General features: G+C 48.0%; 1 protein-coding gene across 2 annotated transcripts; it reads left to right on the top strand.

The window, feature by feature from the left end:
- Positions 1-25,112: 25,112 nt before the first annotated feature.
- Positions 25,113-66,909, top strand: znf653 (zinc finger protein 653). 2 transcript variants are annotated; one of them, XM_070867264.1, is made up of 8 exons: positions 25,113-25,372; positions 39,365-39,414; positions 44,073-45,011; positions 49,074-49,158; positions 53,118-53,229; positions 57,230-57,344; positions 60,662-60,761; positions 62,492-66,909. In XM_070867264.1, the coding sequence occupies exons 1-8, from the start codon at positions 25,113-25,115 to the stop codon at positions 62,667-62,669; spliced, it is 1,839 nt and encodes a 612-aa protein (XP_070723365.1). In that variant the 3' UTR covers positions 62,670-66,909. The 2 variants fall into 2 exon arrangements, with proteins under 2 accessions (XP_070723365.1, XP_070723366.1); XM_070867265.1 differs by lacking the exons at positions 25,113-25,372; positions 39,365-39,414 and adding an exon at positions 41,003-41,167.
- The last annotated feature ends 5,180 nt before the right edge of the window (positions 66,910-72,089 follow it).

Raw genomic sequence — 72,089 nt, 5'->3', positions numbered from 1 at the left:
CAGGATCAGATCAGCCATGATTATATTAAATCAGGCTCGAGGGGGCCAATGGCCTACTCCTGCTCCTGTTTCTTATGTTCCTATTGGAGTGCAGTTTCATGGGCACTGACAGCCCTCACCCAAGTGGCCACAATACCTGTATGACACTTGGCAGTGAATGCCAGTTGGCTATTTGACCATGTTTCAACTTGGCATCTGCAAACATCAGTGGGTCGGGGTTGGGGGGTGGGGTGGGGTCATTGGGTAGCGATCAGGAGGAGGGACCCTTGCTAATTCTGTCCTCCCCAGCCCAGGAGTGCTGTAATATAGTGATCAACCAACTCGGTATCGAATGGGGATCAACCTCAGGACCGTTCTGGTCAGTATAGCGAAGGGAAATAAAGAAAGAAAGACTTATATTTATATAGCGCCTTTCACAACCACCGGACGTCTCAAAGTGCTTTACAGCCAATGACGTACTTTTGGAGTGAAGTCACTGTGGGAAACGCAGCAGCCAATTTGCGCACAGCAAGCTCCCACAAAACGGCAATGTGACAATGAGCAGATCATCTGTTTTTAGTGGTGTTGAGTGAGGGATAAGCATTGGCTCCAGGACACTGGAGATAATAGTGCCAAGGAATCTTTTATGCGAGAGCAGACATCTCTCGGTTTAACGCTTCATCCGAAGGAGGGTACCTCCGACAGTGCCGCGCTCCCTCAGCACTGCACGGAAATGTCGGCCTAGATTTATGTGCTCAAGTCCCTGGAGTGGGACTTGAACCCACGACCTTCTGACTCAGAGGTGAGGGTACGACCCACTGACCCACACCACATGACGCATTGACCCACCAAGACAAGGAGGGAGCTAGCGGTAGTGGTTCTAACTGGGTAGGTGTGACAAGCTCAGAAGAAACCAGTTTCTATTGGACAGTAATGAAATGGGATACGCACAGCAGAACATTGCAACTGATGAGGTACTTTTGAAGTGCAGTCCCTTATGTAGACAATCACGACAGTAATGTGTGCACAGTAAGATCTCACAGACAGCAATGAGTTGAATGCTCAGTTGATTTGTTGGGTGAGGGTTGGCCAGGAGAACTTCACAAAATAGCACAGGATCTTTATCGTCAACCTGTACTGCTAAAGGGAGCAGAGGTGTTCTGAGCTGACCTACATTGATACCCGGTTAAGCAATGCCTCGATTTCAAAATTCTCATCCTTATTTTCAAATCCCTCCATGGCCCTCGCCCCTCCCTATCTCCCTAATCTCCTCCAGCCCCACAACCCTCCTGAGATATCTGCGCTCCTCAAATTCTGCCCCCCTGAGCATCCCTGATTATAATCGCTCAACGATTGGTGGCCGTGCCTTCTGTTGCCTGGGCCCCAAGCTCTGGAACTCCCTGCCTAAACCTCTCCCTTTCGCCACCTCTCTTTCCTCCTTTAAGCCGCTCCTTTAAGCTTACCTCTTCGACCAAGCTTTTGGTCACCTGCTCTCATTTCTCCTTATGCGGTTCGGTATCAGCAATTTTGTCATAATATTCCTGTGAAGCGCCTTGGGACGTTTTACTACATTAAAGGCGCTATATCAAGACAAGTGGTTGTTGATTATGGCTCATCAGAGAGATGGAGCTTCTGACAGTGCAGCACCTCCTCAGTACTGCATTGAAGTGTCCATTTAGATTATGCGCTCAAGTCTCTGTAACAGGGACATCCAGGGCGGGATTGCCCTCAGCCAGCCTGCAGAGGGCGGGTCCGGAACTTCCGCCCACCTGCGCTAACCCCCACCATTCAGGCCCAGTGTCTCCCCTGGGGCCTGATTAGTGAAGCAAGGTGGCCAACCAGCAGGGTCTCTGCCACCAAGAGGGAGCCCACCAGTGTTGAGGAATGCAGCTGGTGAGGCAGCAAGGCAGGAAGGGAATGGCCACCATTACTAAAGGGGCAGAGGAGCCCCGAGGGCTGTCTTTGAGAAAGGTAGGCCACACGCACTGGGCCTACTAAAACAGAGTAAGGGAGCCTTGCATGAAGCAGAGTAGCCAAGTGCTAAATCTAAGAGCAATGATGTCTTACTGCAATAATCTCATCATCATCATAGGCGGTCCCTCGAAACGAGGATGACTTACTTCCACACTGAAAACGGATGAGTTCACAGGTGTTTCAATGATATTCCGGATCCCAAACTACATCCTGAAGGGTGGAAGATGCCTGTGCGTGGATTCTTGACAGAGCTAGGTCTTGGTCCAGTGGCAAGGGTTACCCAAGACGACTGGAGAGCTGCTCTGCTGCACGGACCCAGTGCGCGCACATATCGCAGTGTGGGCTGGGCCCGTGCTGCCCCTGGGCCCCTCGGCTCTTCTGGGCCCCGAACTCTCGCCTCTCCTGGGCCCCGATCACGTCCCTCTACGAACTCTCGCCGCTCCTTCGCCCTGACCTCGTCGCTCCTGCTGTACCTGCCCCACACTGCAGTCAGCCGTCGCCCTCCTGCAGCAGCACGCGCTGCTCCCTGCAATGGCCCCGGCCTGCTGATGGTCTTGCAGGCTGGGACCGCGCCTATTTCCAGGCCAGGCCGCCGCACGTTGCTCTTGCTAGGGCCCTGGTGAGACCGCACCTGGAGTACTGTGCACAGTTTTGGTCTCCTTACCCAAGGAAGGATATACTTGCCATAGAGGGACTGCAACGAAGGTTCACCAGACTGATTCCTGGGATGGGGGGGATTATCCTATGAGGAGAGATTGAGCAGACGAGGTCTATATTCTCTAAAGTAGAAGAATGAGAGGTGATCTCATTGAAACATACAAAATTCTTACAGGGCTTGACAGGGTAGATGCAGAGAGGATGATTCCTCGGGCTTTAGAATCTAGAACCAGGGGTCACAGTCTCAGAATAAGGGGTCGGCCATTTAGGACTGAGATGAGGAAGAATTTCTTCACTCAGAGGGTGGTGAATCTTTGGAATTCTCTGCCTCAGAAAGCTGTGGAGGCTCAGTCTTTGAGTATATTCAAGACAGAGATCAATAGATTTTTGGCTGTTAAGGGAATCGAGGGATATGGGGACAGTGCAGGAAAGTGGAGCTGAAGATCAGCCGTGATCTCATTGAATGGCGGAGCAGGCTCGATGTTCTTTCTATGTTCTATGTTCTATGTTCTTTCCCTCTGACATGCCGCTAGGGCAGAACTACTACCATTATCCTGGGACCTTCTGGCACACCCCACCCCGTCCCGTTGGCGAAAGCCAGGGGGATTTGGCTTGTGTTTCTGGGCCGCACTTCCTCGCCATCATTGACCACGCGACAGAGCAGTGACGAGGAGGGAGCCGGGGCAGGGGAGAGGGTCAGTTGGGTCAGGCTGGGGATGTAGCGGTCGGGCACGCCCTACAAGATGCTCATGCTGTTCCCACCGCCATAACCACCCCCCCACCCGACTGGGGGGGTGGGGGGCCTGACAACGGGGAAGACCTCAGGCCACAGTGTTTTGTACATCGTACATCAATATTGTCAGTAACAGCCTTCCTTTGGGTTGAGACTGCCAATCTGTTGCCAATTATAGAGCACAATTATTCCACAGCAACATTGTCATTTATTTGACTGCAACTGTTTATGATTACAATAATAGCAGATTTTGATACCTGGTTTTGATTATGGTAGTGGAGATGGAAATGGACCAGCTTCTACCATATTGTAATGATAAATAGAGAATTATAAGATAAATAAATAAATAAATCAGTGGACAGGGAGTCTCTTTGGAGGGTCAGAAAATACGTTTCTGGTTTAGGAGCAATTTGTTCCATTAATGTTCTGGGGTTTAATTGCATGATGGCTCGCTTTAAATTAAACACAAAACCATCTGCTCGACAGGCAACTCCAGTACGCTCAAGGTCAACAATAACTGGCCGTTGTATAGCGCCTTTAATGCAGTATAACGTCCCAAGGCACCACGCAGGAGTCTAGTCTGTCATGTACTTATGTTTGGGGTCACCAGGCACCAGGGGGCGCCACTTCGGAGGTCATCGGGCTGTATGCGCGCGAGCGCGGTCACTGGTATATGAGCGCGGGTACCATGTCACGCGGGTTACTTTGGGCGTGAATAAAGTTGCATTAGGTTTGCACCTGAGGCAGTTTACAGAAACAAGTCTTTTGAGTCATTACATTCGTTACATAGTCAGAGACACCTGTCCGAACCAAAGAAGGGGATGTGCAAGAGGCCAGAATTGCAGGAATGCAGAGTTCACGGAGCGTTGTAGAGTTGGAGGATGTTACAGAGATAGGGAGGGGCGAGGCCATGGAGGGACTTGAACACGAGGGTGTAATGTATGCACCTGTGAGTATGCTCACATGTTTGTCGAGCTGCTGCATTGTGAGTGGCTTAGCCAGACACGTGATGTTCGCAAGACTCAATAAAACCCCAGCCACTTGCGTTCAAGGGATTCACGATGAGGTATGCAGTTGTGAGGGTAGGGGATGAATTGGTAATGTGTAGTGTAATTGTTAAACCTTTGCTAATAAACCAACTAGTTGCCTACTATGAACCACCTCAAACTCAGTTCATAGAGGACCATTAAATACAATTTTTACTTGATGATTCATGAGTCTCTACACAGCCAGATCCTGATGAAGTTGCTCAGAGTTATCACTGAGTTCCGGTCAATCGTGAAATAGAAAATCATATTTCATGGTTGAACATTCTGTGCCTCTATTGCTTTTTTTAAACAATAAGAACTTGTATTTATACAGCGCCTTTGAAGTCATAAAACGTCCCAAGGCGTTTCACAGGAGTATTGTCAAAAGACAAAATTTGACACCGAGCCATATAAGGAGATGTTAGCGCAGGTGACCAAAAGCCTGGTCAAAGAGGGAGGTTTTAAGGAGCATCTTCAAGGAGGAGAGAGAGTTAGAGAGGCGGAGAGGTTTAGGGAGGGACTTCCAGAGCTTAGAGGCCAGGCAACAGAAGGCACGGCCACCAATGGTGGAGCGATTAAAATCAGGGATGTTCAAAAGTTCAGAATATATGGTGCGCAGAGGTTTAGGGGGATTATGGGCTGGCGGGGATTGCAGAGATAAGGGGAAGCGAGGCCATGGAAGGATTTGAAAATAAGGATGAGAATTTTAAAATGTAACCACAATTCTCCTCCAGGTCACACTGCCCCTAATGCTTTGACACTCTCTCCTTCAAGCAATACTGTCGGACTTCATTGCTGTTCCCTCATCGGCCAGCAGGAGGCGCACTACCTGCAGGTAGGGATTGGCATTGATGTCTTGTTCCCATTCAAGATGCGGTATTTCAATGTCGCCCGACAGGCTAAATAAGTAAAGGAAGATTTGCGTTTATACAGCACCTCATCACACCTCAAAGCACTCTACATGCATTAATTACTTTGAAGATCTTCAAAATAGAGGCTGTACAGGTCCCCTTATAAAAGGCAGGCGGCAGGGTTGCTAGGATTAGTGATACTCAAGAGTTACCACCGTCTCCTAGTGCCTTGCTTCCTCAGCTTCGGGTGTGACAGAGGAATGACCCAGATAGTTCCCAAAACGGTCCTCAGATTTTTCCTTTGTGTTTTGTGTCTTCCGAGGGAGACTGTCCTTTCTGTTGGTGAGCTGACGGTATATGAGGCTGCACACTGGGCATTTTTAGCTCCTTTTTTTTGTCGATGTACATCATCATTATAGGCAGTCCCTCGAAATCGAGGAAGACTTGCTTCCACGCTAAAAGTGAATTCTCAGGTGACTGTTTCCTATCGCAGGTGGGACAGACAGTGGTTGAAGGAAAGGGTGGGTGGGGAGTCTGGTTTGCCGCACGCTCCTTCTGCTGCCTGTGCTTGGTTTCTGCATGCACTTGGTGACGAAACTCGAGGTGCTCAGCGCCCTCCTGGATGCTCTTCCTCCACTTAGGGAGGTCTTGGGCCAGGGATTCCCAGGTGTCGGTGGGGATGTTGCACTTTTATCAAGGAGGCTTTGAGGGTGTCCTTGAAACCTTTCCTCTGCCCGCCTGGGGCTCGCTTGCCGTGTAAGAGTTCCGAGTAGAGCGCTTGCTTTGGGAGTCTCGTGTCGGGCATGCAGACGCTATGGCCCGCCCAACGGAGCTGGTTGAGTGTGGTACAGAGGAATCTCCCTGCTGCCGATCACTGGGAAAGTCATCGCTAGAATCCTCTTCAACCGTCTTCTCCCTGTGGCTGAAGAACTCCTCACAATGCGGATTCCGTCCACTAGGGGGTACAACGGACATGATCTTCACCATGCGACAAGTACAAGAGAAATGCAGGGAACAGCACCAACCCTTGTACATGGCCTTCTTTGACCTGACAAAGGCCTTTGACACTGTATGTACATATTTGATCGCTGTAATGTATTTGCTTCACAGGTTCTTTGGTTAAGAATTCATAGTAACAGATTGCTATTAAGAACATAAGAACATAAGAAATAGGAGCAGGAGAAGGCCATACGACCCCTCAAGTCTGCTCCGCCATTTAATATGATCATGGCTGATCCGATCATGGACTCAGGTCCACTTCCCTGCCCACTCTCCATAACTCTTTATTCCCTTATCATTTAAGAAACTGTCGATTTCTGTCTTAAATTTATTCAATGTCCCAGCTTCCACAGCTCTCTGAGGCAGCAAATTCCACAGATTTACAAACCTCTGAGAGAAGAAATTCCTCCTCATCTCAGTTTTAAATGGTCGGCCCCTTATCCTAAGATTATGCCCTCTAGTTCTAGTCTCCCCTCTCAGTGGAAACATCCTCTCTGCATCCACCTTGTCGAGCCCCCTCATAATCTTATACGTTTCGATAAGATCACCTCTCATTCTTCTGAATTCCAATGAGTAGAGGCCCAACCTACTCAGCCTTTCCTCATAAGTCAACCCCCTCATCTCTGGAATTAACCTAGTGAACCTTCTCTGAACTGCCTCCAAAGCAGTCTGGAGGAATCCGTGTTCCACGTGTATGTACAATGTGTGAGGTTGCAGCCCCTCTTCCATTATTTGAAAGGGCTGCTCCTCAAATTATGGTTGCACTTCAGTCCCACACTCCTGATCTCTGGGCACCCTGTGCGGAGGGGAGCGGGCAGGTCGGAAGACTTCCTTGTTGGACTGCTCCTGGGCATGGCCAAGGTGGCCATCAACCGGTCCAGGCAGCGGGCGGTCGAGCAAATAACTAGTTGGTTTATTAACAAAGGTTTAACAATCACACGACACATTAGCAGTTCATCCACCAGGCTCACAACTGCATACCTCATTGTGGATGACCTAGACCCAACTGGCTGAGGTTTTATTGAGTCTTGTGAACATCACGTGACTGGCTGAGCCACTCCCAACTCAACAGCTCTACAATTATTTTGAACATAACTTTAAATCAAGTGCCCCCTTTTGACAAGGACCCACAAATTTCCAAATAAAACTTTAACAAAAACTTAGATCAAATTAAAATTTGGTTGCCGGTGGTGATGATGCACTCCAGTCCCTCCGGTGCCTACCTCTCGCGGAAGGCCGGGAGCGTACCGGTGGACACCGCGTGCTCCATCTCCAGGGACACCCTGGCTCGGATGTAACCGCGGAAGAGAGGCTGGCAGTCGGGCTGAACGACCCCCTCGACCGCCCGCTGCCTGGGCCGGCTGATGGCCTACTTGGCCATGCCCAGGAGCAGTCCTACGAGGAGGCCCTCGGACCTAACTGCTCCCTTCCGCACAGTGTGCCCAAAGATCAGGAGCGTGGGACTGAAGTACAACCAGAATTTGAGGAGCAGCCCCTTTAAATATTGGAAGAGGGGCTGCAACCTCGTACACTCAACATACACGTGGAACACGGACTCCTCCAGACCGCAGAAATTGCAGGCGGCCTGGGAGTCGGTGAACCGACTTAAAATCTTATTGTACGGCACTGCCCCATGCAACACCCTCCAGGCCAAGTCCCCAATAAATAGAGGGAGGACTCCCGCGTAGAGAGCCGCAACAGCTCTACAAACCTGCGAGCATCACTTACATTACAATAGCTTATTATGTAAGAAAACGTGGCAGTGAGGGCGTGCAGCTTAACAAGTAATTATTCCACCCTTGGCTGGTGCTGATTCAGAGAAGAGTATTAACCTTCCCTTTACAATTATGCCGCATTCGCCTCAACCAGCGGAGGCTCAGTTTAACACATCGTGCAAAGGACAGCACCTCGGACAAGGCAGCACTTGCAGCAACGTGACATTCTCTCAAACGCGGCACTGAGCTCGCAGCTTAGATTATGTTGTCAGGCCCTGGAGTGCGGTCAGAATCCACAATTGGTTGATTTAGATCTGAGAGTGCTGCTAACTGAGTCCAACGGAGGTATAGACCTATAATGTACGGGGCAGCATCTATAGGTAATGGTGTATACATGTAACAAAGGTAACGTGAGTACATTTAACAGCCCGGACCAACTCTGACGAAAGGACACAGACCTGTAACATTAACGTCGACCCTCGCTCCGCAGACGCAACCTGACCTGCTGGAGTCCGTGAACCGACTTAAAATCTTATTGCAGGGGACTGCCCCGTGCTAGTGTCAGCTGTGGCTCAGTGGGTAGCACTCTTGCCTCTGAATCAGAAGGTTGTGGGTTCAATCCCACTCCAAGGACTTGAGTATAAAAAAATCTAGGCTGACACTCCCAGTGGAGTGCTGCACTGTCGGAGGTGCCGTCTTTCAGATGAGACCTTAAACTAAGACCACATCTGCTCTCACGGTACTATTTTGAAGACGAGCAAGGGAGTTCTCCCCGGTGCCCTGGCCAATATTTCTCCCTCAATCAACATAACAAAAAAAAAACAGATAATCTGGTTATCACATTGCTGTCTGTGGGAGCTTGCTGTGCGCAAAGCAGCTGCCGCGTTTCCTATATTACAACAGTGACTACATTCCAAAAAGTACTTCATTGGCTGTAAAGCACTTTGGGATGTCCGGTGGTTGTGAAAGGCACTGTGTACATCCATGTTTTTCTTTTCTGTGTTTCATATTTCCATGCATCCGCAATATTTTGCCTTTTGTAGCAACTCTCGTTGCGGTTCGGTTCCATGGGTGCTCGGAGCCCAGTGCAGACTTGGACCTGGAGCCCATCGAATCGCCAGTCCAGGTCTAAACTGCTGGGTCTACCAAACCCTCCATGCCTTGTCTTTAATGCCGCAGCAATTATGTCACAATAGAAGCTAACCGGTATCTCTGTTGGGGCTCCAGAAGTGTGGAAATCCTTGCCTCCTTCAGTTTTCCCTTCCTTCTTCAATCTCCAGATTTTCTGAAGCTCAGCCTTCCTCTCCCATTTACCTCATCATCTGTCTCTGCTCTTGTGGGCCCAGGTGCATCCTGCACCATGGAGCTCCAGCGTAGACTTCCCCAACGTCAAAAAAAAAGACACATTTTCGTTCATTCATTAACGAACGAACAACACTCGAGGAGAAAGAAAGAGATGTTGAATCCGTTTGCTTGGTGTTTACTTTAAAGAAAAAAACGGGGAAAATATGTGAAGAAACTCGAGAGCTATTTGACAAGCTTAAGGGAGGTCTTTGTTGTCTTTCCCTTACACTTCCTGTGGTCCATGTTTATTCTCCCCCCCGGGAGAGTTCTTAATGTGTGTGGGCTAAAGGAGGTGGGGGGGGTTCCACACAGACTGCAGTCAATTCATAGATTTCATATGCATGGTGTGTTTCTGTAACAGTACAGGGCTCTGTAGTCTAAGGCTGTCAAAAGCAGATAGTATCACTTGATTAATCTGCAGCCCAGATCTGCAGTATAGCCGGTGACTAATTTAAAAACCCGCAGCTAATTAAAAACCTATGCTTTTAAAATTATATCTCGCATTAAAATCAGCGTTTCTGTTCTCTTAACCCTTTTGTCAACCTCTCGGTCTGTCAAAAAGTAATCTGCAGAAAGGAAAGACTTGCATTGATACAATTCTCTTTCAAGGACATCAGGATGTCCCAAAGTGCTTCACAGCCAATGTTGCAATGCAGGAATTGCGGCAGATTATTTGTGCACAGCAAGCTCCCACAATGTGATAATGACCAGATCACCTGCTTTAGTAATGTTGGTTGAAGGTTGGAGGGAGCGGTGTGCAGCCTGGCCCGGGGATCGGCGCGGACCCAGCCTGCGAGACCATCAGCAGGCCGGGCCTGTTAGAGGGAGCAGCGTACGGCGGCATGCCACTGCAGGGAGCAGTGCGTGCTGCTGCAGGAGGGCGATGGCTGACTGCAGTGCGGAGCAGGTACAGCAGGAGCGGCGAGGTCAGGGCGAAGAAGCGGCAAGAATTCATAGAGGGACATGATCGGGGCCCGGGAAAGGCGAGAGTTTGGGGCCCAGAAGAGGCGAGGGCGCAGGGGCAGCACGGGCCCAGCCCACACTGCGATATGTGCGCGCACTAGGTCCGTGCAGCAGAGCTGGTCTCCAGTCATCTTGGTTAATCCTTGCCACTGGACCAAGACCTAGCTCTGTCGAGCCCGTGTGGTGGCTGGTGTGCAACGGCCACCCCACGTTAAAAAAATCCACCCACAGGCATCTTCCACCCTTCAACATGTAGTTCGGGATCCGGAATATTAGGTCCTACATTGAAACACCTGTGAACATCCCTTTTCGGCATGGAAGCAAGTCATCCTCGTTTCGAGGGACTGCCTATGATGATGATGAGGGATAAATATTGTTCAGGACACTGGTGAGAACCCAACCCTGCTCTTCTTCAAATAGTGCCGTGGGATCTTGTACGTTCACTTGCGAAAGCAGACGGGGCCTCAGTTAATTAGTCCGAAAGATGGCACCTCCGGCAGTGCAGCACTCCCTCAGGCAGAGAAGTTTAGGCAGGGAATTCCAGAGCTTAGGGCCTAGGTAACAGAAGGCCGCTAATGATTGATCGATTATAATCAGGGATGCTCAAGAGGGCGGAATTAGAGGAGCACAGATATCTTGGGGGGGTTGTGGGGCAGAAGAAGATTACAGAGATAGGGAGGGGCGAGGCCATGGAGGGATTTGAAAACAAGGATGAGAATTTTGAAATCGAGGCATTGCTTAACCGGGAGCCAATGTAGGTCGGCGAGCACAGGGGTGATGGGTGAGCAGGACTTGGTGTGAGTTAGGACATGGGCAGCCGAGTTTTGGATGGCCTCAAGTTTATGTAGAGTAGAATGTGGGAGGCCGGATAGGAGTGCGTTGGAGTCATCAAGTCCAAAGCCCAAGTTTCTGTAGTCAATCCTCACTACTCAATCTTAATTGATCTGAAATGGTGTTTTATCGCGCTGGTTATGAAGATACGTGTACACGCTCGTGTGTAGAAAAAGACTTGCATTTATATAGCGCCTTTCACGACCACCGGATGTCTCAAAGCACTTTACAGCCAATGAAGTACTTTTGGAGAGTAGTCACTGTTGCAATGTGGGAAACCCGGCAGCCAATTTGTGCACAGCAAGCTCCCACAAACAGCAAGGTGATAATGACCAGATCATCTGTTTGTTTGTTTGTTATGTTGATTGAGAGATAAATATTGGCCAGGACACCAAGGATAACTCCCCCTGCTTTTCTTCGAAATAGTGCCATGGGATCTTTTACATCCACCTGAGAGCAGATGGGGCCTCGATTTAACATCTCATCCGAAAGACGGCACCTCCTACAGTGCAGCACTCCCTCAGCACTGCACTGGGAAAGTCAGCCTAGATTTATGTGCTCAAGTCTCTGGAGTGGGACTTGAACCCACAACCTTCTGACTCCAAGGCAAGGGTGCTGCCCACTGAGCCACAGCTGAGAAGGTTATTTCAGCCTATCCTTATTCCTGATCTTTTTAAGCCTGCTGGTGAAAGGCAGGCTGACATTGTGATCCTTAACTCAGTGACGGGATGAAGCATTGTCCATATTCTGAAGCTCTGCTGGCATTAGCTCTGACGAGGTATAATGCCAGTGCCTGTGATGTGAACACTCGTGGTTCACTTGCGACCCCTGTGTTTGAGAAAGCTTTTTTAATACTAATTCAAACATGTATTAAGTTATATTCAAATTTCCTGCATGTATCATGAGCATTAGCAAGCCTGTGTAATAAATTGGAAGTGTTATTCTGTGTCTCTGTCTCTGTCCCTTTCTGTATCTCTTTCTCTGTTTCTACATCTCAATAAGTCTGTCTCATTCTCTCTATCTCTGTCTCTCTATGTTTCACTCACTGTTTCGGTCAAACTTCCATCCCTTTTAAGGTTTCTGAAAAGTACCATTTTTTTTTTACATTTGCAGGTTTCCTCTGGGACCTTCACAGGCGGTCCCTCGAACGAGGATGACTTGCTTCCACAAGAGTTCACAGATGTTTCAATGAAGGACCCGATGTTCCAGTCCTGAACTCCAATTGAAGGGGTGGATTTTTTTAACGTGTGGTGACCGTTGCACATCAGCCACCACATGGGCTCGACAGAGCTAGGCCTTTATAGCTAGGGGATTTGAGTATAGGAGCAGGGAGGTCTTACTGCAGTTGTACAGGGCCTTAGTGAGGCCTCACCTGGAATATTGTGTCCAGTTTTGGCTCCTAATCTGAGGAAGGACGTTCTTGCTATTGAGGGAGTGCAGCAAAGGTTCACCAGACTGATTCCAGGGATGGCTGGACTGTCATATGAGGAGAGACTGGATCAACTGGAGTTTAGAAGGATGAGGGGGGGATCTCATAGAAACATATAAGATTCTGACAGGACTGGACAGGTTAGATGCAGGAAGAATGTTCCCGATGTTGGGGAAGTCCAGAACCAGGGGACATAGACTTAGGATAAGGAGTAGGCCATTTAGGACCGAGGAGAAACTTCTTCACTCAGAGAGTTGTTAACCTGTGGAATTCCCTGCCGCAGAGAGTTGTTGATGCCAGTTTATTGGATATATTCAAGAGGGAGTTAGATATGGCCCTTACGGCTAAGGAGATCAAGGGGTATGGAGAGAAAGCAGGAAAGGGGTACCGAGGGAATGATCAGCCATGATCTTATTGAATGGTGGTGCAGGCTCGAAGGGCCGAATGGCCTGCTCCTGCGCCTATTTTCTATGTTTCTATGTTTATCCAGTGGCAAGGGTTGAACCAGGATGACTGGAGACCAGCTCTGCTGCACGGACCTAGTGCGCCCCTGGGCCCTCGGCTCTTCTGGACCCCGAACTCTCATTCGCCGCACCTTCGCTCACACAGCTCGGAGCATTCCAGGATGTTTCAGGGCCCCGCGCTCCAGTTCTATTTATAGCCCCGACCTGCGGTGTGTTCTCACACAGGTCGGGGCGGCCCAGGATGTTTCAGGGCCCGGCACTCCAGCACTGCTTATTATATTTGCGTAAAATTCCTTTGGTGCTATTTGAACACAGTTATTCACCCATTCTGAGGGGTTTTGATTGAGCAGATAGGGAGAAGCTGTTTCCAGTGGCGGAAGGATCGGTAAACAGAGGTCATGGATTTAAGAAAATTGGGAAAATATCCATGGGGGAGAGGAGGAGACAGTTTTTTATGCAGCAAGTTGCTATGATCTGGAACGCGCTGCCTGAAACAGCGGTGGAAACTGATTCAACAATACCTTTCAAAACAGAATTGGGTGTACACTTGAAAAGACGCTTAGGCCGGGAGTTCCAGATCTTGAGTCTTAGGCAGCAGGAGGCACGGCCACCGATGGTGGAGCGATTACAATCAGGGAGGCTCAAGAGGGCAGAATTAGAGGAGCGCAGACATCTCGGGGGGCGGGGGTTTGTGGGGCTCGAGGAGATTACCGAGATAGGGAGGGGCGGGGCCATGGAGGGATTTGAAAACAAGGATGTGAATTTTGAAATCGAGGCGCTGCTTAACCAGGAGCCAATGTCGGTCAGCGAGCACAGGGGGTGATGGGTGAGCGGGACTCGGTGCGAGTTAGGACACGGGGCAGCCGAGTTTTGGATCACCCCTAGTATACGTAGGGCAGACTGTGTGTGTTGGCAGGCCATTTGACTGCTGGGTGCGGGGGTGTTGGAAAGGGGGAGGCCATTTGACTGTATGGGGAATGAGGGGAAAGAAGAGGCCATTTGACTGTGGAGGGGGGTCGGAGGGGTGTCCATTTGACTGTGATTGGGGGGGTTTGGAGGGGAAGCCATTTGACTGTGGGGTGGGTAGGGGGGAGAGGGAGACAACCCTTGCTGAACCTGATTCTACCCTCAACCAACATTGGCACAAGTGCCCTTCCACCAGGACTCCCTGGGTAGTGATGAGGAGTGGTCTGAGGGTAATTTTCCCTTCCTGACCCAGTGAGGTTGAGGTTACTTGTTGAGCCGCTATCACCACCCTAGCTGAGGTGGGCTCTCTTAACACACACCAGGTATCGAACTGGGGACATTCCTTATGTCTCTTGATAAAATCAGTGAGCTCTGCTATTCACTCAGAGGTTGCAGAAAGCACAGGAGCTGAATCATCCAACTGCAAATGAACTAATTTTTGACATGATTGGCCAGCCTTTTAATTTCAAGACAATAAAAATTCTTATTAATGTCCTTCGCAGAAGCTCAGCATTTTGGCACACACACGTATAGTCTATTCCTCTTAATTTAAAGTTGTTTCATTTGAAGCTAATTAATTCAAATTGACAATATGTGAAGCTAATTAATTCAAATTGACAATACGTGCTGTGTTTTTCCTTAATTGCTTAATTCGAGCTGCGGGATATCAAATTTGCTTGAGCAAAAATAAGAATTCCCATTGACAGGAGTTCGGGGCCGAAATTGCCCTTTGCCCCGATCGGGGGCGGTGACCTTCCGGGGCCGTGAATTCCTGCGCCCAGCCCGGAGGTCCCGCCCCCGACATGCAATTGGAACGTGCGCCCCTGCACCTATTTTCTATGTTTCTATAGGAATGGGGTACTGAAGTTGCATGTTCAGCCATGAACTCATTGAATGGCGGTGCAGGCTAGAAGGGCCGAATGGCCTACTCCTGCACCTATTTTCTATGTTTCTAAAGGAAGCGGAGCGCTGTCTCCGGTTCTCCGGTTCTCCCGAGGCGGAGCGAGGGGCTGAGTCCAGTTAAAAGGGGAGAGGTCGCTGCGCACTCTGCAGGCTCTGGGCCACCGGGGACACGATCGACCGGGCCACCCGGCACCCAAAGTGGAGTGCTGGGCTGCGAGGGCCGCCATTGTCCAGCTGGCGCTAGAATCGTCCGACAAATTAAAAATGGCGGCTCGGGGCGCTAAAGGCCACCCCCTGTTAGGTGCGCCCCGGCAGAGGATGTCCGCCAGCTTTGCGACCCACCCCCACCCCAGGGCAATTTTCCCCCCCCCCCCCCCCCACCAGTGGGGCGTTAAGAGGTCGGCGCTCACAGTGATGATGGGGTGTGAATCGCGGAACGCAGCACTGCCAAGACAGCACCCCCACAAAACTCCGGGACAATTTCTCCGGAGGCGCTCACGCCCCCTCCCCCATGCGAAAACGCCATTGCGCCCTGTTAGCGCCCCACCGGAGGTGCTAACTGGGCAATAAAAAGGGGCAATATCAGGCCCTTAATGTTTAAAAGTTACTCCACAGCACTAACAGATAGAAGTCGTGTAAAGGAAAATAATAACAGACCTGCTCTCTCTCCTCAGAGGTTCTCCACGTCCTTCCTCTGATTAAGGTCCCTTTAATAATCCCACTGAGAACAGTCAAGTATACGGAATACTCCTGTAGACTGTGTTGCAATGTCATTGATGCAACCCCAGTGCACTGTTTACTTACAGCTACTTATGGAGAACAGTATCGCCATCTCTAGTACACCAGTGGAAGTGCAGATTATACAAAATCATCATCAGAAAAAAAGACTTGCATTTATATAGCACCTTTCATGACCACCAGACGTCTCAAAGATGGCACCTCCAACAATGCAGCGCTCCCTCAGCCCTGCACTGGGAGCATCAGCCTAAATCAGGTCGCTGATTTGCAGTTTACGTAGAATATAATTGTGGTCAATGATCCCCAAAATGCCAAAGGAAATCTTACAACATCTCGGAAAGACCACAAATTTGACTTTGTTCAGTCACCATAAACTAGTGGCCCTGAAAGCCATGTTCTAGTAAAGATTACGCCGTGTCCTAACTCGCACCAAGTCCCGCTCACCCATCATTCCTGTGCTCGCTGACTTACATTTAAAATCTGTGGAATTCACTGCCTCAGAGAGCTGTGGTAGCTGGAACATTGAACACATTTAAGACAGAAATAGACAGTTTCTTAAAAGATAGGGGGATAAGGGGTTATGGGGAGCGGGCGGGGAAGTGGAGCTGAATCCATGATTGGATCAGCCATGATCTTATTGAATGGTGGAGCAGGCTCCAGGGGCCGTATGGCCTACTCCTGTTCCTATTTCTTATGTTCTTATTGGCTCCTGGTTAAGCTACGCCTCAATTTCAAAATTCTCATCCTTGTTTTCAAATCCCTCCATGGCCTCGCCCCTCCCTATCTCTGTAATCTCCTCCAGCCTCACAACCCCCCCCCCCCGAGATGTCTGCGCTCCTCTAATTCTGCTCTCTTGAGCATCCTGATTACAATCACTCAACCATTGGTGGCCGTGCCTTCTGTTGCCTGGGCCCCAAGCTCTGGAACTCCCTCCCCAAACCTCTCCACCTCTCTACCTCTCTTTCCGCCTTGAATACATTCCTTAATACCTACCTCCTTCACCAAGCGTTTGGTCATTCCCTCACTGACCCTCTCCGCCCCTCTCTTCTCCTCTAAGATGATCCTAAAAAAGCTTTTGGTCATCTGCCCTAATTTCTCCCTATGTGGCTCGGTGTCAAATGTTGTTTGATAACGCTCCTGTGAAGTGCCTTGGGACGTTTTATTGCATTAAAGGCGCTATATAAATACAAGTTGTTGTTGTGTAACAAAGCGGCCATTTTGTTTGTGCGGTTTCTTTAATAGAGAGACATTGGTGATAATTTTAAATTAATGGGATGAAAATCGGGTAGCTCCTACAATTGGTGAGGGACTTGCGCTGCCCAATTGCTGCCCGACAGTGAAGATGGAAATGACCTGCATGGTCTTCATTGCTGTGGAGACTGAACAGGATGAGGCGCGAGTTCGGGGCCAGTGGCCCAGGGGCAGCACGGGCCCAGCCCACACTGTGCGATATGTATGCGCACTAGACCCGTGCAGCAGAGCTGGTCTCCAGTTGTCTTGGGTAACCCTTGCCACTGGACCAAGACCTAGCTCTGTCGAGCCCGTGTGGTGGCTGGTGTGCAACGGCCACCCCACGTTAAAAAAATCCACGCACAGGCATCTTCCACCCTTCAGGATGTGGTTCGGGTCCTTCATTGAAACACCTGTGAACTCGTCCTTTTTTTTGGCGTGGAAGCAAGTTATCCTCGTTTCGAGGGACCGCCTATGATGATGATGATGATGATGACATAGAACGTACGGCACAGAAACAAGCCATTTGGCACGTGTAGTCTGTGCCAGTGTTTATGCTCCACACCAGCCTCTTCCGACCCCTCTTCATCTTACCCCATCAACATATCTTTCTATTCCTTTCTCCTTCATGGGTTTTATTATGTATGCATGTTAATGTATGTACTGTAACACTAGACCACTGAATGTACCTTCACACTGTATACACCATCCTGTACCACCAGAGGGTGCTACTGGTGGAGACCTAAGGGTCACCTGCACACTGCAGGTAACCCAGTATAAAAGGGAGCTCACCTCTTGGTGTCCTCACTCTAGGAGCTGCAATAAAGGACTAAGGTCACTACAGTTCAAGTACTATACCCTTACCTCGTGGAGTTGTTATTAGAATGCTTGCATGTATTATAGGTTTTGTAGCCATTTTATCACAATAGCATTTTTGCACGGAATACAAGAAATGTATTTCAAGATTGAATTCAGGGGAGTCAAGGGTTATGGGGAGCGGACAGGGAAGTGGAGTTGAGGCCAAGATCAGATCAGCCATGATCTTATTGAATGGCGGAGCAGGCTCGAGGGGCCAAATGGCCGATTCCTGCTTCTATTTCTTATGTTCTTATTAAATCACTACATCACAGTGTTTGGCGTCCAATTAAAAAGGTTTTGCTAAAAGCTTTTCAACAAAGACAGCGCCCCTTTAATGAAAGCTGGAATAATGTGTGGTCGAGAGAATGTGGTGTGGCAGCAAGTGTTACAACAACAACTTGCATTTATGCCGTGCCTTTAGCATAGTAATCCATCCCAAGGTATTGCACAGGAGCATTATCAGACAATATTTTACACCGAGCCACATAAAGAGATATCAGGACTGGTGGCCATAAGCTTGATCAAAGTTTCAAGGAGCGTCTTAAAGGAAGAGGGAGAGGCAGAGAGGCGGAGAGGTTTGGAAGTGGGTTGGGAATGTCAGAGCTTGGGGCCCAGGCTGCTGAAGGCACGGCCACCAATGGTGGGACAACATAAATCAGGGATGTACGAGGCCAGAATTGGAGGAGCGCAGAGATCTCGGGGGGGTGGGGGGGGGGGGCGTTGTAGGGCTGGAGGAGACTACAGAGATAGGGAGGGGCGAGGCCATGGAGGGATTAGAACACAAGGGTTAGAATTTTAAATTCAAGGTGTTAAATTCATTGGCCTGAGAGCCAATGTAGGTCAGCGAGTACAGGGGTGATGGATGAGCATCGTGAGCCACCCCGACCTGTGTGAGAACACTTCTGCAGGTTGGGGCTATAAAAAGAGCTGGAGCGGAGATGCGGTGTGTGTTTTGTGGTGGAGGAGCGACGAGAGATCGTGGCGGAGATGTGGTGAGAGATTGTGGCGGAGGAGCAGCGAGAGATCGTGGCGGAGGTGCGGCAAATGTTTGTGGCGGAGGAGCGACGAGAGATCGTGGCGGAGATGTGGTGAGAGATTGTGGCGGAGGAGCGGCGAGAGATCGTGGCGGAGATGTGGCGAGAGATTGTGGCGGAGGAGCGGCGAGAGATCGTGGCGGAGATGTGGTGAGAGATCGTGGCGGAGGTGCGGCGAATGAGGGTACGGGGCCCAGAAGAGCCGAGGGCCCAGGGGCAGCACGGGCCCAGCCCACACTGCGATATGTGTGTGCTCTAGGTCCGTGCAGCAGAACAGGTCTCCAGTCGTCCTGGTTAACCGTTGCCACTGGATATGGGCCGAGCTCTATCAAGCCCGTGTGATGGCTGGTGTGCAACGGCCACCGAACGTTAAAGAAATCCACGCAGAGACCCTGGAGTTCAGGACTGGAACATCGGGTCCTTCATTGAAACAACTGTGAACTCACGTGGAAGCAAGTCATCATCGTTCGAGGGACCGCCTGCGATGATGATGATGGGTGAGCGGGACTTGGTGCGAGTTAGAACACGGGCAGTCGAGTTTTGGATGAGCTCAAGTTTACGTAGGGTGGAGGATGGGAGGCCAGCCAGGGGAGCAATGGAATAATCGAGTCTGGAGGTAACGAAAGGCATGGATGAGGATTTCAGCAGCAAATGGGCAGAGGCAGGGGCTGATACAAGTGATATTACCGAGGTGGAAAAAGGCGGTCTTTGCAATGGGGGGGAATATGGGGTCGGGAACTCAGCTCAGGGTCAAAGAGGACGCCGACATTATTACATTGAAGGGGTCAATGTTTGATACAGAAGCGGTAGTGTATCACCCTCAAAGCCTCCTTGAGCAACATCCCCACCGACACCTGGGAGTCCCTGGCCAAAGACCGCCCGAAGTGGAGGAAGTGCATCCGGGAGGGCGCTGAGCACCTCGAGTCTCGTTGCCGAGAGCACCAAGCGCGGGCAGCGGAAGGAGCGTGCGGCAAACCAGTCCCACCCTCCCTTTCCTCCCACCACTGTCTGCCCCACCTGTGACAGAGACTGTAATTCGCATCTTGGACAGTCACCCGAGAACTCACTTTTAGAGTGGAAGCAAGTCTTCCTCAATTTCGGGGGACTGCCGATGATGATGATGATGAGTGTATCAAAGTGTTACAGTGAAGGATATAATGCTTTATCCTGTGGAAGTGGTGTATCAGAGAGTGTTACAGTGAAGGATATAATGCTTTATCCTGTGGAAGTGGTGTATCAGAGAGTGTTACAGTGAAGGATAAAATGCTTTATCCTGTGGAAGTGGTGTATCAGAGAGTGTTACAGTGAAGGATATAATGCTTTATCCTGTGGAAGTGGTGTATCAGAGAGTGTTACAGTGAAGGATATAATGCTTTATCCTGTGGAAGTGGTGTATCAGAGAGTGTTACAGTGAAGGATATAATGCTTTATCCTGTGGAAGTGGTGTATCAGAGAGTGTTACAATGAAAGGGTGAATGTTTGATACAGAGGCTGTGGTACATCCCTTAACTAAAATGTCAGTGGCATTTCCACATTACCTTCCAGTTAGATTGCACATCAAACTTAGTGTTTGAGATCAATGAAATGTGTTTTCAATGTCCTGATTGCACAGTAAGATCGGGGCACTGACTATAAATGACAAAAACTTTTTTGCACAGTACTGTTGTAGCAGCGCCATCTACTGGTGCCAAACTTCCAAGTGACCTCATGTAGCACATCTTCGATTGTTGCACCGATTCCTCCCAATGTTAAGCACCAAAGAACTCAAGGTTGGGTATGTCACAACTTAGATGCAGAGTAATGCTTTCTCCACACTGCACTCTCAGGTCAGATACAGAATGGTTAGATACAAAGTAAAGCTCCCTCACTCTGCCCCTCAAAATATGCAAGCAGCGATATTTAATTGGATTACAGGTGCTGCAATTGATACAATTCAGGATCACTAAGTTTTGCTCTTCAGCCAAGCCAACTTTGATTTTAAATACGTTTTTAAAAATTGTTTCTCTGTGCTCTCCTCTTTGACGATCAGTGCAGGACCCATATGATAGGGGCATATGATAGAATTATTGAATGGTTACAGCACAGAAGGAGGCCATTCGGCCCGTCGAGCCCGTGCCGGCTCTCTGCAAGAGCACTTCAGCTAGTCCCACTCCCCCCCCCCCACCACCATTTCCCCGTTGCCCTGCAGAATTTTTCCTTCAGCTACTCATCCAACTCCCTTTTGAAAGCCACGATTGAGTCTGCCTCCACCACCCTCTCAGGCAGCGCATTCCAGATCCTAACCACGCGCTGCATAAATATTTTTCCCCATGTCACCTTTAGTTCTTTTGCTAATCACCTTAAATAGGTTGTCAGCATCTGAAAAAGTGCAAATATCGATTATATGTAGAGACACCTGTGGAGTACTGACCTCTGATGTCGGAGGTCTGAATTACGGGGAAAACATCATAGGTAGTCCCTCGGAATCGAGGAAGACTTGCTTCCACTCTTAAAATGAGTCCTTAGGTGGCTGAACAGTCCAATACGGGAACCACAGTCCCTGTCACAGGTGGGATAGATAGTCGTTGCGGGAAAGGGTGGGTGGGACTGGTTTGCCGCACGCACCTTCCGCTGCCTGCGCTTAATTTCTGCACGCTCTCGGTGATGAGACTCGAGGTGCTCAGCGCCCTCCCGGATGCACTTCCTCCACTTAGGGCGGTCTTTGGCCAGGGACTTCCAGGTGTCAGTGGGAATGTTGCACTTTATCAGGGAGGCTTTGAGGGTGTCCCTGTAACGTTTCCTCTGCCCACCATTGGCTCATTTTCCGCGAAGGAGTTCCGAGTAGAGCGCTTGCTTTGGGAATCTCGTGTCTGGCCTGCGAACAATGTGGCCTGCCCAGTGGAGCTGATCAAGTGTGGTCAGTGCTTCGATGCTGGGGATGTTGGCCTGGTTGAGGACGCTAATGTTGGTGCTTCAGTCCTCCCGTGGGATTTGTAGGATCTTGCGGAGACATCGTTGGTGATATTTCTCCAGCGACTTGAGGTGTCTACTGTACATGGTCCATGTCTCTGAGCCATACAGGAGGGTGGGTATTACTACAGCCCTGTAGACCATGAGCTTGGTGTTAGATTTGAGGGCCTGGTCTTCAAACACTCTTTTCCTCAGGCGGCCGAAGGCTGCACTGGCGCACTGGAGGCGGTGTTGAATCTCTTAAGAGGTGATCTTATATAAGATAGTTAATGGTATGGAAATAGTAAATGAAAAATAGTACTCCAAACTAAACTGTGTTAGGGCTTCAACTATTCACTGCATCTGTCTTCCGGATAAGACATTAAACCAAGGCCCCATCTGCTCTCGCTGATGGATGTAAAAGATCCCATGGCGCTATTTTCTTTTCATAATTTTCTTTTTCTTGAATTGCAGTTTTTATTGGTTGTTCCCCTTAACTTGCTTAACTTCAAATAGGCAGCTGTCAGATTATGAGTCAGCTGTGGTGGAGTCCGGCCTGGCTGGCTGACTCATGGCTATGAAGAGAGAAAGATAGAAAGAAAGAAAGAATGTTGCATTTATATAGTGCCTTTCACGACCACCGGATGCCTCAAAGCGCCTTACAGCCAATGAGATACGTTTCGGAGTGTAGTCACTGTTGTCGCGTGGGAGTGCACCTGGCTGCTCCACATCAACCAATGTCCATGTTCGGTGTGGTGTCCTTGGATACTCCGATAATGACTCCACGAGGCAATGTGTTGTACTTGAACTGTAGCGACCTTAGTCCTTTATTGATAACTCCGGAGTGAGGATCACACCTGATGGCCTGCCTTTTATACTAGGCCAAGCACACCTCTTCAGGTAACCTAATCTCTTTTGGAGAAAACATAATAAATTAAATCAAGAGCCCCCCGATCTGGGGGACACTCCAAACACTTTTTCCAACAGCTCTACAACTCTTTTGGGGGGAACAAAATAAACATTAGATCAAGTGCCCCCCCGATCTGGGGGATACTCCAGACACTTTTAACTGGCCTCTTTTTTCATATTTTTACAGGTAACCTACAAGTGTCCCACTGCTGTGCCATCTGGTGGCATTCCTGTTGATAGTACAAACAGGAGTCATGACATTAGGATACATGACATTAGGCAAGCCGGAACACTTCAGGGAGAGATGATGAAATATTTAACGACCAGGTAATCTGTTTTTTTAGTGATGTTGATGGACGGATGTGTAAAGTCCTTACCTTACAGCATGAAACCACACGAGGCACCTTCTGGGGACAAGGTCACTCTGTGACCTGAACTCTTTATTCACAGGACTCCCAAGACAGGGACCCTGCATGGGACCTCCATTTTTATACCTGAGTGATCAGGTAAGGAGTGTCTCCCACAAGTTCACCCCTTGTGGTCAAGGTGTGCATCGAGGTTGAGTGTGTACAGTAATACAGTGGTGTTACATTGTGGTTACGTACATGACATCATGAATATTGGCCCCAGGACATCGGGGAGAACCCCCCCCTCTGCTCTTTTTCGAACTTGAAACCCTGGGATCTTTTACATCCAGCTGCGAGAGCAGACGGCGCCTGGGTTTAATGTCTCATGCGAAAGACGGAACAAAATTTTAATTTGATTTATTAAGGTTCCTTTTTATTATATATGTATAATAAAAAAGCAAAATAGTGCGGCGACTGGAATCTGGAATAAAAATAGAGAATGCTAGAAATCGCAGCGGTGTCAGGCAGGAGAGAAAGCAGAGTTAACATTTCGGGTCGACGACCCTTACAACTATTTTAATTAAACTATAAATCAAGTGCCCCCTTAAAAGGGGCAGTAGAACCAACAAGTTAAACTTTGGGCATTAAACATTCAAATTAAAATTTGGTTGCCGGGGGGGTGATGATGCACTCCAGTCCCTCCGGCGCCCATCTCTCGCAGAAGGCCGCGAGCGTACCGGTGGACACCATGTGCTCCATCTCCAGGGACACCCTGGCTACGGATGTAACCGTGGAAGAGAGGCAGGCAGCCGACGACCCTTACAATCTTTATTTGTCGGGCTCCTTTAACATCATCATCATCATAGGCAGTCCCTCGGAATCGAAGAAGACTTGCTTCCACTCCTAAAGTGAGTTCTTTGGTGGCTGAACAGTCCAATATGAGAGCCACAGACCCTGTCACAGGTGGGACAGACATTCGTCGGGGGAAGGGGGCGGGGTGGGGGTGGTGGGTGGGACTGATTTACCGCATGCTCCTTCCGCTGCCTGCGCCTGACCGCTTCACGCTCGCGGCGTTGAGATTCAAAGAGTTCAACGCCCTCCCGGATGCACTTTCCCCACCTCGGGCGGTCTTCGGCCAGGGACTCCCAGGTGTCAGTGGTGATGTCGCACTTCATCAGGGAGGCTTTGAGGATGTCTTTGACATCATCATCATCATAGGCAGTCCCTTGGAATCGAGGAAGACTTGCTTCCGCTCTTAGCATGAGTTCTCAGGTGGCTGAACAGTCCAATACGAGAACCACAGTCTCTGTCACAGGTGGGACAGATAGTCGTTGAGAGTTAGGGTGGGCAGGGAGCCTGGTTTGCCGCACGCTCCTTCCGCTGCCTGCGCTTGATTTCTGCATCCTCTCGGCGACGTTACTCGAGGAGCTCAGCGCCCTCCTGAATGCACTTCCTCCATTTAGGGCGGTCTGTGGCCAGGGACCACCATATGTCAGTGGGGATGTTGCACTTTATCAGGGAGGCTTTGAGGGTGTCCTTGTGGCGTTTCCGCTGCCCACCTTTGGCTCGTTTGCCGTGAAGGATCTCCGAGTAGAGCACTTGCTTCCAGGTGATAGGATGCATGTAAATACCCAAGGGTCCAGGAGAGGCGTGAGTTCGGGGCCCAGAATAGGCGAGGGGCCCAAGGGGCAGCACTAGGTCCGTGCGGCAGAGCTGGTCTCCAGTCGTCCTGGTTAATCCTTGCCACTGGACCAAGACCTAGCTCTGTCGCGCCCGTGTGGTGGCTGGCGTGCAAAGGCCACCACACGTTAAAAAAAGATCCACCCACAGGCATCTTCCACCCTTCAACATGTAGTTCGGGATCTGGAATATTAGGTCCTTTATTGAAATACCTATGAACTCATCCCTTTTTGGCATGGAAGCAAGTCATCCTCGTTTTGGGGGACTGCCTATGATGATGAGGTGGTTGACTTAAAAAAAAAAATCAACCTAGCCTAAAGAAAAATAAAAGAGTCAGCAGTGGGTGGGATTCGAACCCGGGTCCAGCCCAAGGATGATCAGTCCAGGTTGTGTGCTAAAAGTGTGTAGTGGCACTTCCACCAGTCTGGCGACCGTACCCCGGTAACTTCCGGCACCGCTGGGCGGCCATGTTGGGAAGGGCCGGGGGTTTGCCCCGGAAGTGTTGGCGTTGGGGGGGGGGTGGGGGGTGTGGCTTGAGAGTGCCGAAAGAAGATGGCGGACGAGGAGGAAGCGGCCGAGCTGTTGACGATGGCCGCCGGCGGCAAGCGGGGCCGCGGGCGGCCGCGGCTCAGCGAGAGCGACCGGCAGCAGCGGCGGCTGAGCAGCCGCAAGAAGTACGATAGCCGGCGGGTGTACATCGGCGAGTCGTACGCGGTGTGGGCCGCGCTGCGCCAGCGCCGCGGCTGGTCGGACAAGCGGCTGGCGCTGCACCTGGTGCAACTGGAGCAGGGCGGCCGCGGGCAGCGCCACAGGTGAGCGGCGGCGGCCAGGTGCGCGCGTTGCCCCGGGCAACCCCAGGGCCAGGTTCCCAACCAGCTCCCGGGCCGGCCGGGAGTCTCCCGGGACAGGGCAAATACAACCCCAGGGCCACGTTCCCAACCAGCTCCCGGGCCGGCCGGGAGTCTCCCGGGACAGGGCAAATACAACCCCAGGGCCACGTTCCCAACCAGCTCCCGGGCCGGCCGGGAGTCTCCCGGGACAGGGCAAATACAACCCCAGGGCCACGTTCCCAACCAGCTCCCGGGCCGGCCGCGAGTCTCCCGGGACAGAGCCATTGCAACTCCCAGGGCACGATATATATATTCAAGAGGGAGTTAGATGTGGCCCTTACGGCTAAAGGGATCAAGGGGTATGGAGAGAAAGCAGGAAAGGGGTACTGAGGTGAATGATCAGCCATGATCTTATTGAATGGCGGTGCAGGCTTGAAGGGCCGAATGGCCTACTGCTGCACTTATTTTCTACGTTTCTATGTTATGTTCCCAACCAGCTCCCGGGCCGGCCAGGAGTCTCCCAGGACAGGGCAGAGGGGCAACCCCAGGGCACGTTTCCAGCCTTCCGGGACAGGGCAGAGGGGAGGAATCCAAATGCAAGATTTTTTTTTCTCTCTTGTACAAGCCAAGAGGCAACCATTTGGGTCTCTGTGTGTCACCTCTGCAGCAACTTGCATTTACATGGCGCCTTTCAAAAGAAAGGAATTTGTATTTATTGTAGCGCCTGTAGAAAAGAAGGACTTGCTTTTATGTAGTGCCTTGAAAAAGGACTTGCATTTATATAGTGCCTTTAAAAGGGACTTGCATTTACGTAGCGTGTTTTAAAAGGACTTGCATTCATAGCGCGCCTTTAAAAAAAGGGCGTGTATTTCTGTACAATGTCAGCCAGTGGCTCAGTGGGAGAACATACCGAAAACAAGCACAGACAGCGGAAAGAGCGTGCGGCAAACCAGACTCCCCACCCACTCTTTCCTTCAACCACTGTCTGTCCCACCTGTGACAGAGACTGTAATCCCCGTATTGGACTGTCCAGTCACCTGAGAACTCATTTTAGAGTGGAAGCAAGTCTTCCTCGATTTTGAGGGACTGCCTATGATGATGATGGATACCACTGTTCCTGCAAACAGCAATGTGATAATGACTAGATCATTTGTTTTAGTGATATTAATTGAGGGATAAATATTGACCAGGGCACCGGGGATAACTCCCCTGCTCTTCTTCGAAATAGTGCCTTGGGATCATTTATATCCACCTGAAAGGGCAGACGGGACCTCGGCAGAGCGTCTCATCCGAAAGACAGCACCTCCGACAGTGCGCCACTCCCTCAGCACTGCACTGGGAGTGTTGGCCTAGATTTTTGTGCTCCAGTCCCTGGAGTGGGACTTGAACCCACAACCTGACTCTGGCGAGTTAAAGGTGCAACATAAATGGAATCTTTATCAGGTCTCTGAAACATCACAAATATTTCACATACAATTAATGTGGCACTGGTGTGATACTTGCTCAACTATTAATGTTCGTGTTGATTCAGAATTTGGAGTTAAGAGCAATAGGGTTTAAGGGAGGGCTGATTTCAGGATGGCTGCAATGTGTTTTGCCTGTATAAGTACAGTAAGAGGCCTTGTTGACCTGTCACCTAGCACAACAACAACAACTTGTATTTATATAAAACCTTTAATGTAGTGAAACATCCCAGGGCGCTTCACAGGAGTATTATAAGATAAAGAATTTGACACCGAGCTGCGAAAGGAGAAATTAGGGCAGGTGACCAAAAGCTTTGTCAAAGAGGTAGGTTTTAAGGAGCGTCTTGAAGGAGGAAAGAGAGGCGGAGAGGGTTTAGGGAGGGGGTTCCAGAGCTTGGGGCCCAGGCAACAGAAGGTACGACCACCAAGCGATTATAATCAGGGATGCTCAAGAGGGCAGAATTAGGAGAGTGCAGGTATCTCGTTGGGGGGGGAGGGGGGTGGTGGTGGTTGGTTGGGGGGGGGGGGTGGTGGTGGTTGGTTGGGGGGGAATGACTGGAGGAGATTACAGATCTAGGGCGGGGTGAGGCCATGGAGGATTTGTAAATAAGGATGAGAATTTTGAAATCGAGGCGTTGCTTAACTGGGAGCCAATGTAGGTCAGCGAGCACTGGGGGTGATGGGTGAGCGGGACTTGGTGCGAGTTAGGACACGGGCAGCCGAGTTTTGGCTCACCTCTCGTTTACGTAGGATAGAATGTGGGAGGCCGGCCAGGAGTGCGTTGGAGTAGTCAAGTCTAGAGGTAACAAAGGCATGGATGCGGGCTTCAGCAGCGGATGAGCTGAGGCAGCAACAGAATAGCAAGATTTCCCAGAAATAATGACAGGAAAGCAGGGTTTGGGAAGTGCTGCAGTGGAATGCCCTCTTTATAAGGATGCTGGACTACGGCCTCCCAACTAGTGCATACGCTGACATTAGGGATTGGTATCCTTGTCTCTCTCGAATGCTAATACTGAGTTGCAATTTGTTCCTTAATTCAGTAACAGCCTGTGGTTCTAGTCTGTTCAGACCAATTTGTATGGAATTTGTCTGTTGTACCTGCAGGTTTTTCCTGCGTTGTATGTTTCCACTTTTCACTCAGCGATGCTGAAACACTGGGGCAGTATTTTGTAATGCAGCCTTCTGTTGTGGGCTTTTTTGATGAAAGGATATCTGAAGTGCAGCAGAAGCGATGTTGTGAGCTTCACCATTGACTGCGGCATCATTATCATCGTGTGTTCCTCGGTTTCGGAAACCGAGAAAATATCTTGGAAAGTAACCGGGCTCCTTTAAAGCATCGGCTTTCAAACTGGGAGCCTGCACCCCAAATGATCCATGAGGTTGTCCGATATCTGCATTTGTTTACTTACTAACTTACTTACTTATTACTGTTGTGCATTTTCATATTCCTGAGATGAAGGGGTTGTCATATGAAGAAAAGTTGAGCAGGTTGGGCCTATGCTTGGAATTTAGAAGAATGAGAGGTGATCTTATTGAAATGTGAAAGATTCTGAGGGGGCTGGACAGGGGAGATGCAGAGAGGATGTTTCCCCTCGTGGGTGAATCTAGAACTAGGAGGCATAATTTCAGAATAAGGGGTCGCCCATTTAGAACTGAGATGAGGAGGAATTTCTTCTCTCAGAGGGTCGTGAATCTTTGGAATTCTCTACTCCAGAGAGCTGTGGAGGCTGAGTCATTGAATATATTTAAGGTGGAGATAGACAGATTTTTGAACGATAAGGGAGTCGAGGGTTATGGGGAGCGGGCAGGGAAGTGGAGTTGAGGCCAGGATCAAATCAGCCGTGATCTCATTGAATGGTGGAGCAGGCTCGAGGGACCAGATGACCTACTCCTCCTATTTCTTATGTTATGTTATATTATTAATTATATATTTTTTACCAATAAAAGTCATCTTACCTTTGGTTCGCTGGTGCTGTCTTTTGGCAGCCTATTCAAAGGAGCATACCACTTCAAGATACAGCGCATGCTGGAGAACGACGGCTGTGAAGAGGGTGACTAGATTTGATGTCACCAAGGTCCAGGTCGATGATTGGAGCGTGGGCAGGTACAGCAGGAGCGGCGAGGTCGGGGCGAAGGAGCGGCAAGTGATTGTAGAGTGACGTGATCGGGGCCAAGGAGAGGCGTGAGTTTGGGGCCAGAAGAGACGAGGGCCCAGGGGCAGCACGGGCCAGCCCACACTGCGATATGTGTGCGCACTAGGTCCGAGCAGCAGAGCTGGTCTCCAGTCGTCTTGTTAATCCTTGCCACTGGACCAAGACCTAGCTCTGTCAAGCCCGTGTGGTGGCTGGTGTGGAACGGCCACCACACGTTAAAGAAATCCATGCACAGGCATCTTCCACCCTTCAACATGTCATTCGGCACCTGGGATATTAGGTCCTTCATTTAAACACCCGTGAACTCATCCCTTTTTGACGTGGAAGCAAGTCCCCCTCGATATGATGATGATTGGAAGTGAGGACAGGGTGTTCCTTGGGAGTTTATCAATATTTGCGGTCAACCCATATACAGAATGTTTGGAGAATCATTGTTTAAAAGTCATATTTTATATAAAAGCGAGCCTGTGCAAATAGCTCCTTCCCCCACCCTCATCTGTAGCTTAATTGCAAATGTTTTACTCGCGGGTAGTGCTGAATGTGCCGGTGCAAAGGTAAATCTTTCAGCGATCACCGATGCAGAAAATAACTTTCAACGGCTGCTGTCAAGTTTGCAGAACAGAATGTACCGAGCCTGCAAATCATCTCCTTGTCAACTAAAACCATTACTGAAAGTGAACTACAGTTTGGGCCCGGGGAAGCAAGCAGGAGGCATTAGACACTTGCGAAAACAAATAACGGGAGAACCTTCAATTGCTCCCAGTGCAGCCACCACCAGTGACAACCTTGTAACCACTCGTACTTTACCCTACTGTTCCACTGGTTACAAAGCTTTCTCTAAAGACAAGTCAGACTTGGGAAGAGTGTCTGTAAATGCACAGTTTTGTTTATTCACATGCACATTGTCAACTGTGGCTCAATGGGTAGTGCTCTCACCTCTGAGTCAGAAGGTTGTGGGTTCAAGTCCCTCTCCCTCTCCAGGGACTTGAGCACAAAAAAAATCTAGGCTGACACTCCCAGTGCAGTGCTGAGGGAGTGCTGCACTGTCGGAGGTGCCGTCTTTCAAATGAGACGTTAAATCGAGGCCCCGTCTGCCCCCTCAGGTGGACGTAAAAGATCCCATGGCACTATTTTGAAGAAGAGCAGGGGGTTATCCCTGGTGTCCTGGGGCCATTATTTATCCCTCAATCAACATAACAAAAACAGATTATCTGGTCATTATCACAATACTGTTTGTGGGAGCTTGCTGTGTGTAAATTGGCTGCTGCATTTCCTGCGCTTCATGGCTTGTTGTCTGATTTTTACGGAGGGTTGGGAAGAACAAAATAGCCTTGGAACTGCAGTGTAATTTGCAAATCATTTCCATTTTGGTAGTAACAGAAACAGTGTTTAACTGTAGTCTATTTCATGATCCATTATATCACAAACTAACCGGGGAAGTCCAATGTGACTATGCTCCAAAAGTACTTCATTGGCTGTAAAGCGCTTTATGACGTCCGGTGGTTCTGAAAGCGGCCATATAAATGCAAGTCTTTTTTCACTGAAATCCCCGTGGCCACATTCTGTAGCTGGGCAGGCGATGGAGCTTTGTGCTTCATTCTCTGTTTGGGAAGTATTTGTGCAGAAGACAATGGAATAAAAGCCTTTAATTCCTCCCAGGTGTAGTGCTTCTTTTATTGGAGTGACCCCTGGCAACATTCCCCAGATTTAAATAACGCTCACAGCGGTTCGTGTAGCTCTGCAGCCGAGTGCCCCTAAGCATCTTATCTCGGTAGAAAACCATTTTTAAACGCTCAGTAATTAGCATCATTTCTCTCCTGCACTAATTTGTACTTTCCTGGGACTTTAAACTTCTGCAACTTATTCCCTCCCTCAACCTTCCCTTCCTCTGACAATCTGTAGGTGTTTAAAAGCCCAGCTTGCTGCCCCTTCACCATTACCTCGACTTCTCGCTCCTTCTCAACCTCTGGTATCACGGCTCTTTGCTCTTCACCCCGCATTGTCAATTAAAAAATAATTAACCCACTTCTATCAATTAGGGCTGTCCGCACGGGAGCTGTTGGGAGAAATGTCTGATCAGAAACACTGAGGCAGATCACAATCCCCTTTCAAACAAGTGGCTCAGACCTGAATAAATTCTACAATTCACACAATTAATAAATTAAACTACAAATGAACAAGATTTTTTTTAAACAGCTGCTTTATTCCTCATTTTCGGAGGTCCGTCAACAGCAGAGAAACAAATCACTGGAACTGCGCATGCACAGCTACTCCTGGTTCGTTGGCAGCAGTCTGTGGCATTGCTCGCAAGTAATCTGAGACTTGTTTCTATGTGTCTGTAGGTGGCTATGTATGTCAAGATAACACTATGTTTTGGCACATTAGTGATTGTAATACACAGTAAAGTTTCAGTGATTTTTCTATTTGGCACCGTAAGAACACAAGAAATAGGAGCAGGAGTTGGCCATTTGGCCCCTCGAGCCTGCTCCGCCATTCAATAAGATCATGGCTGATCTGATCCTGGCTCAGCTCCACTTCCCTGCCCGCTCCCCATAACCCTTCATTCCCTTATCGTTCAAAAATCTGTCTCTATCTACCTTAAATATATTTAATGACCCAGCCTCCACAGCTCTCTGGGGCAGAGAATTCCACAGACTTGCAACCCTCTGAGAGAAGAACTTCCTCCTCATCTCAGTTCTAAATGGGTGACCCCTTATTCTGAAACCATGCCCCCCTAGTTCTAGATTCCCCATGAGGGGAAACATCCTTTTTGCATCTACCCTGTCAAGCCCCCTCAGAATCTTATGTTTCCATAAGATCACCTCTCATTCTTCTAAACTCCAAACTACTCAATCTTTCTTCACACCCCTTCATCTCAGGAGTCAACCTCGTGAACCTTCTCTGAACAGCCTCCAATGCAAGTATATCCCTCCTTAAATAAGGAGACCAAAACTGTACGCAGTACTCCAGGTGTGGCCTCACCAATACCCTGTACAGTTGTAGCAGAACTTCTCTGCTTTTATACTCCATCCCCCTTGCAATAAAGGCCAACATTCCATTTGCCTTCCTGATTACTTGCTGTACCTGCATACTAACTTTGTGTGTTTCATGGACAAGGATCCCCAGGTCCCTCTGTACTGCAGCATTTTTATAATTTCTCGCCATTTAAATGATCTGCTTTCTTATTTATCCTGCCAAAGTGGATAACCTCACACTTTCCCACATTATACTCCATCTGCCAAATGTTTGCCCACTCACTTAGCCTGTCTATATCCCTTTGCAGATGCTTTGTGTCCTCCTCACAACTTGCTTTCCCACCCATCTTTGTATCATCAGCAAACTTGGCTACATTACACTCGGTCCCTTCATCCAAGTCATTAATATAGATTGTAAATAGTTGAGGCCCAAGCACCGATCCCTGCAGCACCCCACTAGATACCGTTTGCCAACCGGAAAATGACCGATTTATCTCGACTCTGTTTTCTGTTAGTTAGCCAATCTGCTATCCATGCTAATATATTATCCCCAACCCCGGCTCACCACCACCTTCTCGAGGGCAATTAGGGATGGGCAATAAATGCTGGCCTTGCCAACGACGCCCACAACCCGTGAGCGAATAATAAAAAAAAACAAGCAAAAATCATAATTGTTCAAGGACTTGTAGTGTTTTCCAATAGCATTCCGCACTCCAGCAGTCTGTAAAAATCTAGAAACATCTCAATGTCATTGTGACCCCCGAGAGCCGCACACTGGATAAAATGGATGACATAATTATGTGGGAGGACAATGGCTGATTTTCACATGCAATACCTGGTGCACATTAGTGAGCATATGGTAGGAGACAAGTTATTGGGGCAAATGCAAATTGTGTGAAGTGCAGTTCCGGTTTATTAAGACCACAGGCAGTAATTGCTTTTTGGGAATTAAATAAGATAAGAATTGTGTGCTTGGCTGCCAGTTTCGTTAGTACAGGCTGTGCTTTTGATCACGTTAGAAAGGGAGATTGCTGCTCTGGATGTATTACTGTTCTACTTTTCAAAGAAATTATTCCTCAAAGAGTGTAAAGTTGGAGCTTTTTTTTAAAAAGAAGAAAGAACGAACGTGCAGTTCTATAGCACCTTGCGTGTCCTCAGGATGTCCTAAAATGTGTCACAAACCAAGCAATTTTGAAGTGTAATCACTTGTTAAGCGGCAATAAATACAGAATTTGGCATCATTGTTCTTTAAATAGTACAGTTAGGATTTTCTGTATTTTTGTAGTTTGTGTCGCTTTACAATTAGTATCGTTCGAGCTTCCCACAGATAAGAAGTTTGCAGATGATTCAAAAATTGGGTGACGATGAAGAAGAAAGCTGTAGACTGCAGGAAAATATCAATGGACTGGTCGGGTAGGCAGATCAGTGGCAAATGGAATTCAATCTGGAGAAGTATGAGGTAATGCATTTGGGGAGGGTGAACAAGGCAAAGGAATACACATTAAATGGTAGGACACTGAATGTAGAGGAGCAGAGGGGCCTTGGAGTGCAGGTCCACAGATCCCTGCAGGTAGCAGGCCAGGTCGATAAGGTGGTTAAGAAGGCATACAGGATACTTGCCTTTATTAGCCGAGGCATAGATTATAAGAGCAGGGAGGTCAAGCTTGAACTTATAAAACACTAGTTAGGCCACAGTTAGAGTACTGCATGCAGTTCTGATCATCACATTACTGGAAATATGTGATTGCACTAGAGAGGGTACAGAGGAGATTTACAAGGATGCTGCCTGGACTGGAGAATTTTAGCTATGAGGAATGATTTGATAGGCTGGGGTTGTTTTCTTTGGAACAGAGGAGGCTGAAAAGGAGACCCTTTTGAGGTGTATAAAATTATGAGGGGCCTAGATAGAGTGGATAGAAAGGACCCATTTCCCTTAGCAGAGGGGCATAGATTTAAAGTAATTGGTAGGAAGTTTAGAGGGGATTTGAAGGGAAAATGTTTCACCCAGAGGGTGGTGGGGTTCTGGAACTCATTGCCTGAAAGTATATGTAATCTTTTTCAAAACATTTGAAGAATTTAAGTATTTAAAATTTGGAGGCATTACCTGTGAGAATATTGAATACTGAGGGTTTTCAATTAATGTACTGTTTTAAAAAATAATGCTGAAAACAAAGTGGTGCACACTGGTACTGTATTTCATCGCTCACATCTGAATTCAGCCCGATGAAGGACTTTTCTGTCTCCTGGCTGTAATGGTCCTAGGCGTCAGCAGTGGCTCAGTGGGTAGCTCTCTCGTCTCTTGAGTCAGAAGGTCATGGGCTCAAACCACACTCCAGGGACTTGAGCACTTAATCTAGCTTGACACTCCCAGTGCAGGACTGAGGGAGTGCCAGAGGTGCTATCTTTCGCCCAAGATGTTTAACTGAGACCCCTCTCAGGTGGCCATAAAATAAAAGATCCCACGTCACTATTGGAAGAGTAGGCGATTTCTTTCCAATGTCCTGGCCAATATTTACCCCTCAACCAATGCCAAAAACAGTGATCTGGTCAATTATTTCAAAGTTTGAGGGCCAATTTTGTGTGGAAAACTGCTGCATTTTCCTACATTGCAAGAGCGACTACACTTCAAATAGGCACTCTGTCCTGGCATCTGTGAATATAATCCAACCAATGTTGCTGTAAGCTGCGCCCCTGCACAGGCCACTCACCGGCTTTAGAAACATAGAAAATGGGTGCAGGAGTAGGCCATTCGGCCCTTCGAGCCTGCACCGCCATTCAATAAGATCATGGCTGATCATTCACCTCAGTACCCCTTTCCTGCTTTCTCTCCATACCCTTTGATCGCTTTAGTCGTAAGGGCCATATCTAACTCCCTCTTGAATATATCCAACGAACTGGCATCAACAACTTTCTGCGGTAGGGAATTCCACAGGTTAACAACTCTGTGAGTGAAGAAGTTTCTCCTCATCTCAGTCCTAAATGGCTTACCCCTTATCCTTAGGCTTTGTCCCCTGGTTCTGGACTTTCCCAACATTGGGAACATTCTTCTTGCATCTAACCTGTCTAGTCCAGTCAGAATTTTATATGTTTCTATGAGATCCCCTCTCATCCTTCTAAACTCCAGTGAATACAGGCCCAGTCGATCCAGTCTCTCCTCATACGTCAGTCCTGCCATTCTAATGAATCTACGCTGCACTCCCTTAATAGCAAGAACGTCTTTCCTCAGATTAGGAGACCAAAAAACACAATATTCCAGGTGAGGCCTCACCAAGGCCCTGTACAACTGCAGTAAGACCTCCCTGCTCCTATACTCAAATCCTCTAGCTATGAAGGCCAACATGCCATTTGCTGCCTTCACCGCCTACTGTACCTGCATGCCAGCTTTCATTGACTGATGTACCATGACACCCAGGTCTCATTGCACTTCCCCTTTTCTTAAGCTGCCACCATTCAGATAATCTGCCTTTGTGTTTTTGCCCCCAAAGTGGATAACCTCACATTTATCCACATTATACTGATTCTGCCATGCATTTGCCCACTCACCTAACCTGTCCAAGTCACCCTGCAGCCTCTTAGCGTCCCCCTCACAGCTCACACCACCACCCAGTTTAGTGTCATCTGCAAACTTGGAGATATTACACTCAATTCCTTCATCTAAATCATTAATGTATATTGTAAATAGCTGGGGTCCCAGCACTGAGCCCTGCGGCACCTAACTAATCACTGCCTGCCATTCTGAAAAGGACCCGTTTATCCCGACTCAGCTTCCTGTCTGCCAACCAGTTCTCTATCCACGTCAATACATTTCCCCCAATACCATGTGCTTTAATTTTGCACATCAATCTCTTGAGTGGGACCTTGTCAAAAGCCTTTTGAAAGTCCAAATACACCACATCCACTGTCCACTCTACTAGTTACATCCTCAAAAAATTCTAGAAGATTTGTCAAGCATGATTTCCCTTTCATAAATCCATGCTGACTTGGACCAATCCTGTCACTGCTTTCCAAATGCGCTGCTATTTCATCTTTTAGTAATTGATTCCAACATTTTCCCCACTACTGATGTCAGGCTAACCGGTCTATAATTCCCTGTTTTTTTTCTCTCCCTCCATTCTTAAAAAGTGGTGTTACATTCGCTACCCTCCAGTCCATAGGAACTGATCCAGAGTCGATAGACTGGTGATCATTTTCCAACAATGCATCCACTATTTCTAGGGCCACTTCCTTAAGTACTCTGGGATGCAGACTCTCAGGTCCTGGGGATTTATTGGCCTTCAATCCCATCAATTTCCCGAACACAATTTCCTGACTAATAAAGATATCCCTCAGTTCCTACTTCTCACAAGACCCTCGGTCACCTAGTATTTCCAGAAGGTTATTTGTGTCTTCCTTCGTGAAGACAGAACCAAAGTATTTGTTCAATTGGTCTGCCATTTCTTTGTTCTCCATTATAAATTCACCTGATTCTGACTGCAAGGGACCTATGTTTGTCTTCACTAATCTTTTTTCTCTTCACGTATCTATAGAAGCTTTTGCAGTCAGTTTTTATGTTCCCAGCAAGCTTCCTCTCATACTCTATTTTCCCCTTCCTGATGAAACCTTTTGTCCTCCTCTGCTGAATTCTAAATTTCTCCCAGTCCTCAGGTTTGCTGCTTTTTCTGGCCAATTTATGTGCCTCTTCCTTGGATTTAACACCATCCTTAATTTCCCTCATTACCCACGGTTGAGCCACCTTCCCCGTTTTATTTTTACTCCAGACAGGGATGTACAATTGTTGAAGTTCATCCATGTGATCTTTAAATGTTTGCCATTGCCTATCCACCGTCATCCCTTTGAGTATCATTTGCCAGTCTATTCTAGCCAATTCACGTCTCATACCATCGAAGTTACCTTTCCTTAAGTTCAAGACCCAAGTCTCGTAATTAACTGTGTCACTCTCCATCTTAATAAATAATTCTACCATATTATGGTCACTCTTTCCCTAGGGGCCTCGCACAACAAAATTGCTAATTAGACCTTTCTCATTACACATCACCCAGTCTAAGATGGCCAGCCCTCTAGTTGGTCCCTCGACATATTGGTCTAGAAAACCATCCCTAATACACTCCAGGAAATCCTCCTCCACTGTACTGCTACCAGTTTGGTTAGCCCAATCTATATGTAGATTAAAGTCACCCATGATAACTGCTGTACCTTTATTGCACGCATCCCTAATTTCTTGTTTGATGCTGTCCCCAACCTCACTACTACTGTTTGGAGGTCTGTACACAACTCCCACTAGCGTTTTCTGCCCTTTGGTATTCCGCAGCTCCACCCATACCGATTCCACATCATCCGAGCTAATGTCCTTCCTTACTATTGCATTAATTTCCTCTTTAACCAGCAAAGCTACCCCACCTCCTTTTCCTTTCTGTCTCCTTCCTGAATGTTGAATAGCCCTGAATGTTGAGTTCCCAGCCTTGATCACCCTGGAGCCATGTCTCCATAATGCCAATTATATCATATTCGTTAATAGCTGCCTGTGCAGTTAATTCGTTCACCTTATTACGAATACTCCTCGCATTGAGGCACACAGCTTTCAGGCTTGTCTTTTTAACCCACTTTGCCCCTTTAGAATTTTGCTGTAATGTGGCCCTTTTTGATTTTTGCCTTGGGTTTCCCATTTTTAAATGGGTAACACTGCGCCTGCGCGAGAATGTGACTTACAGAGACCACGCACCCAAATAAAAAAATGAGGGGGACCTTTGATGCAATTACAATGAGCTAGACTGGATCCCCAGCAGCCCACTCCCATGGGGACTTGTTATTTCAATACCATCGATGCCGGTGCTGGTTGTGTTGGTTACACCACTACTTGGCTGCATTTGCATTTTTGAGCTTTCTGCGTGACAATCGGTTCAGTGTTTCTTTTTTGAGCATTTAGCAGCTAATCAAAGCTAATATAATAGACAGTCATTGAGCTGGCGTGACATTTACAGGATTCCCCCCTCCCCAAAGAATAAAATTGGCTATCACCCCGGTTGAGGGGGGGGGGGGGTTAACTTTTCTGAGGCCGGACATTCGGCGCCCGCCCCAGAAGCGAAATTGGGGTTAACTCTTTCACCCCCCCTCCCACAGGAAATGGAGCTCAATAACGCGTGTTTCAACACCCCTCCCTTTCCGTTAAAGGGGGAGAGATGCTGCGAGCTCTGGGGCCCTTTTGATGGGCTACCAGGGATGCAGGGTGCTGTCACTGCAGCCCGGCACGGAAACGGAGTGCCGGGCTGCACGATTGCGGCCCCGACCCCGCGACATCGACGGACAATGGTCCAACTGGTGAGTCGAGAGGAAATAAAACGGCGGCACACTGCGCAGCGCACCTCCCCTTTAGCCTGCGATCGGTGTGCGCCCTGGCTCGCGACCCACAAGGCTGGCGCTGACGGCGTCCGCGGCAGCCTCACTGGCCGCCGTGTATGGCGATGACATCATCAGTGGAGGTGTGGCAGCCCGAGGCGTTATTGCATTCGAGCTCCCGTTAACTCATGCACAATTTTGCAGGAACCGTTGACCCCTCCGGCGAAAACACGTTAGCACCCCGTTAGTGCCTCCCAGGAGGCGCACAACAGGGAAATTTTGCACCCAAAGTACTTAGTGTGGTTGCTATTGTTTGACATTGATACCAAAGTCCAGTAACATGTCTCCGTCCCAGGGAGCTGTGGAGGATGGGTCATTGAATATATTTAAGGTGGAGATGGACAGATTTTTGAACGATAGGGGAATGCAGTTTGAACCTCCATTATCCAGAACTCCCTTATCCAGAACCACCCCTTGTCCGGAACCATTCCTGGCCATTGGGTGGCCCTTGTGCAGGATTCCTACATGAACAAATTGAAGTCCTTCCTCGCTGCCGACTCCTGCAATCGCTGGCCTGACCCTGCGATCCACCGCCCCCCATGATCTCTTTGACGCACTCCTGGGCCCCAAGCCAGCCCCGATATCCCCTTGCTCAGTACCTGTACCATCCAATTCAACGTGACCAGCCCTCGTCCGGAAAAATCCCAAAACAGGCCAGGTCCCGAGGGTTCCGGATAAGGGATGTTCAATCTGTAAGGGGTTATGGGGAGCGGGCAGGGAAGTGGAACCGAGTCCATGATCAAATCAACCATGATCTTATTGAATGGCAGAGCAGGCTCGAGGGGCTAGGTGGCCTACTCCTGCTCCTATTTCTTATGTTCTTAACCTCCCCTTACTGCTTATCCCAGCAATTTCACCACCACACCTTAAGCAAGGAGACTTGATGGTTTGCTGTGTAAATTTACATTGCTATCGCTGGAGAATATAATCATTGCATGCAAGAATTGTAAAGACATTCACTGTCTTCATAATGGTTTTATTATATTGCAGCAAATCCGGAGCAGAGGAACAGAACTCGAAAATTAATTCCTCACAAAAAGGTAAGCCTGTGATCAGCTGCAGGAGGACGTTGTGTAGTAATATCTATGCAAATTGTGGCTCAGTAGCGACTTAGCTTGGAGTTTGCAGCATTAATCACCAGGGGGTATATCTTTTTCTGTTGGTTAATTTTAGTGACAATGTTGGCATGAGTGTAAAGTGAGAAAATCGATTTTACACTCCTATTGATTTTTGCTGGCAATAGCTGGAGTTATATATGCCACTAGTTTTCTGTCAGCACTTAAGAACAGTCTAATCTGCATTCTCTGGTCCTTAATCCGAAGTTTGATGCTTTCCAGCCAGGAGTACCTGTTCGTTAACAATACTTCAGCCATCAAGTCAGAATATCTCGGGCAGGATTTCCCACTGGAGTTGCACCAGCTTCCGAGTGTAACTGGAGCAGAGCGAGATGGAAGTTTCTGCTGCTCGGGGGGGGGGGGCACTGATTTCCCCCGAAGGGCCTCGGGATTCTTCTGGTATTATCTGCCAGAAATTACATTGGCCGCATAATGCCATCATCCGGATTTGGACGCATGTATTATACGTGCATGCAAATGCCGCCAATGTGTTATATGACCTATTTCCCATCACTTGGGGCTTAGTAACACCGGGTGTCAAAGCATATCGGTGCTTTCTTGGTGTGCAGCATTGCTATAGGTGGAGTAGAGGGGGTATTAACTTTTGCTGGGTCAGAATCCTTGTACGTGAATCATTGAAAGTTAACATGCTGGTACAGCAAGCAATGAAGAAAGCAAATGGTATGTTAGCCTTTATTACAAGAGGATTGGAACACAAGACTAAAGACATCTTTTTGCAATTATATAGGGCCCTGGTGAGACCACACCTGGAATATTATGTATAGTTTTAGTCTCCTTACCCAAGGAAGGATATACTTGCCATTGAGGGAGTGCAACAAAGGTTCACCAGACTGATTCCTGGGATGGGGGAATTGTCCTATTAGGAGAAATTGAGTAGACTAGGCCTATATTCTCTAAAGTTTAGAAGAATGAGAGGTGATCTCATTGAAACGTACAAAATTCTTACAGGGCTTGACAGGGTAGATGCAGGGAGGATGTTTTCTCTGGCTGGGGAGTCTCGAACCAGGGGTCACAGTCTCAGAATAAGGGGTCGGCCATTTAGGACTGAGATGAGGAGACATTTCTTCACTCAGAGGGCGGTGAATCTTTGGAATTCTCTACCCCAGAGGGCTGTGGAGGCTCAGTCGTTGAGTATATTCAAGACAGAGATCGATAGATTTTTGGATATTAAGGGAATCAAGGGATGTAGGGACAGTGCAGGAAAGTGGAGTTGAGGTCGAAGATCAGCCATGATCTCATTGAATGGCGGAACAGACGCGAGGGGCCAAATGGCCTACTCCCGCTCCGATTTCTTACGTTCTTAAAGTCTTTGTCGTCTACTGCACAGCAATAGCACTTTTGTTTTAAATGTTAAAAGGTAACCGATTCTTCCGCTAGCACAGAAGCTGTCAGTCAGCCTTCATTGCATCAGGTCTCCTGCAGCCAATCTCTTCACGCCTCTCTCTCTCTAGGTGGACTGCCAGCGGAGGCTGGGGGAGCCCGCTTATAAAATCCAAGGGCCCTCGCCTCGGGAAATTGGGCAGTGTCTGATGCGCATCCTTGTGGCAGGTGGAACTCCCACCCGCTGACGGTGCTTCAGGATTCCACCCGTGGAAAATGCCCACCCTCCTGTCTAAAGATGACGTTCGATGGTGCCGACATCCAGTGAACTTGCGAGGTGCAGTTACCTTCTTGTGGTTTTCCTTGGTCGCTACGTGAAGACACGTTGTAAACAAATGCGGGGAACTTTGCCCTCATCGTCGCGAGCAAAATTGTAGGTGCATCCTGAAGAGCATGTTGTGACTCTGGCACAAAACACTGGCCAAAGAAAATCAATTGTGCATAGCGACGGGAGGAAATCATCTGCTGGGGCACTTGCTCATCCCATCTCTTAGTTTCCCCCCCCACGGCTTGAAGCTTTTACAGTGCTGCCTTGGTTCTGGACACTATCCCACAGTGTAAACAGAATGAATTCAGAAACCATAAGTAATTTATTTTATCCCATCTGTCTCTTTCTCTTAGGCGGTCCTTCGTATCGAGGGTGTCTTGCTTCCACATCAAAAGGGATGAGTTCTCAGGTGTTTCAATGAAGGACCTAATATTCCAGTCCTGAACTACATGTTGAAGGGTGGAAGATGCCTGTGCGTGGGTTTTTTTAATGTGTGGTGGCCGTTGCACACCAGCCACCACACGGGTTCGACAGAGCTAGGTCTTGGTCCAGCGGCAAGGGTTAACCAGGACGACTGGAGACCAGCTCTGCTGCACGGACCTAGTGCGCGCACATATTGCAGTGTGGGCTGGGCCCGTGCTGCCCCTGGGCCCTCGCCTCTGCTGGGACCAGCGGCAGGTCGGGGCCATAAAAGGCGAGCGGCCCCTGGACTGCGTGGCGGCATATCACTTCAGGGAACAGCGCGTGCTGGTTCACGAGGGCGACGGCAGTGAAGAGGGCGACTGGATTGGATGTCACCAAGGCCCAGGTCGGTGATTGGAGCGTGGGCAGGTACAGAGGAGCGGTGAGGTTGGGGCGAAGGAGCGACGAATGATCACGGAGCGACATGATCGGGGCCCATCTGTAACTGTTTCTGGTGGCATTGTACAGTAGCTTTTCACCGAGCCCTCACCTGATAGGTGTACGCAGTTTTCCAATGCTATCTCGTGGTGGGTCAGGTCTGAGAAAATCCGCCATTATAAGAACATAAGAAATAGGAGCAGGAGTCGGCCATTTGGCCCCTCGACCCTGCTCCGCCATTCAATAAGATCATGGCTGATCTGATCCTGGCCTCAACCCCACTTCCCCGCCCGCTCCCCATAACCCTTGACTCCCTTATCGCTCAAAAATCTGTCTATCTCCACCTTAAATATATTCAGTGACTCAGCCTCCACAGCTTTCTTGGGTAGAGAATTCCAAAAATTCACGACCCTCCTCCTCATTTCCGTTTTAAATGGGTGCGTCCCCTTATTCTGAAACTATACCCCTTAGTTCTCGATTCTCCCACTGAGGAAAACATCCTCTCTGCATCCACCCTGTCAAGTCACGATTAGGAATAGCTTGGTGTGAACTTAGAAATTCCTCCCTTCCTCACACATCAATCCTTGCTGATGTCCTTATGTATGTTAAGTTGCTTCAAAAGATGTTGCATGGGATTCATGCATCCATGGGCAGTAACTGAGCATTTCAGTACCTTTTTTAAAAAAAAAAAAAATGCTTTGTGATATTTTAAAAAGTGACCTTCCTTTACAAGGTTAAAAAGTACTTGTAGCACGGAAACAGGCCATTCAGCCCAACAGGTCCACGCCGGTGTTTATTTCTCGGACACATTTTTTAAATAGAAGTGAATTTTGTTGTCACTGAAGTGAGAGGTGCCAGTGCTGGGAAACGAAACACATTCTCACTTTTTGTATCCCTTGTCAGGTGTATTCTGCTACAGTGTGCTTAACCCCCAACCTCAGGAGAGCGGCCATACTTGGGTCAGTGTGACAGTTCTTTTTCTCCACGCTCCCCATCCAATGTGTCCAGTTTGGGACTTGCAATTTCGTGCAGAGTGGTCCTAAGTGACAGGTGTTTTTTTGTTTTGTGAGTGTGCGTTACTAACCGTGAATTGGATTGAGCGTGCTCCAAACTGATCCTGCTTAATGCTCCTAATGCAGGCCAACAGAGGGCACGTCATTCCTTCAGTCCGGACTGGATTTAAACCAGGCCCAAGTGGTTATCGGAAGATTTGTTCCAATTAAACTCATCATTTAATTTCAGTTGAACATGGTAACCACATATAATCAATTAAAATTCAAGATATTTAGTAATAATTTGTCGGTTATAAAAGTTTGTATTGAAAAATCTGAATTGAGGATTAGTTTAGAACCTCTCACGGTGTTCACACTGCTTTCATATTTTGCATCACTTTGAAGTTGTGATTGTTTCCCCCCCTCTTTTCACGATGGCTTAATCAGCCTTGTGTAGATCTGAGATGTAAGGACCAGGAAGATCCCGGGTCCAAGTTCCGAGTCTGTTCTGAGTTACCTAATCTCAGTCAGCGAGGCACTGTGGTTGCCCTAAGGACCTCTGGCCTCGGGAGATGACAAATGTGGCATGGTTATTGCTTCTGATCGCTGTGCAGTGACCCGTTTATGACCATCCAATGAGGACAAGATTGGGCTGAGCAAGCAGTTATACTCGATGTGCAGTGCACACAAGGAATGGGGGGTGGGGGGAGAAAGCTACCATGGAACCGTGTCCCAGCGTGCGTCAATACCTTCACAGGAAGAAGGAGTGAAATTTGGGAAACTTTGCATAAATTAAAAATGTTGTGTAGGGTGTGCACTTCCTGTCCACCAACCTTGCTTCCTGTTGTCACGATTTTTGTGAGCCTTTATCGTTGTAAATTACTATGTCAACTGTCACAGTGCAGCCGTAGGCTCTGGCCACTGGGTGGCGCTGTGAAGCAGCATTCTGACGTCTCTGTCCAAACTCTTAACCATCTTGCGGGGGGAAAAAAACTATTTTAATCATCTGACTGTGGGCAACGCCACAGGAAATTTACTATAACGATAAAAAGGCTATAATGACGTCTCTGTTTCGCCCGCAGTGAAGAAGCAGGCAATTGGCGCGTTGAAGACTCTGGTGGTGTGGTACGAGCACCATAAGCAGATGTGCAAACAGGAGCCGGTGCTGTACGAACTGCAGCGGGTGTGCGACTGCTCGGTGGCTGTAGTGTGGCAGTGCGAGGCCGGGCACCAGTACCTGCAGCGGCTGGAGCCCGTCCAGAAGAACTGCCACTCCCCAAACGTCGAGCCCACCCCCGAGGGCAGCCTGACCATCAGCATCCCGGAGGGCAACCAGAGCCGGCAGCCGCGTCCCGCGGAGCGAAAGGCGGGGAAGGACAAGACGGGCCCAGTCAGGCGCAAACCGGGCCAGTCCAATGAACAGTACATGAAGTGTGAATCCGACACCTCCACCTGCGACGAGTCTGACCTGGATCGGAAGTTCAAGGAATATTTCAACGTGAAACTCATTGACGTCGACGCCAGTGAGCCCAGTTATGAAGGTGGAAACAAAGAGGGTGGCGCGAAAGCCAAAGAAACTGCCTTGGGTTCAGCAGGCAGACCTGAAGAGACGGATCGAAATGAAGACGGGCGCGGGACTGAAATCCGCGGACTGGCATCTCCACGCCGAGCTCCGTCGCAATGCAAGAGCGCCGTCGCTGAGGGAAGCCATCCGTCCTTGCCAGGAGGGCTTTCCACGCTGGATAATGTATCCCAGACTGTCGAGAAGGATGTATTGAACTCCTTGACTCCCAACTGTCCTGTGACCGTGCAGATTGCCACAGTGCAAAGTTCGGAGATCACCAGCATTACAGACTCGGGCTTTGGCCGTGTGTCCCTGGACCCTGCACAGCCAGTAAATCGCACTGAATACGAGGAAATGACCTGTACTTTTTCCGAACAGTTGATGTACGTGACTCCAGAGGGTGAATGTTACAGCATTGAGGAGCACGGTGCGACCACCGAGTGGAGTGAGCATTCAGGTACCTTGTAATATGTCTTGTTATTTAACCCTGACGGGGATTTATTAGTCATTCTCTGCCTCCTCCCCGAAGTAACATCTTTGCAAGTGGTTGCAAGAGTTTCTAGCGAGATTCCCTTTCTGTTGGCTGATCTGTTTTTGAATGAAATAGGCTTCCTTGCCATTATTTCCTATTAAAAGGATAATCGGATTGATTTTCTTATTGGCCAGCCAAGCCGTCGCAAAGGACTATCGGATCACAGTGTCTCAAAGTATTTCAATATTCTAGATATTTAATGAAATGTCTCATTGCTTGTATTTTAGAAAGGTATCGTGGTTGCTAATTAAATGGTGACATGAGTTGTAGTCGAATGTAATGCTTTTCATTGAATTTTGTCAGCATCTAACTGTTGCTCCTGACCTGGGTGTGTGTGACAGGGTAGCGTAAAGGGAGCTTTAATCATCGTGACTTGACTTGGCGGAGCTTGATGGGCTAGTATAGAGGGAGGCTCACTTATCTAACCTGTGCTGTACCTGACCTGGGGGTGTAAAAGGAACCTATCTCTAACCCTGGAAGTCTTTTTTGTACATTGCAAGTGCTAAAGAACTCTTGCTCAGATATGCTGCACATCTTAGTGGATTTTGGGTGGCAAAACCCGAAAATTCTCTCTTGGCCGCCTGTTTCAAACGAGCGCATTTTTCAAGTTGTAGCCTCCAAGGAGATGCTGAAGCCGAGGGATAGCAGTTTTCACTTCATCTTTCCTATCTTCACTTGCTGGTATTGCCAGACTGGGCTGTCTGCTAGCAAAGTGTTGTCGCATCAAGATGCTTCAGGTTCGAGCTGACTGGCACATCTTGGGCTTGACACCCTGTGGCGGGTCCATTGCGATGTCACGCCACATTAAAGAAGTGCTTGGCCATCTGTTGGCCCTCTGGACCATCTTATAAACTCACTGCAGTTTCTTTTTAAAAAAAAAAATATTGAAAGAGCAGACATTTCCGCCTGTGCCCTCAAAACATTGAAAAATTACTGGCTGGAGAGTGCAGCTTTGCACCCAGGAGAAGCTGATTAAACACACGCACGCGCACACATACACACGCGCACACGCAGACACGCACACGCACACGCGCGCGCGCGCGCGCACACATACACACACGCAGACACACACACACACACACACACACACACACACACACACACAAGAAATAGGAGCAGGAGTAGGCCATACAACCCCTTGAGCCTGCTCCGCCATTCAATAAGATCATGGCTGATTTGATCATGGACTCAGCTCCACTTCCCCGCCCGCTCCCCATAACCCCTTATTCCCTTATCGCTCAAGAAACTGTCTATTTCTGTCTTAAATGTATTCAGTGTCTCAGCTTCCACAGCTCTCCAAGACAGCAAATTCCACAGATTTACAGTTCTGAGAGAAGAAATTCCTCCTCATCTCAGTTTTAAATGGGCGGCCGGCCCCTTATTCTAAGATCATGCCCTCTAGTTCTAGTCTCCCCCATCAGTGGAAACATCCTCTCTGCATCCACCTTGTCAAGCTCCCTCATAATCTTATACGTTTCAGTAAGATCGCCTCTCATTCGTCTGAACTCCAATGAGTAGAGGCCCAACCCCCTCATCCCTGGAATCAACCTAGTGAACCTTCTCCAAAGTAAATATATCCTTTCGTAAATATGGAAACCAAAACTGCACGCAATATTCCAGGTGTGGCCTCACCAATACCTTGTATAGCTGCAGCAAGAGTTCCCTGCTTTTATACTCCATCCCCTTTGCAATAAAGGCCAAGATACCATTGGCCTTCCTGATCACTTGCTGTACCTGCATACTATCCTTTTATGTTTCATGCACAAGTGCCCCCAGGTCCCACTGTACTGCAGCACTTTCTCCATTTAAATAATAACTTGCTCTTTGATTTTTTTCTGCCATAGGGCATGACCTCACACTTTCCAACATTATACTCCATCTGCCAAATTTTTGCCCACTCACTTAGCCTGTCTATGTACTTTTGCAGATTTTTTGTGTCCTCCTCACACATTGCTTTTCCTCCTATCTTTGTATCGTCAGCAAACTTGGCTACGTTACACTCAGTCCCTTCTTCCAAGTCGTTATTATAGATTGTAAATAGTTGGGGTCCCAGCACTGATCCCTGCGGCACCCCACTAGTTACTCGTTGCCAACCAGAGAATGAACCATTTATCCCGACTCTCTGTTTTCTGTTAGTTAGTCAATTCTCTATCCATGGTAATATATTACCCCCAACCCCATGAACTTTTATCTTGTGCAGTAAACTTTTATGTGGCACCTTGTCAAATGCCTTCTGGAAGTCCAAATACACCACATCCACTGGTTCCCCTTTATCCACCCTGTTCGTTACATCCTCAAAGAACTCCAGCAAATTTGTCAAAAATGACTTCCCCTTCATAAATCCATGCTGACTCTGCCTGACCGAATTTTGCTTTTCCAAATGTCCTGCTACTGTTTCTTTAATAATGGACTCCAACATTTTCCCAACCACAGATGTTAGGCTAACTGGTCTATAGTTTCCTGCTTTTTGTCCGCCTCCTTTTTTAAATAGGGGTGTTATATTTGCAGTTTTCCAATCTGCTGGGACCTCCCCAGAATCCTGGGAATTTTGGTAAATTAGAACCAATCCCTGCCGCTACTTAAGACCCTAGGATGCAAGCCATCAGGTCCAGGGGATTTATCTGCCTTTAGTCACGCACGCGCGCGCACACACACGCACCTGCACAGATGTGCACGTATACGCGCACAGGCACATGCACACCGCAGACACACGCACGCACATACACACACACACACACATATACTCGCACGAGTGTGCACATACACATATACACACACCAATGATTGAGCGATTATAATCAAGCATGCTCAAGAGGGCAGAATTAGAGGAGTGCAGATATCTCGAGCGGGGGTTGGGTGGGGGAGAGAGATGGGGAGGGGCGAGGCCATGGAGGGATTTCAAAACAAGGATGAGAATTTTGAATTCGAGGCATTGCTTAACTGGGAGCCAATGTAGGCCTGTGAGCACAGGGCTGATGGGTGAGCGGGACTTGGTGCGAGTTAGGACACGGGCAGCCGAGTTTTGGATCACCTCTAGTTTACGTAGGGTAGAATATGGGAGGCCGGCCAGGAGTGCATTGGAATAGTCAAGTCGAGAGTTAACAAAGGCATGGATGAGGGTTTCTGCAGCGGATGAGCTGAGGCAGGGCGGAGGCGGGCGATGTTACGCGGGTGGAAATAGGCGAACTTAATTATGCTGCGGATATGTGGCCGGAAGCTCATTTCATGGTCAAATATGACAACAGAAGGCATGGCCACCGATGGTTGAGTGATTATAATCAGGGATGCTCAAGAGGGCAGAATTAAAGGAGCGCAGATATCTCAGCGGGGTTGTGGGGCTGAAAGAGATTGCAGAGATAGAGAGGATATGGCCATGGAGGGATTTAAAACCGAGCTCCCAGTGTGTCCCTGACCAATTTGAACTCTGCTGACAGAATAGAACAGAAGCGCATAAGCCAGCTGAAATGTCGTTGAGCATCGGTTGTGTTTTTCACAGATTTTATCGATATGACAGGCTAAATGATATCTGAGCGAAAAATCTATTGTGTATATAACTCTGATATTTAGCTTCGGGGCAAGGATGGAGGGTTTGGGAACATAGAGAGCACCAGATGTTTCGGTGGCAGAAGTTTTAGAAAGTATGACGGTAGTGCTATAAAAGCACGCGCGCGCGCACGCACACGCGTTCGGGAGATTTAATGGTAATGTTTGTGTCCCAAAACACACTCTTTTTAAATGTAATTTTTTCAAATCAGATTTTCAGTTTACTGGCTGGTTTTGTGATATTGTCACCTCTGCATCGGGCTGACGTCTTGTGGTCTGACTGCTGTTTTCAACAGGAGGCTCCCCATTACATATTTGACCGGATAGTAGCCCAATATTGCTGTAACGACCAGTTCTTGCCACTGGGTGCTCTAACAAGCTTCAACTATGGGATTGAATTGGTGTGATTCACAATGACAGAATCTTTATTTTTTACTGATGCAGGTGTGATAGGAGAGAGAACTATCATTGATGGCTCTGCATTGCCTCCAACTGACCCAAGGGAAACTGTGCAGGAAATGCAACATAAGTGAGTGTTTGGTTACAGCTTCTGAGATGGGGCGTTAGATTTAGCTCTTATATTGACGGCATCTGTATCCTTGGATTCACCCACTGTCTTGTGTTTCTGCCCGTCTGGTTTCTGATGTGTCTGTGTGTGTGTGTCTGTGTGTGTGTCTGTGTGTGTGTCTGTGTGTGTGTCTGTGTGTGTGTCTGTGTGTGTGTGTGTGTGTGTGTGTCTTCTACTCATTGGAATACATAAGAATGAGATGTGATCTTATCGAAACATATAAGATTATGAGGGGGCTTGACAAGGTGGATGCAGAGAGGATGTTTCCACTGATGGGGGAGACAGAACTAGGGGGCATCATCTTAGAATAAGGGGGTCGCCCATTTAAAACTGAGATGAGGAGGAATTTCTTCTCTCTTAGGGTTGTAAATCTGTGGCATTCACTGCCTCAGAGAGCTGTGGAAGCTGGGTCATTGAATAAAATTCTGACAGAGATAGACAGTCTCTTAACCGATAAGGGATTAAGGGGTTATGGGGAGCGGGCAGGGAAATGGACCTGAGTCCTTGATCAGATCAGCCATGATCTTATTGAATAGCGGAGCAGGCTCGAGGGGCTGTATGGCCTATTCCTGCTCCTATTTCTTATGTAAGACAGCTAGGAGTAACATTGATTGTTACTGTAGGTGTACAGAAACATATGGGTAATCTTTCCCAATGGCTTGTCGGCTAAATGCATTGTGTGATGTGGCACTGCGCCAAGCAAGATCCCAGATATGCACCTTGAATTGTACTGAGGAAGCTGATCTCAACTCTGACAGCTATGGGGTTTGGCTTTAGTTTCCATGGGTTAGGAAGGGGGCCAATCGCACAGGGCTCCTCAATCCGACCACTCCAGCAATCCGTCCTAGATGTGGTTGGTAAGTAGGGATAAGAACGTAAGAATTAGGAGCAGGAGTTGGCCATTTGGCCCCTCGAGCCTGCTCCGCCATTCAATAAGATCATGGCTGATCTTCAACCTCAACTCCACTTTCCCGCCACAATCTATCGATCTCAGCCTTGAATATATTCAGAGACTCAGCATCCACAGCCCTCTGGGGCAGAGTATTCCAAAGATTCACAACCCTCCAAGTGAATGAAATCCTCCTCATCTCTGTCTTAAATGGCCGACCCCTTATCCTGAGATTGTGACCCCTGGTTCTAGACTCTCCAACCAGAGGAAACATCCTCTCGGCATCTACCCCGTCAATCCCCCTCAGAATCTTGTATGTTTCAATGAGATCACCCCTTATTCTTCTAAACTCCAGAGAGTATAGGATGGGCTTAGCTTGGCTATGGTCAGGTTGTCTTCTGACACGACTATCCTTGCTCGCACATAGAGACTAACCATTTGGGTGAGGTAGTGAAGGAGACACAGATCTGTGAGCACTACAGAATGGATTCACTGACTTCAGGAGAGGAAATTGGTGGTGAATAAGGGGAAATACTTTTTCATTCGTATACCAGTGTATCTTGAATGGCAATGTTCACAGCAAGACGGATTGTTGGATGGGAAATCTTCCATGTATGTGTCTCAGTGTAATCTCTGCTGAGGTACTGCTTTCTTTAACCAGACTGAGTTACACAGACTAATTGCTGTCAATAGGGAATCCTGGGATCAGTTGCTTTTGATGAGGGAAATTTACAACTGGCCAATGGTTGTAAATTTCTGGTTGTAGGCATGAAATGACTCGACTTCCATCTGATCCAAAGTAAACTATGGTTGTGTCCTTGGTGAAACCTGTCCAGCTGTTGTGTGTGCCTTTATGCCTGAACTTCAGTCAACAGTCGCCCTCCTGCAGCAGCACGCACTGCTCCCTGCAGTGGTATGCCGATTGCAGTGTGGGCTGGTGCAGCAGGAGCGGCGAGGTCGGGGTGAAGGAGCGGCAAGAGTTCGTCGAGGGATGAGTGCGGGGCCCAGGGGCAGCAGGGCCCAGCCCACACTGCGATATGTGCGCGCACTAGGCTCGTGCGGCAGAGCTGGTCTCCAGTCGTCTTGGATAACACCTGGCCACTGGACCAAGGCCTAGCTCTGTCGAGCCCGTGTGGTGGCTGGTGTGCAACGGTCACCCCACATTAAAAAAAATCCACGCACAGGCATCTTCCACCCTTCAGGATGTAGTTCGGGATGTGGAATATTCGGCCCTTCATTGAAACACCTGTGAACTCATCCCTTTTCGGCGTGGAAGCTAGTCATCCTCGTTTCGAGGGACCGCCTATGATGATGATGTGCCTTTTTATAGTGTCCATGTTTCACATCCATACAACAGATTGGTAAGGACAGCCACTTTTATAAGGGTCTGAGCAACTGCAGCTTGTTGAGCTCCATCCAGTGGTAGAAATAGGCAACTGCAGGAGTACCTGAATTCTGGAATGCGGATTACATGGAATTGACCACGCAGACACATACCAGTGTTTATGTTCCACACGAGCCTCCTCCCAGTCTATTTACTTCATCTAACCTTGTCAACATATCCTTCTTTCCATTCTCCCTTGAGTGTTTATCTAGTTTCCCCTTCAATGCATCTTTGCTATTCATAGGATTACATGGGCTGTACGGTAAATAGGATAGAAACAGGCCATTTGACCCACACTCCACGCCGGCATTTATGCTCCACTCGAGCCTCCTCCCATCTTTCCTCATCTAATTCTATCAGCATAACCCTCTATTCCCTTCTCCCTCATATGCTTCTCTAACCGCCCCTTAAATACATCGATACTATTCTCTTCAACCACTCCCTGTGGCAGCGAGTTCCACATTCTCACCACTCTCTAGGTAAAGAAGTTTCTCCTGAATTTCCTATTGGATTTCTTGCTGACTGTCTTATATTGAAGGCCTCTAGTTATGCTCTTCCCCACAAGTGGAAACACTTTCTCTGTATCCACTCCATCAAAACCTTTCATAATTTTAAAGACCTCGATATTTTCTATTTTCAAGAGAAAAGAGACCCAGCTTGTTCATCCTTTCCTGCTATGTATACCCTCGCATTTCTGGTATCATCCTTGTAAATCTTCTTTTCAACCTCTCCAGTGCCTCTACATCCTTTTTATAATATGGCGACCAGAATATTCACCTCAACTACTCCATGTTGGTAGCAAGTTTCACATTCTCACAATTCTCTGAGTAAAGAAGTTTCTCCTGAATTCCTTATTCGATTTATTCGTGACTATCTTATATTTATTGCCCCTTGTGTTTCATTCCTAAAGTCTCCTCAACTTAAGCGCCCTACTTTGTTAATAAGATTGGTTGGACACTGGCTCTTGGGACTTGTCAATATCGGGTTATTTGACCGTGAGGCTCAATACATCCAAGCCCTTTAGTGTCCCTGACACAATGTCCACATGCACACGCTCTTTCAGTAGAAGGCACTCAACAAATGGATGTTTCCCTTCGTGGGGGAATCTAGTTTCAGAATAAGGGGTCGCCTATTTAAAACGGAAATGAGGAGGAATTTCTTCTCTCGGGGTTGTGAATCTTTGGAATTCTCTACCCCAGAGAGCTGTGGAGGCTGGGTCATTGAGTATATTTAAGGTGGAGATAGACAGATTATTGACCGATAAGGGAATGAAGGGTTATGGGAGTGGGCAGGGAAGTGGCGTTGAGGCCAAGATCAGATCAGCAATGATCTTATTGAATGGTGGAGCAGGCTCGAGGGGCGAAATGGCCTACTCCTGCTCCTATTTCTTATGACAGCAACCAGGAGTGGGAACCTTTGCTGAGGCTAACTGTAGCGACACATTGCCGTCCAACTTAAGATCAGCTGAACTCCGAACAGAGCAGAGCTCATTACCCGAGAGCCTTTGTCCTGTGTGACTCAGCTGCTCACTAAGCTATGTGACTGCCTAAATAAGCAGGAAACAGCATGCGCAGATCATTTATTATGTAGGTTTCTCCGTTGCGTTACTGAAATGGACACAATCTAAACCCTGCATCCTCTCCCTAGGACAAAGAGAAAGAAACGGGGCCACATTATTGATGCCGACGGGATGTTTCAGCTGTTTCACTGTCCGCACGAGGGATGCAGCCAGGTGTACATCACACTGAACAGCTTTCAGGCAAGTGCTGACCCCGGAACCTGTTGAAAGATTAAAGGTTTGTCATTAGTTCAAGAGGGGGAAAAAAAACAAGTCGCCCTTACCGATCCTTTTTGCACGAGGCAGCCGATGGCAAGATGGTTGTCCAATCTTCTGACTGGACCAAGACCTAGCTCTGTCAAGCCCGTGTGGTGGCTGGTGTGCAGCGGCCACCACACGTTAAAAAAATCCACGCGCAGGAGTCTTCCACCCTTGAGGATATAGTTCGGGTTCTTCATTCGTGAATTCATTCTTTTTTTTGGCGTGGAAGCAAGTCATCCTCGTTTCGAGGGACTGCCTGTGATGATGACGGTTGTCCAAGTTTGAAAACAATACCCTGGCATGATGGGACGTAGTCAGAAGATTTATCAGAGGTTTTTGCCATAGCAATGAAATCTGGATTGCCTCGTGCAATTTGTGCATGATACCTCAAAGCTAATGTCCACACCAACAAAATGTGATGGTTTAACCTCTTACTTCCATGTGAGGGGAGCTGACCGTGCGGTCTGCTGATAACTCAAAGTGGCCGAAATTGCCCCATGGGCCCATCCGGGGGCGGTAACCTTCCGGCCCCAGGTCATTTAACGCCCGGGGCGGAAGTCCCATCCCCGGTGCGGAATTGCCCCTTTAGCGCCCCTCAAACGAGGCGGAGCGATGTCTCGGGCGTTCCACCTCGTTGGAGGGGCGCTCCCGAGCCGTCAAATCCCCGTGCTGAACGTTTAAAGGGGAGGGCCGCTGTGGACCCCTGCACGGTCCCTTGGTGGCCACCACTGGGCCCAGCGGCCCGGCTCGCAAAGCAGAGTCCTGGGCTGCAGGATGGTGGCCCGGCCGAGACAAGTCGCCCGACAAAATAAAATGGCGGCCCAGGATGTGCACGGCCTCCCCTTTAAGAGGCGCCCCGGGTCAGCGCCCCACGCAAGCCTCGTGTCCCACGTGGCAATTTCCCCCCACGGTGCGCAAAGGGGTCGGTGCGGGGCAGGGAGGGGGCGGTGTGCACGCCGATGACATCATCGCCGGTTGTGTGCCAGACGGGCGTTTATTGCGAGGCACGGCACAAATTGCAAATTGGAGGCAATTTTGCCTCGCTAGCATCGACCGGCGGTACTAATGTGGTGCAAAAAAAAAGGAGCAGGTTCTACCAAAGTCTCTCGCTTCTGCACTAAAAGCATTGAATTACCAATAATTTAAATTCAGCAATGCAAATAACACTGCAAATCTGGTGCTCAAAGCCATTTGAATTATGTTAATTTGAACAAAGCAGCTTTGGATTAAAGAGTAGTCCTGTAAGGACAGCCGCCACGTTTTGTCCACAATCTTTGAAAACTCATCGCTCAAACTAGGCATTTTGAATTTGCAAAAATGTTTAAGAATTTTCTCATATCAATAAACAGCATGTAATCCCATTAGAATTAGGAGCAGGGGTAGGCCCCTCGAGCCTGCTCCACCATTCAATGAGATCATGGCTGATCATCGACCTCAACTCCACTTTCCCACCCGATCCCCTGATTCCATGTCTGCTTTGCTTCTTGCAATCCAAAAAAAACTGCCTGTTGAGGGCGAATTTCTCCTTGCTGCTACAGTTTTTAAGAGCAGTGCTATACTGGCCTTCCACTGCCGCCCTCATTGCCATCCCCATCCAGTACCGTCCTCCATACCATGGCAGCCGGCGGCGGAGTCTGCAAACTTGCCAGAACGTCCACAACAGACTGGAACAGGTAGCTCAGTCCTGCCAACCCAGCGTGAAAAATCGGATCATTTATAATTCATTTATGTGCAGCCGGAGCTGCGTGCTTACCTTTGTGCTCTAATTTAAAGAAAACTAAAACATGGCCACTCTACACCTCGAGGCTCCTCGCAAGCGGCAGCGGCTTTTGGAGGTGCAGTGTCTGCTGCTGCGTAGACAAGTGCAGCAGCTGCATTGCGCGCAGCAAGATGCCGTGGGCACTAATGAGATGACCGACTAGCAATGTTTCCTGTCATTTTTTTTTGTTTGGCCGGCCCCTTTAACGGGCTGCGCGACGTATAAAAGCCAGTAAGCCAGCTTAGCAGGTCTTCCAGGGCGCTGCAAGGTCGCTCAATTTAAAGGGCATGTGGCTGACCAGTTAATCTGCATTTGGTCAATATAAAAGCATCATAAAACTGCACGGCAACGCGAATGGCTTCATGTAAAAAAAAAATGAAAGAAAGACTTGGATTTATATGGCGCCTTTCACGACCACCGGAGCGCTTTTCAGCCAATGAAGTACTTTTTGGAGCGTAGTCACTGTTGTAATGTGGGAAACGTGGCAGCCAATTTGCGCACAGCAAGCTCCCACAAACAGCAATGTGATAATGACCCAGATAATCTCTTTTTTTTGGTGATGTTGATTGAGGGATAAATATTGGCCTCAGGACACTGGGGATAATTCCCCCTGCTCTTCTTCAGATTAGTGCCATGGGATCTTTTGCGTCCACCTGAGCGCGCAGACGGGGCCTCGGTTTAACGTCTCATCTGAAAGACGGCACCTCCGACAGTGCACTGCACTGGGAGTGTCAGCCTCGAATTTTGTGTGCTCAAGTTCCCTGGAGTGGGACTTGAACCCACAATATTCTGACTGAGAGGTGAGAGTGCTACCCACTGAGCCACAGCTGACATAGTTTCATGTTTTATTGCAACAGCCATTGTTTGATCCCTTCCCTCTGGTTTTTAATGGATAAGCTCATTTGCATGCTACAATCTGTACATTCTAGTAGTTAAATGCAAGATTTATTTTCTTTGTCGAGCGAGGGCAATATGCGAAAGCTACAAGGAGATATTCTATTTTATATTTTACTTGAATGTCAAATGGGTTAAGCTCTTTCAATCTGATAGTGATCCTGATATTAATATTCACAAACAATATTGTCACTGTGCTTATTTAATATACTACCACCAATATGCTATTGAACAACTCGCACTTGATTCGCTCCGTTTTAAGATGCCACTATGCTGCTTGTACGATAACTCTTAACCCATCACCTCAAATTGCTCCAACCGTTATCACCACCAGTGACGGACCTGGAACCACCAGTGCCACTCCCTCCACATAGCCCAAAAGCACGCTCACCAGATGCAGCCCACAATTGAAAACAAAGAATTTATAATTATGCTGCGGGCGTTTAATTCACAATTCTAGTCTATACAGTGGCAAAGATTTGCACAAAATGTGCTTGCACATCTCAGAAAATGGCATTTTAGCAAATAGTTCTGCAGCCCATAAGCACTAGACCTCTTCCCATGTCCAATAATATGAGATTTTGATGGGGGGAAAAAAAAGCATTTTTGTTTCACTAGAAGTAGTGCATAACCCAATACGATACTTGCGGATAGCAAAACTGAATCTGATTGAAAACCAGGATTATGCACTTGCTTGCAGTCAGTGCCCCTAATGTACACCTGCCAGTGATTACAGAATATTGGACGAAAGATCCATGTTTGCTACCTGTGTAAGGAAGGCATATTGTAATGTATTTGCTTCATGGGTTCTTTGCTTAAGAATTCATAGCAACACATTGCTATTAAGAACTAATACAAAAGCAAAATATTGCAGATGCTGGAATTTGAAATAAAAACAGAAAATGCTGGAAACCTCAGCAGGTCAGGCAGCATCTGTAGAGAGAGAAACGGGTCTGAGATTTCCTGCTATTAAGAACTAATTGGTTTATTAACAAGGATTTAACAATCACACTACACATTACCAGTTCATCCACCAGGCTCATAACTGCATACCTCATCGTGGATCCCCCGAACCCAACTGGCCGGGGTTTTATTGAGTCTTGTGAACATCACATGACTGGCTAAGCCACTCACAATACAACAGCTCTAGAAACCTGTGAGCATCCACACGGGTGCATACATTACACATATAAATGAATTAAAGTCAAAATCTAGCATCTTAAGTGTTTGCGTAAACTAAAAATGTTCCCTCCCATTTAATTTTTACAAATATTTCTTCCTGATCAGAACCATGTCAACCTTGTGCACAGAAAAGGGAAAACAAAAGTCTGCTCGCACCCAGGTTGTGGAAAGAGGTTTTATTTATCAAATCATCTACGGCGACACATGATCATTCACACAGGTAGGTTCCAGATAAAACTCCGCATCCTTTGTGAGAGACTTCAGCTGCCAATCTTAATGAGAGGATTGCTTTTAAAGTTGCAATCTGCTCATAAAGGTTGGAGCTATGAAAATGTATTCTTTAAGCTTGTGCTTGTGTTGAATAATGCATCAATGAGGAGCTTTTGTGAGCTCTGATCTCTGGTCACCAGCTGCGACCTCCTGTGACGGGTGAGGAGCTGTTTTGTATATAATGCCAGTTTACTGCGCACCAAAGAAAAGTGAGTCCTTGGCTGCATCTCCAGTGTACTTGATTCACAAATCGAAATAGGTTAATTAGGTCCTTTGAACTCCTTGTACAGCTTTTGGTCTCCTTATCTTCAACTGGACATGGATACATTGGTGAGGGAATGGCCAAATTGGTTCAGGACATGGACATATTATCTAGAGGAAGTTCACAGTTTTATCTGTGATTAATCGGCCTCTCTTAGAAAACAAGTTAAGGGGTCAAGACCTTGAAAATTCAACACTTTCCATTGGAGAGAATGGATGGAAGGACCTCTTCATATCTTCTCATAAGTACAGGCTTGCAGGACTGAAATTGATTTCATTGCAGAAGATTGAGAGGTGACGTGATCTAGTTATAAGAACATGAGCAGCAGGAGTAGGCCATTCGGCCCCTCGAGCCTGCTCCGCCATTCAATAAGATCATGGCTGATCTTCTACCTCAACTCCACTTTCCTGCACTATCCCCAGATCCCTTGATTCCCTTAATATCCAAAAATCTATCGATCCCAGCCTTGAATATACTCAACGACTCAGCCTCCACAGCCCTCTGGGGTAGAGAATTCCAAAGATTTGCCATCCTCTGAGTGAAGAAATGTCTCCTCATCTCAGTCCTAAATGGCTGACCCCTTATTCTGAGACCGTGACCCCAGCCAGAGGAAACATCCTCCCTGCATCTTCAAATTATAACCGGAATAGCCGCTGCTGATCTAAATAGGTGCTGTTTATAAACTTCATCTGATTGTGAGATTAGGGTACATAAATGCAAAATATTTGAGCTGTACAGTGAAATTAGAGATTCATAGATTGAAGATCATAAAGAACAATACAAGTAAAGATAATAGAGCACGAAGAGGAATTCACGCATTATTATCGGGAAAAGGTTCACAGTTTTGGCACATGGGAATTTTTACCTGTGTTTCATTGCCTTTTTCAGGGCATTTAGAAATGTTATTGGGTCATAAATACTCCAATTTTTTTTCTTGTGCATATGTGTGTCGAGCATGTGGCCCATGGGCTAATGCAGCCCTGCTAATCTGGCTCTCAAAACTCAGGTAATCCTGCCCTTTCTGCTCTTAGTGGCTGACTTGTGCTGTTTGAATTCTGTGGCTGCGGAGGCTGGAAACCGACTGCTTTGGTGGATAAATCTCCAATTGGAGCACCAAGGTCTGTTATTCTGGGCAAATAGAAATACATGCACATTAATAGGAACATGCATTTGAGATTCATGTGTGGCACCTACAACTAGGGGGCGTAGTCGCTGGATAAGGGGGTCAGCCATTTAGGACTGAGATGAGGAGGAATTCTTTCACTCAATATGGTTGTGAATTTTTGGAATTCTCTTCCCTAAAGTGCTCTGGATGCTGAATAGTTGAGTATATTCAAGATTGAGATAGATAGATAGATTTTTGGACTCTAGGGTAATCGAGGGATATGGAGATCAGGTGGGAAAGTGGAGTTGAGGTCGAAGATCAGCCAAGATCTTATTGAATGGCAGAGCAGGCTCGAGGGGCCGTACGGCCTACTCCTGCTCCTATTTCTTATGTTCTTACCCTAGGCTCTCTGATATGAACTTATCGGCGTACAAAGACTAAAAGCTTGGATAGCCTGGTGCAGAGGACAACAGATGTCAGTTATAATGACACCCTTTGATTGTAATTAAGTCCCGCATGTTTTCCAAAAAATAATGTGCCCTGGGAAAAATGCGAGTCCGTGACCCAACAGTGGGATTGAAACTGCGTCTGGGGTCCAATCTGTGTCAGGCCAAGAGTGTGAGGGTTTATAAACAGCAGAGCCCTGTGAAAAAAAACAAGGGCGACAGCTTTGTTACTTGCTCCCCGGAGCAGTATTATATAACGCAATGTTTTCACCGAATATAAATAACATTAAAACCCACTTCTTCACGTCACTTCAGCTGAGTTGATGCATGCAGACTGGACTGCAGGGCATAATGAGTGCTTACTGGTAGGACTGAGAGATTTATGGCAATGGACAGAGGCCTCCAGTTTTAAGACTATAGTTTTAACAGACTTTGCAGAGAAGTTCTGTTTCCAATACTTTTAGAAAACATCTGGCCCCAAGGGCATTTTATGACACAACCTACTGCACTCTTAAATCTGATTTTTCAGTCAAGGTGATTGCAGGCACACTTGCCGTTGTGGCTATGAAAGAAGTAGTTTACACTCCCATACCTAGGGCAAGTCTTCTTTCGTATGATTATAGCAAATCAAACGTCAATATCCAAGTTGGATATCCAGACCAAAGCTTGTGGTGTAACAGCGTGGATACTGTGCAGGCTGCCTGTGAATTCCCTCTGGGGGCAGTGCTCGATGATGTGCCCCAGGGTCTGATTAGGAGCTCCACAGTCACATGATGGGGATGCTTTAATCTTCCACCTGTGGAGAAGGTGTCAGCATCGACCGTGACTGGTTTCGAGGTGGTTGATGGTTGTCTGCTGTTTGCGAGGAAGGTTTGATCCTTCAGGTTGTACTGTGGGGTCCTCTTAAGGAATCTATTCCGTGTGTCGCAGTTCCTCCGAGCATTTCGCCGTCGGTCATCGAGGCTGAGGGGAGATCGCTGAAGGGCTTCGGCGACGGTTTAAAAAATGGCCGCCTAGGTTTGAAATGGGGTTGGTTGTCGGTTGTTCCATTCGGCCTGCATCGGCCTGTCTTTGCCGGTGTAGCGGTTGTATTCTCTGGAGACTGCATATTCGCGGCGTAGGTGTGGTGGTGCGATGTTTGCCAGCACGGGAAGCCATGGTGTTGGCGTCGATAAAAGCGGACCGTTGCTTTGGCACAGTGCAGCATCCTGCCACTTCCACTACTTTCTGCGCTGGCTGTGTGTAGCGTGCTTTGATGACAGTGCAGCAAAATTGCACAAGTTTCCTGCAGTAAAAATGCTGGTATCGCAGCAATAACCAATCTCCTGCTTCACCTGTACCAACATTTATTGGAAGGCAGCTTGATGCAGGTTGCATTAAATCTGTTTTCACTTTTTAAAAAAAAAGTGAACGCAAGATTGCTGGTTCTAATTTATTCGTTTTCTGCCATCTAGACGTGCGGGACTTTATCTGCGAAACGTGTGGAAAGCCATTCAAAAGGAAGAATCACCTTGAAGTACATCGAAGGACGCACACTGGGGAGACTCCACTCCAGTAGGTTTTCTCGCTACCGCACAGTTCTCTTGAGGAAAGCGGGCGGGCCGTTTGCTTGTAGTTTTGTTTGTGTTCCATCCTCGCTTGGCAGTTTTTGAATCCCGTCGGAGTCTTAATTGCAACTTCAAATTTATTCATATGTTTTTGTTCGTCGTCACTGTGGAAAGGAACTCTTTTTCATATATTTGTTTTCCGGTCACAATGTTAAGTGTCAAACCCTCCCAAGTCACGAGCAGCACAGCCATTTGCAGAGTAATGTGCCGCTTCTGTAACGACCCTGCTTTACACACAGACATCTCCTCTCTCAAGATTGCCCTTTTGGTGACGAGTGTTATTACAACAACAACTTGTATTTATATAGCGCCATTAACATAGTCAAACGTCCCAAGGTGCTCCACCAGGAGTATTATAGGATTTTAAAAATTGACACCGAGCCACACGAGAAGTTAAGGCAGCTGTTGGTCAAAGAGGTCGGTTTTAAGGAACGTCTTGAAGGAGGAAAGAGGCAGAGGGGTATAGGGAGGGAGTTCCAGAGCTTGGGGCCCGGGCAACAGAAGGCACGGCCACCGATGGTGGAGCGATTATAATCAGGGATGCTCACGAGGGCAGAATTAGAGGAGCGCAGACATCTCTGGGCGGGGGGGGTTGTGGGGCTGTAGGAGATTAGAGATAGGGAGGAGCGAGGCCCTGGAGGGATTTGAAAACAAGGATATAAATACACCCATTCACAGCTCAGTGGGGTTGGGGGAAGAAAATTAATCTGGAACAATACTAAGTTGTGAGAGCAGGCCAAGATGCACAGATTCAAGCTAGTAAAAGTTTTTTCAAAGTAGACTTGGATTTATATAGTGTCTTCCGCCACCTCAGGATGTCTCAAAGCCCTTTACAGCCAATGAAGTACTTTTTTGGAGTGTAGTCACTGTTGCTGGTGTAGGAAACGCGGCAGCCATGTTGCGCACAGCAAGCTCCCACAAACCGCAATATGAATGACCGGATAATCTGTAAAGTTAAGATTGATCTCTCGAAACTCTTTCTCACACACACACACACACACACACACACACACACACACACACACACACACACACACGCGCACATGGAGTGGCCTCTTAGACAGAGCAGTGAAAGCAAAATCCCTGGAATCATTTCAGAGACAACTGGTTGTTGCAATGAGGGGCGGGAGACGAGTTTCTTTTTGGATGGTTGAACTAAGATGAACCCAAATAGCTTTCCTCATCAATGATTACCATACGATCGTGTTGAAAAGTGCTAAATTGAGAATCCGCATGTTGAACAGTGCCTGGCATTAACGAGGCTCCCCCCCCAGAATTATAGAAATGTACAGCACGGAAGGAGGCCATTCGGCCCATCGTGTCTGTGCCGGCCGACAAAGAGCTACCCAGCCTAATCTCACTTTCCAGCTCTCGGTCCGTAGCCCTGTAGGTTACAGCACTTCAGGTGCACATCCAAGTACTTTTTAAACGTGGTGAGGGTTTCTGCCTCTACCACCCTTTCAGGCCGTGAGTTCCAGACCCCCACCACCGTCTGGGTGAAGAAATTTCCCCATAAATCCCCTCCAAACCTCCGACCAATGAATTTAAATCTATGTCCGCCCCCCTGGTTTTTGACCCCTCTGCTAAGGGAAAAAGGTGCTGTGCCTGTCCACTCTTATCTCAGCCCCTTCATAATTTTATACACCACAATCAGGTCTCAATAATTGTGTTTTGAAGGTGTGAAATCTGTGGGTACCAGTGTCGACAGAGAGCGTCGCTGAACTGGCACATGAAGAAGCACGACACGGAGATCCAGTACAACTTCACCTGCGAATACTGTGGCAAGAAGTTTGAAAAAATGGACAGCGTCAAATTTCACAAGCTAAAAAGCCACCCCGAGCATGAGAGCATGTGACTGTACCGGGCTTGTGCTGCAGTAACACTTTGAGGAACACGCACAGCCCCTCCTCGACTCCGCGTCAATTCTGTGCAAGTACTGTGACCATATGAATAGGAAATTTTATATTATTTTCAGCTTTTGCTCTATATTAAATATTTTCAAATTGGGGGAAGGGGAAATGCAGTGAGTTTACTTGAATTTTGGGCCAGTGCAATCACTGGTGCTTGGGAGGGGGGGGGGGGGGGGGAAGAGAGGCGGTGGGGTCACTCTCGGAATGCACTCTGAACCGACTGCTGATTAAGCCAAAGGTGGATTTGGTGCTGAACTTGTCATTGTCCTGAAATTAAATGGCATACTTATAAAGCTCTTGGGCCGCCAATGGGCCTCGAGTGTGGTGGGGTTGACATGGGCAGTTGATGGTGGTGGTGGGGGCACATCGTTTGGGCAAACATCTATCGTGCCTGCCTAGACCGCCGGCGAGCTAACTAGTTAGCTCTGTGGATTATCTCGGTGAAGTTAGCACTACGTCAGCAGTCGCTACTGACGTGATCTGCTCCAGCTCCAATGACCTGTCTTCCTAGTGGTTAAAAAGTTGGCCTTTTGGAACTTTTTAGCCACTTTGACACCATTTTTTTTTTGAATGGTTCATAGGTCATAGAATCATACAGCACAGAAGGAGGCCATACGGCCCACCGTGCCTCTTTGAAAGAGCGATCCAATGAATCCCACTTCCCCCTGCTCTTTCCCCATAGCCCAGCAAATTTCTAATTAATAATTAAACACTAATAGACACTCCTTATGCATACCTGTACTACAATTGCAGATGGCGCAAGTGTGTGACATGTCTATTTAACAGACTGTTGAACGCAATCCGGGATCAGTAATGTGCAATATCTTCAATAGTTCTCCTGCAATCATCAACGTGCGTTGCTCCAAATCGGACAGTGGGATGACATGGCAAGAAAATTGCCGCATTTACTATTTGGAAGCAAAATAACTAGCAAGTACCGATGGCAAAAAATGAAATGGAGCATCTAGATAATCTTGCATTTTCTCTCCTTTCCGAAAGCCATTGACTGCTGCTGGGGTACAGTTCCATGGACGCCCCGTCTCATGCCCAAGTGGCTGTTGTTTGTACACGAGCCACGATCTTGGTTGGCAACTGAACCACACGGGCCATCTCCAGTGAGCCACACTCTCCCTTCACCTAGTGTCCCCAATACCACCTTGGCTACGATCAGCGAACACAGCAGAGTGGGGGCAATCAAACTGCAAGATCTTGCTGGGCTGTGTGGTTCAGTCACACGCTGGTTAAACCTATTCAGTCATTCGGTAGCGAGGGGTGGCTACGGAAAGAAGTTTAAAATGAAGAATGTGGAAAGAAGGGACTGGCCAAGTCAAAGAAATGTATACAGGTGCAGCATCTGGAACTCCGAAAACCGGACATTTTGCGCATAGCTGATGGAGTCGTGCTGAATTATAGTCCGAAAACGGGACATTTTTGAGGCAAAATCCAAAATGCGGCACTGAGTCAGGGGAGGATTCCGGATTATCAGACAAGAAAATCAAGTCTGAAATCTGGAATCCTCAACCGAATACGTGCCAGATTTTGGGTATTGCCGGATTTCGGACCTCGCCGCTCAAAACCCAACACGGATTCAGTCGAGGATTTCAGACTCTTGATTTTCTTGTCTGAAATCCGGAAAAACCCCAAATTTGGAACAGACTCGGCCCCGAGGATTCAGGATTTCGGACGTTGTACCAGTATTTTAAAAACGGTGTTTTTATTGTATGTTATTACAGTAACAAAGTCGTCATTGTCTAAATAGTAAATGTGGCAAACTTCTTGCCTTGCCAGCCCACTGTCCTTTTTGGAATAATCGTCGTCATCATATGCAGTCTCTCGGAATCGAGGAAGACTTGCTTCCACTCTGAACAGTCCAATACGAGAACCACAGTCTCTGTCACAGGTGGGACAGATAGTCGTTGAGGGTAAGGGTGGGTAGGGAGTCTGGTTTGCCGCACGCTCCTTCCGCTGCCTGTGCTCAGTAGAGCGCTTGCTTTGGGAGTCTCTTGTCTGGCATGCGAACAATGTGGCCTGCCCAGCAGAGCTGATCAAGTGTGGTCAGTGCTTCAATGCTGGGGATGTTGGCCTGGTCGAGGACGCTAATGTTGGTGCGTCTGTCCTCCCAGGGGATTTGTAGGATCGTGCGGCGACATCGCTGGTGATATTTCTCCAGCGACTTGAGGTGCCTACTATATGTGGTCCACATCTCAGAGCCATAAAGGAGGGCGGGTATTACTACAGCCCTGTAGACCATGAGCTTGGTGACAGTTTTGAGGGCCTGATCTTCAAACACACTTTTCCTGGAGTAAAGCACGTTGATGATCCATTAAAAAAACAATTGGCTCTGAGTGGCTAAAAAAATTCCAAAAGGCCAACTTTTCAACCACTTGGAAAACAGGGCATTGACGCTCGAGCAAGTCACATCATCAACTACCGCTGACGCAGTGCTAACTCACTGAGGTAACCCACAGAGCTAAGTCATCCAATGTATGCGAGGTGGATTCATCACTTGCTGGCCCAGGGTTACCGAATTCCTTGTAGGTTTTAGCACGCTGTGGGTTAAAAGTGGACCCGAGCACTCCCCCCAATGGTGGTGGATAAAAAAAAAACGCTTTGTCTGCTGAGTGATCTGCCGAGTTTGCCCATCTTCGTCGGGTTGGCATTAGTGGTGCTGGTGGCTTCAGCACCTCTGGGCAAAGCGAGCGGAAAATCAGCCAGGGCCCTTGCACCAGATCGCTCTCCAGTACTGGGAAGTGTAAGGGTGAACGTTGGGTGAGTGCAGGATCAAGCGTGGCTATGATGGTCCCATCCCTCCCACTTGAATGCCCTGCCCAACACAGAGGTCACAAATGAATGACCCTCTCGGTGAGGTAGCAGAAGGTGCCACTCACGCATAGAATCGTGCCCCGGCATGAAGAGAGGAGCAGGGGGAAAGTTTGGAAGAGGAAAGAAAACCACATTTGGTTAGTTATAATCCAACTTTATATTACTCCCTCTTGCATTGATCATTCCACTGGAAGGTCTCGTGGGTTAAACAACGCGAACAGAAAGAGATTAATAGAGGAGTCCACTGAGATGAGGGTGTAATGTATTTGCTTCATGGGTTCTTCGCTTAAGAATTCATAGCAACACATTGCTATTAAGAACTAGTTGGTTTATTAGCAAAAGGTTCAACAATCACATGACACATTACCAGTTCATCCACCAGGCTCTCAACCACCTGCCTCGTCGTGGATCCCCCGAACCCAACTGGCTGGGGTTTTATTGAGTCTTGTGAACATCACGTGACTGGCTGAGCCACTCACAACTCAGCAGTTCTATAAACCTGTGAGCATGCTCACCAGGGGCATACATTACAGAGGGGAAGCAGTGTAACCTGGGAGCTATGCTCTCCATTTAAATCTTTGAACATTAATGGTTTTAATAAGCTCTCTCAAATGTCTGCCATTGGTGATTTATCCAACCTATTATTTCCAGCATGGCTAACCCCCCCCCCCCCCCACCCCAGCACCGGCAAGATAAGAGTGGGCTTGGGGGCCAGGCTGCTGTGGCCTTTCGCTCACGACCAAACCTCCTTCATGCACCGCCTGCCCCTGTCTTCGGTTGGTGTCGATATGGGTGTCCTTCGATAGTAATTATTTGAATGGAAGAGCGAATTGGAGATCGCAACAGCGAGTAGTAATTCCTGGATTTGCAGTTCCCCCTCTGCGCCTTGGCTTGGCAATCAACCCAGCAGGGAAACGCAGGAGCATAGGGGGTGTGCGTACAGTTGGGCTCGCTGTGAAACCGCTCGCAACTGTTGGCACTCGCTGTGTTTCAATTCTCACCGGACGAAGAGTCTCTTTGGGCAAAGCACCAGAGGCTGAGCCGCACCTATGGGACCATACCCCCAGCAGCAGGCAATAGCTTCAGAGCAGGAGCAATGGGGCACTAAATTTCTTGCAAGGTCCTCGCACTAATCCAGGTATTGAAAGTAAGGCAGTTCTGCCTAGCCTGCATTTGAGACACAGTGATTGAGCACTGGCATTTTATTAGTCATGCCTTTCAGGTCTCATTAAAGTTGAGGGAAGCATCAACAAAAGGACTGTTTACAAACTGAACCTGTACGGTGATAAGTGTATGAATGTATAATGAGAGTTTTTATTTCATGGTGTGTTTTTTGTGTTAGTAAATGTCAAATTATTTTAATGGACGTCTTGATGGTTATTTCACACTGGTGGTGTTGCCAGGAGTAGCTTTTTATCGTGGTGTCCTGTTCTGGTCCCGAATCTCAGTCCGTGGTTCTTATGTTTGGGCAAAGTGAGGTGGTGCGGCTTGATCCAGGAGAACACCATCGTCCCTTCTCGCATTGCCATCTTCTGTAGCCATGGCTCAGTGGGCAGCACTCTCGCCTCTGGGTCATAAGAACATAAGAACATAAGAATTAGGAACAGGAGTAGGCCATCTAGCCCCTCGAGCCTGCTCCGCCATTCAATAAGATCATGGCTGATCTGGCCGTGGACTCAGCTCCACTTACCCGCCCGCTCCCCGTAACCCTTAATTCCCTTATTGGTTAAAAATCTATCTATCTGTGACTTGAATACATTCAATGAGCTAGCCTCAACTGCTTCCTTGGGCAGAGAATTCCACAGATTCACAACCCTCTGGGAGAAGAAATTCCTTCTCAACTCGGTTTTAAATTGGCTCCCCCGTATTTTGAGGCTGTGCCCCCTAGTTCTAGTCTCCCCGACCAGTGGAAACAACCTCTCTGCCTCTATCTTGTCTATCCCTTTCATTATTTTAAATGTTTCTAGAAGATCACCCCTCATCCTTCTGAACTCCAACGAGTAAAGACCCAGTCTACTCAATCTATCATAAGGTAACCCCCTCATCTCCGGAATGGTCAGAAGGTTGTAGGTTTGAGTCCCACTCTAGGGACTGGAGAACAAAAAAAATCCAGGCTGACACTCCCAGTGCAGGGCTGAGGGAGTGCTGCACTGTCGGAGGTGCTATCTTTCGGATCAGACGTTAAACCGAGGCCCCGCCTGCTCTCTCAGGTGGACGTAAAAGATCCCATGACGCTATTTCGAAGAGCAGGGGAGTTATCCCTGGTGTCCTGGCCAATATTTATCCCTCAATCAACATACCAAAAATCAGATTATCTGGTCATTATCTCATTGCTGTTTGTGGGAGCTTGCTGTGCGCAAACTGGCTGCCGCGTTTCCCACATTCCAACAGAGGCTACGCTCCAAAAGTACTTCATTGGCTGTAAAGCGCTTTGAGACGTCTGGTGGTTGTGAAAGGCGCTATATATTTGCAAGTCTTTTGTATTCGAACACTTGCATTCAAAAGTTCACCAGACTGATTCCCAGGATGGCAGGACTAACAAATGAAGAAAGACTGGATCGACTAGGCTTATATTCATTGGAATTTAGAAGAATGTGAGGGGATCTCATAGAAAAATAAAATTCTGACAGGATTGAACAGGTTAGATGCAGGAAGAATGTTCCCGATGTTGGGGAAGTCCAGTGTATGGATAAGGGGTAAAGCATTTAGGACCTAGATGAGGAGAAACTTCTTCACTCAGAGAATTGTGAACCTGTGGAGTTCTCTACCACAGAAAGTTGTTGAGGCCAGTTCGTTAGATATATTGAAAAGGGAGTTAGATGTGGCCCTTATGGCTAAAGGGATCAAAGGGTATGAAGAGAAAGCAGGAGTGGGGTACTGAAGTTGCATGATTAGCCATGATCATATTGCAGGTTCGAAGGGCCGAATGGCCTACTTTCTATGTTTCTATGTAATGGACGCCAAACTTTGCCATTGCCCTGAGAAGATGATGGTGTGTCCTGATTAATGCCATGCGACATTTTTTCTACAATTCAGCTCCAGGACAGTAGTGTACCAGTTTTCATGTCCCGTGGTTCCCAGTTCTGCTGATACCCAAAATCTCCACTCTGCAAACATTTGCTGATTTTTGACAACTGATCCAATTTGTATGGTTGGGTGATGGTGGTGATATGAAAGAAGAGAAGTAATAGCAGTCTCTTGGAGAGGGAAGGGGCAGTATCAGGGTAGGACCAGAGGGCATGAAGTGGATCAGAAGTGATGCTGTTGATAATTGGTTGATTTTTCTAGTTTCTCCCCTTGCAATGACTGCCGTGCACCAGCAGATGGAGCTGGCAGCCTAGTAGATGAAAACCCGGCTCTCTGATCCATTTTTAAAGGACATCTTAAGCGACTGATTTCCAGAGGCAGTGTCCGATCGATGATCTCTGGGAATCTTTGCAGTTTGGTGAAGCAGTCTTTTAAAACTGCTTGATGCCGTTTGTAAATCTGCACAAAAAAAACACGCATTTGTCAAATCTGATCAGTCAACAAGTATCTAAACTGGTAATCCATCATGTCTCATAAGAACATAAGAAATAGGAGCAGGAGTAGGCCATACGGCCCCTCGAGCCTGCTCCACCATTCAGTAAGATCATGGCTGATCTGATCATGGACTCAACTCCACTGCCCTGCCCGCTCCCCATAACCCTTGACTCCCTTAGCTCAAAAATCTGTATCTCCACCTTAAATATATTTAATGACTCAGCCTCCACAGCTCTCTGGGGCAGAGAAATCCAGATTCACGACCCTCAGAGAAGAAATTCCTCATTTCCGTTTTAAATGAGCGACCCCTTATTAGACTTATGCCCCCTCGTTCAAGATTCCCCCACGAGGGGAAACATCCTCTCTGCATCGACCCTGCCAAACCCCCTTAGAATCTTATACGTTTCAATAAAATCACCTCTCATTCTTCTAAACTCCAATGAGTACAGGCCCAACCTGCTCAACCTTTCTTCGTATGGATTAAGTTCTCCCTTTTCTGTTTCCTTGATCCCCCTTCCCCATATTCTCACTTCCTGTTCCTGAGGGCACTAATGCTGGCTGGTAACATGTTCCATGGGCAGCCTGTGAAAGGTTTTCAACTATTTCTGCTGGTTGGGGAGTTTGGGACAAGGGGGCATAGTCTAAAAATTGGAGCCAGGCCTTTCAGGAGTGAAGTTAGGAAACGCAAAGGGTGGTAGAAGTTTGGAATTCTCTTCCGCAAACGGCAATTGATGCTGGGTCAATTAGTTTTAAACCTGAGATTGATAGATTTTTATTAACCCAAGGTATTGAGGGATCTGGGCCAAAGGCAGGTATATGGAGTTGGGTCGCAGATCAGCCGTGATCTCGTCGAATGGCGGAGCAGGCTTGAGGGGCTAAATGACCTCCTGTTCTTATGTATGGCAATTCAACCATGCATCATCATCATAGGCAGTCCCTCGGAATCTTAAAATGAGTCCTTAGGTGGCTGAACAGTCCAATACGAGAACCACAGTCCCTGTCACAGGTGGGACAGACAGTGGTTGAAGGAAAGGGCGGGTGGGGCTGGTTTGCCACACGCTCTTTCCGCTGCTTGCGCTTGATTTCTGCATGCTCTCAGCGTTGAGACTCAAGGTGCTCAGCGCCCTCCTGGATGCACTTCCTCCACTTAGGGCGGTCTTTGGCCAGGGACTCCCAGGTGTCAGTGGAGATGTTGCACTTTATCAAGGAGGCTTTGAGGGTGTCCTTGTAACGTTTCCTCTGCCCACCTTTGGCTCGTTTGCCGTGAAGGAATTCCGAGTATAGCGCTTGCTTTGGGAGTCTCGTGTCAGGCATTCGAACAATGTGGCCTGCCCAGCGGAGCTGGTCGAGTGTGGTCAGTGCTTCGATGTTGGCCTGGTCGAGGACGCTACTGTTGATGGGTCTGTCCTCCCAGGGGATTTGCAGGATCTTGCGGAGACATCGTCGGTGGTATTTCTCCAGCCCTGTACATGTATCTACTGTACATGGTCCATGTCTCTGAGCCACACAGGAGGGCGGGTATTACTACAGCCCTGTAGACCATGAGCTTGGTGGCAGATTTGAGGGTCTGGTCTTCAAACACTCTCTTCCTCAGGTGGCCAAAGGCTGCACTGGCGCACTGGAGGCGGTTTTGAATCTTGTCGTCAAGGTCTGCCCTTGTTGAGTTGTGGGAAATGGTCCACGTTGTCCAGAGTGTTCAGTGGGGATTGAGAGTGTGATTGATTGGCAAATCTTATATAACAATTGATGGGAGGAGCTCCTTCCCACTTGCTGGAGACAAGCTAGTCTTTCCTGAAGGGTGGCATTCATAACTCTGCTTCCTTCAATTAGGGCCTCTGTGTGCAATGTGTTCACACTGGAAATACCAAAGCACATTGTTTCTGCTCTCCCTTTTCTTCCCTCCTGTCCTGAAGGTGTTCGAATACAGTTCCACAGCCACTCGAGCAGTAACAGGAACCTAGATATTCTAGGCTAGTCCACCATGGGAGCACCATAGCCAAACCTGAGTCCTCCTCTAATGTCCATGTGCATTTTTCATCGGCATTGGATGTCAGCCAGTGGGTAGCATTCTTGTCTCTGAGTCAGAGGGTTGTGGCTTTAAATCCCACTCCAGGGATTTGAGCACAAAAATCCAGGCTGACACTCCCAGTGCAGTGCTGAGGGAGCGCCGCACTGTCGGAGGTGCCGTCTTTGGGATGAGACGTTAAACTGAGGCCCGTCTGCTCTCTCAGGTGGACGTAAAAGATCCCACGGCACTATTTCGAAGAAGAGCAGGGGAGTTCTCCCCGGTGTCCCTGGCCAATATTTATCCCTCCGTCAACATTAAAAAAAACAGATTATCTGGACATTATCGACTTGAATATTTGTGGGAGCTTGCTTTGTGCATATTGGCTGCTGCATTTCCTACATTACAACAGCGACTACATTCCAAAATGTACTTCATTGGCTGTAAAGCACTTTTGGGACGTCTGATGGTTGTGAAAGTCACTATATAAATGCAAATCTTTTCGTTTTTTTCCCCTCTGACGTTTGGGGATGGGGGGCTGGGGGGGGGGGGTTGCAGGAGAGAGAGATGGAGAAAAAAAGGGGGGGGGGGGGGGGAAACGTATTGGGAGATAAACTTCAGGCTGCTTTCATTCATCTAACTGCTGCCTCACATAACATTGGGGCCTGGTCACCTCCCTGATTCCGAACTTGGGGAATGGGCGAGAGATGCCAATAAGGAGAAAAGTCCGTAAATAAATGAGAAAGAACCTTTTGTATGTTTGAACTCTGTGTTCCCAGCAACTTGTCAGAAATAATCACGTCATTCTTTAACATTGGAAAGAACTTCTAACGGGGCAATGATGGTGCTGGAGGCCATCAGTGAAATCTCAGGGTCTTGTGGCTCTTAGCAAAGGCGTGACCCAACGTTTATGTTGGAATTATATTCCTTAATGCAGATTTTCAACAACAAAGTGTATTTATATAGTGCCTTTAATGTAGTGAAACGTCCCAAGACGCTTCATAGGAGTATTATG

The sequence above is a fragment of the Pristiophorus japonicus genome, chromosome 24, assembly GCF_044704955.1.
Source record: "Pristiophorus japonicus isolate sPriJap1 chromosome 24, sPriJap1.hap1, whole genome shotgun sequence".
Taxonomy (NCBI): domain Eukaryota; kingdom Metazoa; phylum Chordata; class Chondrichthyes; family Pristiophoridae; genus Pristiophorus; species Pristiophorus japonicus.
Note: the sequence above shows the minus strand (reverse complement) of the source record. Positions and strands in the feature narration are given on the sequence as shown.

Coding starts and splice junctions, on each gene's coding strand:
- znf653 (XM_070867264.1), top strand. CDS start 25,113: ATGGCGGACGAGGAGGAAGCGGCCGAGCTGTTGACGATGGCCGCCGGC. Junction 39,415..44,072: donor AATTAATTCCTCACAAAAAG/GTAAGCCTGTGA, acceptor TTTCGCCCGCAG/TGAAGAAGCAGGCAATTGGC. Junction 53,230..57,229: donor TCACACTGAACAGCTTTCAG/GCAAGTGCTGAC, acceptor CTTCCTGATCAG/AACCATGTCAACCTTGTGCA.